This window comes from Phyllostomus hastatus, unplaced genomic scaffold, assembly GCF_019186645.2.
Source record: "Phyllostomus hastatus isolate PE091 unplaced genomic scaffold, TTU_PhHast_1.1 phas_scaffold_501, whole genome shotgun sequence".
Classification (NCBI taxonomy): domain Eukaryota; kingdom Metazoa; phylum Chordata; class Mammalia; order Chiroptera; family Phyllostomidae; genus Phyllostomus; species Phyllostomus hastatus.
In genome coordinates, this window is record NW_025334033.1 from 63,444,998 (window position 1) to 63,502,761 (window position 57,764).

The 57,764-nt window shown below is 43.7% G+C and overlaps 1 protein-coding gene across 4 annotated transcripts; it reads right to left on the reverse strand.

Annotated features, from left to right (window-relative positions):
- Nucleotides 1–1,690: 1,690 nt before the first annotated feature.
- On the reverse strand, nucleotides 1,691–40,495 carry TC2N (tandem C2 domains, nuclear). 4 transcript variants are annotated; one of them, XM_045822790.1, is made up of 12 exons: nucleotides 40,408–40,495; nucleotides 29,159–29,238; nucleotides 27,658–27,891; nucleotides 18,723–18,890; nucleotides 17,366–17,457; nucleotides 15,935–16,010; nucleotides 15,291–15,391; nucleotides 14,772–14,888; nucleotides 13,188–13,379; nucleotides 10,010–10,124; nucleotides 6,974–7,173; nucleotides 1,691–2,078 (listed from the first exon to the last, which is right to left on the reverse strand). In XM_045822790.1, the coding sequence occupies exons 2-12, from the start codon at nucleotides 29,223–29,225 to the stop codon at nucleotides 1,968–1,970; spliced, it is 1,473 nt and encodes a 490-aa protein (XP_045678746.1). In that variant the 5' UTR covers nucleotides 29,226–29,238; nucleotides 40,408–40,495; the 3' UTR covers nucleotides 1,691–1,967. The 4 variants fall into 4 exon arrangements, with proteins under 4 accessions (XP_045678746.1, XP_045678748.1, XP_045678747.1 ...); XM_045822792.1 differs by having other exon boundaries at nucleotides 40,371–40,485; XM_045822791.1 differs by having other exon boundaries at nucleotides 40,294–40,445.
- Between the last annotated feature and the right edge of the window lie 17,269 nt (nucleotides 40,496–57,764).

The window sequence follows — 57,764 nt, forward strand, 5'->3', positions numbered from 1 at the left end:
TTTTGAACTGTGCATCTGATAGGTTGACTACCTTTTTGTCACTTAGTTGTATTTTTTCTGGAGCTTTGATCTGTTCCTCCGTTTGGGCCATTTTTTTTCTTGATGTGCCTGTTACATAGGAGGGGAAGAGCCTTAGGTATTTACCAGGGCAGGGCCACCCAGTGTCTGCGTTGTGATGCTTATGTGGGGGCAGGGTCTGAGAGGGAACAATGGTGCTTGCTCCATTCCCTGCCAGATTTCAGTCCCTTCTGCCGCTTCCCACAGGCGAATTGGGCCCTTCTGGTGCTGATTCCCGGGTGGGTGAGCTTGTGCATGTTCTAGGACCCTGTGGGTCCTTCCAACAAACTCTCCTGTGAGGCTGGGAGTCTCTCGTGGCACCTCAACCCCCACAGGTGTTTTCAATCGGTGCTTTGAGGCTTTATTTCCCAGCACTGGGGCCCTGGCTTGCGCAGTCTGTCCTGTTCCCCAGTTTCACCTGGTTTATCTGCATGTGAATGTGGGACCACCCAGTCAGCTGCTGCCTTGTGCACAGGGCCCCCCACAATCCACTGCCTTGCTGGGTCCACCCACTGCCCTGCCGTGACCCTTCTCCACCCAGCTGCCCAACTCTGTTCCTCCTACCTGTCTGGATGAATGTGTCTTCTTTAACTCCTTGGTTGTTGAGACTTCCATACAGTTCAATTTTCTGTCAGTTCTGGTTGTTTTTTGTTTCTAAATTGTTGTTGACCTTATTTTGGTTATGTGAGGAGGCACAGTGTGTCTACCTATGCCTCCATCTTGGCCGGAAGTCGCTAATAAATGTATTTTAAACAGCTACCATTTGTCTCATTCAAAAGACTACCACACAAGGTGATTTATCTTAAAAGTCCACTTGAGAATTGACCAATGTGCCACTCTTCACAAATTAAAAAAAAAAAAGCATTTTAGCCCTGGCTGGGTAGTTATGGTTAGAGTATCATCCTGATATGTCAAGGTTGTGGGTTCAATCCCCAGTCATAGCACATACAAGAATTAACAAATAAAGGCATAAATCAGTAGAACAACAAATCTAAATTTCTTTCCTCCTTTCTCTTTCTCTTTCCTTTTCCCTTCCTCTCTCTCCCTTCCCGCCCCCTTTCTCTTACTCCCTAAAAATCAATAGCACAAAATGCACAGAGAATACCCATCAACACCACCGGTGTAGCATAAACTCTAGGCAGTAGGAGCAAAGTGCTTGAAAAGTTTGTGCATCTTATAGTTTCAAGAGGAAATATCTAGGATAAGGGGGATTAAGTATTTTTTGGGAAAAATCTTAATAAGATACACAGAACAGAGGAACTGGAATGAAGAGGGCATACTTAAGCTAATCCAAAGTGTACCCCTGGCCTAAAACATCACCAGCTATTTCTTGGCATGTGTGAGACAAGGTAAGAGAGAAAAAATGGGAGACCATGAACACAGAGCACTTGGTCTACTCATTAGCAAAAAGAAAGTAAAATTTCTGCATCCTGAGACAAAATGTGCAGCAAGAAGTAAACAGCGAAGCTGAGATACAATCAGTAATGAGCAGCACTGCGACAGTGGTCAGTCTGCTAAGTGTGTAATAGTACTAACAGAGACTTGACACACTAGATTAAGAATATCTCAGTAAAACTTTTTAAAAAATCGATAAATACAATATAGTAGTAACTATCCATGGTTGATACTTTCATTGTTTTTTTAAATTTATTTAGTTGCCCTAATAATACAAACATTTTATTTTATGGTCTATTTTGGAAGAATTTTTAAACACTTCCTTTACTTTGGATATTTGATACAATTCATACTATTTTTTATCAAGTTCAATTTTCTAACAGGTCCATTATATACTATAATTATGACCCTCATAAATAACTTGAGAAATATAATGGTTTGTCTCTTCTCATTGGTAGCAAATTGAAGTCTTCTAAAAGAAGGTCAATTTCTTCCCCAAATAATATGTGCAGTCTTCAAGATGGATTTAATCTGTGCCACTGGGTAACAACCTTTTCAGGATTTGTAACTGTCTCTCTCCACTGGTTTGCTGCTTCGATGTTATTACTGTCTTCGCTTACACAGATCTGTAAAGGAACAGCACAACCATTTCACTTGACACGGTAATGGTGAGTTCAGTTCATTAATCTTATTGATAAAAGACAACTGGAAGTTTGGTTTACATATATTCAGTTAAACATCTTTCCATTTTTCCTGAAGTTTGTTTGATTTCTCTATATGAAACTTAAAAGTTAAGTTTGAAAAAGTTAAGCCTTTGAACATGGCGGCACAGACAGACACGGCTCGCCTCCTCGCACAACCACATCAAAGTTACAACTAAAATATAGAACCGCCGTCACTCAGCACCATCAGAAATCCAGTTGAATGGAAGTCTGACAACTATGGAATTAAAGAAACCACACCCATCCAGACTAGTAGTAGGGGCACAGACACAGAACAGGCTGGTCTCTCGCCCATGTGTGGTGGATAAAATTGTGGGAGGGATATCTCGGCAGCGAGGAGTCCTAGACCCATCACCAAGCCCCCCGCCCCCCCAACAGGGTTCCAGTGCCAGGAAGATAAGTCCCCACAGCTTCTAGCTGCATAAACCTGTGGGGATTGAGTCAATGGAAGAAACTTCTGGAGCCTCAAGCAGTTCTTAAAGAACCCACACATGGAATCACCTACTCAGACTCATTCCCTCTGAGCTCCAGCACTAGGGAGGCAACCTGAAAGAAAGGCACCAGTGGTACACAGGGAGGAACTGAAGGGTCTGGCGTCAAGGCGAGCAGAGGCCATTGTCCCTTTTCTAAACACTCCCCCACAGAGCCAGGAGGCTGGTGCCCTATCTGTGACTTTATCAACCTGGCTAACACTGTTTGAACCACCTTGGAGATCCCCAGAGACTAGCCCCCCAATTTATAAGGCCCACCCAAGCTGCTTTTTCATATGAATGGCTGGTCTTAGCTCACACTTACAACTTTCTCTACCCTCTCAAACAAGCAACAGCTGGCCTCAGTGAGCCCCAGGCCTGGCAGTAGCAGAAGCAGGCTGAGATTCACAGCTTGGCTTTGCCTGGGAATTTCTAAGCCCAGAACAAGGAGTAGTCATCTCAGAAGGCTTTATAGCTCATGCAGGGTGGCCCTGGGCAAAACACAGGTGGGGGATGACTTTGGCCTGCACCACCCAGGAAACCTCAGGGCCAGTGCACTCAGTGGACAGTTACAGACCAAGTTGGAGCACCACCACCCTGACCCTGCACAGCTGATTCTCCATGGAGGGCAGAGGGTGGTGGCGAGTGGTCACAATCAGTTCTTACAGCTGACTGGCCTGGGTAAATCCCTCCCATTGACCTGCCAACATCAACCAAGAGGAGTGTATACTCAGCCCACACAAAAGACACACTTGAGTACCAGCTTGGGTGATAGGGGAGGTTGTGCCACTGGACCCTACAGGACACCTACTACATTAGGCCATGCTACCAAGACAGGGACTCAAAGCGGCTCTATGTAATACATAGAAACAAACACAGGGAGGCTGCTAAAATGATGAAAGAAAGAAACATGGCCCAAATGAAAGAACAGATCAAAACTCCAGAAAAAGAACCAGACAAAATGGAGAGAAGCAATCTATCACTTGCAGAGTTCAAAACACTGGTTGTAAGTTTGCTCAAGGGACTTAGTGAGGACCTCAACAGCATAAAAAAGATCCAGTTAGAAACAAAGGATACACTAGTTGAAATAAAGAACAATTTACAGGGAAACAACAGTAGAGTGGATGAAACCGAGAATCCAATCAATAATTTGAACATAAGGAAGCAAAAACAACCAATCAGAACAACAAGCAGGAAAAAGAACCCCCAAAATGCGGAGAGTATCAGCAGCCTCTCAGACAACTTCAAGTATTCCAACATTTGCATCACAGGGGTCCCAGAAGAAGAGAAAGTGCAAGAAAGTGGGAATCTATTTGAAAAAATTACTGAAAGAAAACTCCCCTAATTTGGTAAAGGAAATAGACATGCAAGTCCAGGAAGCACAGAGAGTCCCAAACAAGATGGATGTGAAGAGGCCCACTCCAAGACACATCATAAGTAAAGTGCTTAATATTAAAGATAAAGAGAAAATCTTAAAAGCAGCAAGAGAAAAGCAGTTAGTTAACTACAGGGGAGTTCCCATAAGACTATCAGATGATTTCTCAAAATAAACTTTTCAGGCTAGAAGGGATTGGCAAGAAATATTCAAAGTCATGAAAAACAGGAACCTACAGGCAAGATTACCCTACCCAGCAAAGATATTATTTAGAATCGAAGAGCAGATAAGGAGCTTCCCAGACAAGAAAAAACTAAAGGAGTTCATCATCACCAAACCATTATTATCTGAAATGTTAAAGAGGCTTATTTAAGAAAAAGAAGATCAAAACTATGAACAATAAAATGGTAAAAAATACAAATCTATCAGCAATTGAATACAAAAAGCAAAGTAAGCAAACAAAAAGAACAGAGACAGAATCATGGATACGGAGAACATTTTGAAGGTTTTGAGATGGGATGGCGATATGCGGGAGGGGGTGAAGAGGGGAGGGGATTAAGAAGTACAAATAGGCAGTTACAGAATAGCCATGGGGATATAAAGTGCAGTGTAGGAAGTGGAGCAGCCAAAGAACTTATACACATGACCCATGGCCATGAACAATGGTGGGGGCATTGCCTGAGGAAGTGGGGGGTGCTGGCTGGAGGGGACAAAGATAGAAAAATTGGGACAACTGTAATAGCATAATCAATAAAATATAATTTTTAAAAATACATTAAAAAAGAAAACATTTAACCTATTTAGTTTGAGGACTACTTCATATGATTCAATTCAATTTAAAAATTCAATGTGAGCCCTGGCTGGCGTAGCTCAGTGGATTGAGTGCGGGCTGCGAACCAAAGTGTCACAGGTTTGATTCCCAGCCAGGGTACATGCTTGGGTTGCAGGCCATAACCCCCAGCAACCGCACATTGATGTTTCTGTTTCTCTGTCTCTCTCTCTCTCTCCCCCCCTTCTCTCTCTAAAAGTGAATTAAAAAAATCTTTAAAAATATTCAATATGAGATATTACATAATCATTTCAAAACAATTAGTATCCTTTCTTATTCAATAAATCTAGCAGCCTAACTGAAAATTGATCCCTATCACTCAAAAACTTTTGTGAAGACTGGCTCAGACTAATCTTGATTGAAATTGGATTGTTGAGAAATGTGCAATTTTATGCACCTTGTACACTATATAAAATGGTCATTTTAATTGAAATCTAGTGAGTAGTCATTTTCCACCCATAGTAAATAATTTCATGGTATGCATCCCCTATGTAACTGCAGATAAGAGATGTGAATGAACTTGGGGAAACTGCAAAGCATTAGGCAAAGGTAAGACAGCACGATGGTTACATGTCAAGCGGGTAATATGGACAAGGAATCAAAAACCCCGAATTCCCACCTCAGCTCTAACACTGACAGATGCTATTGCCTTGAAATTAACTTCTCTGAGACTCAGTTTCTAATTATTTTAGAGACATTAAAGCAGGTCGCTCCCTGGTTTTTAAACTTTTCCCCTTAATTTCCTGGTCTGAGGAACTTTTCCTTCCCATAAACTCTTACAAACCCCGACATGAAACCAGGTGACGTGAGAGAGCCTGGCTGGCGTAGGACCGGGCGGTCTCGACTCCACACTCGGCTGCTCCACCACGGTGGCTCCCGGAGCCACCCGAGGAGCCACAGGGGACAGACGGCCAGCAAGCACCTTTCCAGAAGTACTGCTCTTAATTGTATCTTAACCAAGGAAGTAGAATCACCAAAAAAGTTATGCTGAAAGTCATCTGTCGAGTAAATCTATTCCATTCAAAAATGATAGTTGAGGCTTGATACAGGAAAACTTTCACAGAATTCACTTCATGGGCCCTATAGCTTAGAAGAGTACGCTATATAAATTGTTAAGTTTAACCTTTTTGAGTAAGAAAAAATGAAGAACAAACCTGTACTTTTTTTTACAAGTGTTGTAGGTAAAATATATGAAGTCAAAGAGTTATTAATCTTTGAAAATTCACATACAGTTTGAGGATTTTGTGGCAAAAAAATACAAACCTATCAACAATGGAATCCAAAAAGCAAACTAAGCAAACAAGAGCAGAGACAGAATCATGGATACAGAGGCCACTTTGATGGTTGCGAGATGGGATGAGGGTGTGGGGGAGTGGGTGAGGAGGTGAGGGGATTAAGAACTAGGTAGTTACAGAATAGCCATGGGGGGGGGGTGCTCTAACCTGCCCTACAGAGTGTGGTGCTAATCACATGTTGTCAATAATACAGATTTTGGAATTTAAATGTGCGTCAAACCACTGTAATTACGGTAAAACACAGCAGACAGCTCCCGCTGGTCCACGCAGAGGAAACAAGTCCCCGAGAGTCTGCAAGGGGGCAAGCGCTGTGTTGCCTCACACAAAGCAGTGAGAACTTTAAAACAGATTCATCCAGACACCTGTACTGACGATCTAAATAACATCAAAACTACTATAAAAATGATGCCTTCTATGAGTCAAATCTCACATAGTTCAGTTAACAGCAGACAGAGTTAAACATTAAACTGAACATAAAAAGAATAAAGTTGGATATCAGAAGCCTTAAGAAATGTAATTCAAATACTCAGTGGTCCCTCCTTCACAAGGAGAACAGTGCTGAAAAACTGACTGTTCTCTTTGTTTTAAAAGTTAAAAAGCACCAAAAAAGATGTATTTTCCCCACAATAAAAATGTAAAGTGTATTTGAAAAAAGAAACTTATTTTGATGATTCAATTTTTGCAGCAACACTGAATTTTTTGTTACGATGCCGAAGACTTGTACAACACCCAACTCCAGTTTTACCCTGTATCCCTTTTGCTCGCCAGCTGTTCAAATGCACAGAAAAGTGCGAGGAAAGAATCCAAGGTAAAAACTACCCCCTACTAACCTGCCCCACAAAATGCCGTCTTCTCACAGAGCTCCGGCTATAAAGCTTGATGAGAAAAATGATTTCTTTTTCATTCTGCACGAGTGGAAAAATCATGGTCTCTCCCCACTTGACTCTTCCATTGGAGGCCTTCAGTAAGCGTGTCTTCTTCTTATAAATCAGCTCGCCCGAGCTGAACATCGCCACCTTCACAAAAAAACCTAAAAAATAAGAAATTCTGATACATAAAATGTCATCTAAAACACCATATAAAGATATGTATGTTTGATGTAAAAATATAAAGAAGCCCCTTTTTCAAGATCTGATGAGCTACTGAAAACACCTTTAGTAAACTCTAATTTTTATCACACTCCATAATGAGCTACTGCAACCCCAGACGAATTTAATCTCCCTCCAGTGGGAGTGGCATTACAGACCGGAACTGCAGGCCTTAGAGACTGCAACTGCAGGCACAAGTAACGATCAGCTGCCGGGGAGGGTGCACCGCAAAAGGTTACACAAAAGAGAGGGGCCACCTTTTCTGGACGGCTGGAGGAGTAGACTTCACAGTGTCACAGAGGTAAAACTCTGTGTTCGAGGCTCCGGAAGTTCAACATACGCTCCCTAGCGAAAATCCATTACTTAAATAAATTTGAGATGTAGAGCTTCCAGCAATGGTAGGCCAGCTTGTACAAACTAACCTTCCCATGGATAACAGTTACAAACCCTGGGGGAAATAATAAGGAACAATGACTTCAGACACTAAAGACTGACCGAAAGCAGAAACTGGAAAGGAGTCAGCGCTCGGAAGACGGGAAGTGCACTGGGCGAAATTCGGGTTTCTACGGCTTTTCACCCAAGCAAACTCCCAAGCCTAACACTGGTCAGTCAGTGTTAGGACAGAGCTGAGGATGCCGGGGAGCAAGAGAGGAGGGAGCCGCAGAGACTGGCAGAGACCTGGCAAAGACGGAGGGGCTGAGACTGGCCATTCGATTGACAAAACAGAGGTCCCTGGTAATCCCGATTAGCGGTTTTGATTAAAGGAAGACGCCTGTTAATACAATAAATTACACCTGTAGGTTTCTACTGCTGTCTCTGTTTCCTAGAATTAACACTTCGTAGTCCTGGTAATTTCCTATTTTAATACCAAGTTAGACATTCTTTTGCTTATTTTTTATGGTTTTTCCATCTGTCTCCATAAGTGATGGCAGTCTATAGCTATTTTTGCACATACTGTCCTTTCTGCTTTGACATAAAGAATATGCTAACCCCATAAAATAACTTTTTCCATCTTTTTTTCATGCTTTGGAACAGCTTATATAAAATAGGAATTTTATATTCCTTAGGTTTGGGTAGAATCTGCCAGTAAAATCATCTCGGCCTCGTGCTTTTATTAAAAGTTAACTATCTTTATACAGATTTTGTTTTACTGAGATTTTCTTGCTTTTATTATTTTTCATCAATCTTTCTTTTTTCATTGTTATTCAAATACAGTTGTCTCAATTTCCACCCCGCCCCCCCCACTCTCCCCCTACCCCCCGCCATCCCCATCTCCCACCCGTGATCCTGCCCACCTTCGGTTTCCTCCATGTGTCCTTTATAGATGTTCCTGGAGACCCCTCCCCCTTTACCCCCATTATCTCCTCCCACCTCCCCTCTGGTTACTGTCAGTTTCTTCTTAATTTCAGTGTCTCTGGTCATATTTTGCTTGCTTGTTTTGTTGATTAGGTTCCAGTTTTAGGTGAGATCATATGGTATTTGTCTTTCACCGCCTGGCTTATTTCACTTAGTTTTATTCAGATTTTCTTCTCTAGTGAACTTGAACAATTGTCCTTAAAAAATCACTTATTTTTTTGCTTGCTTGCTTGTTTGGTTGATTAGGTTCCGAAATACAACCAGAGACACTGAAATAAAGAACAAGCTGACAGTAACGACAGGTGTGGGGTGGGGAGCGATAATGGGGAAAACAGGGGAAGGGCCATCAGGGAACACGTATAAAGGGCACAGAGACAAAGCCAAAAGGGGTGGGCTTCAGGGTAGGAGACAGGGATGCGTGGAGCGGGCAGCCACGGTGGGGTGAAGATGGAGATGACTGTACTTGAACAACAAAATAAAATAAAATAGAGCAGATCTCAAGGATATATATTAAAAAGCCATTTATTTTAAATAACTTTCAAATGCACTGGTAGTTATAAATAGGATTGTCTTATTTATTATGAAATCTCTTCTGAATTTGGAATTATAGCCTCATCCCTGTTCATATTCTCTACTTTTTGCTTGATGTAGCTTACTATAGGTTCGTCTATTTTCATGATCTTTTCAAAGAAAAACTTTTGGTTTTATTGATCATCTTTTGTTGTTGCCTCAATATTTATCAACCTCAACTCTGGCTTTAATTCCTTACGTCTTTCCTCTGTGATCGCTGTTTTTCTAGCCTTGTGAATTGAACACTGAGTTGTATTAATTTTCAGGCTCATTAGTTACCATGGACATCCAGATACTTTCCCTTCTAGTAGGAGGGAGGAGTGCTCTTGCCCCACCCTTCGCCCTCCAGGCCGAACGGACCTGGACCTCCAGCTCTGGGGTGGCCATGTGAACCCGGCCTGCACAGCACAAGTATCACAACCCCTGGCTGTGCCCACAGGGCAGGGAGGAAAAAGTGTTCCAGGGGTTGTGTTCGGTATTTTTGTTTTTTTGAAATTAAGTGTCTCGTTAGCGGAGTATCAGACGAAAGATGCAGGATAGACCATGAAGGCTGGTAAGACGTATGTGACGGTCCTCAGGACACTCAGTCTGCAGCTACTAATGAGCCGAACAAGGCACAGCCTCAGATGCAGAGAGGTCACCACCGGGAAGAACCAAGAGACTGGCGGGTTCAGGCAGACACAGTGGCTAAAATCTGAAGTCCAATAAAGTGATTTTAAGTTAAAATATAACTGCTTGAGTTGAATAATAAAAATCACTAAAATTTTCATCTCCATTGCAGGAAGTGGAGGAAAAAACTATCTCTTACTAGTATTTTCTTTAGATTCCACTTTGAACCACTGAAATACTTACTCAAAGTCAGAGGCGTTGGGGAACTCGGAAGGTACTGTGCCTCCAGAATCTGTAACTGAATCCTGCTGTTTACCGCTTGAAAACAAGTCCCCAGTTCAAGTTCCGCATGGCAAACCTGCACGTCAAAAAAGTGTCCTTTGGTAATGAAGAATCAAGTTTTGAGATATTTCAAAAATTCAAAAACGAAGAGCTAAGATTAGAGATTGTGAGGTCGCTGCTTTTCATCGGCACACAAAGTTATACATTATTAGGTTTAGAAGATAAAAGGCGTGGATTTTGTACAAACGAGGTGATGACTTTCATGAACTCTGAAACTACAAGTGACAGCTACACACTGATCCTTCAAAATCAGGGAGACCAAAAGACAAGGCAAACTGGAAACAAATGAAACTGGTAAGTGGTTTAGTAGAGCAAACGTCAGTGCAATAAGCACCAAAGAGCAAGCACACTGTCAAAACACTTAAATGTACTCCTTTGAATTATTTATTTGAGAACATAGGAAATACGATTTGAAAACATAGTAAGTGAGGATCATTCTTATTTTTTCTAACTGTGGGGATCAGAGTAGGTGCCACCAAACTCAGGAGACGACAGGTCACTACGGTGCACAGGCCTGTGGGCTGGGAGCCGAGTTACCACGCTGAATGGGAGCGAGCCCACATAGGGAGCCGGCGAGAAGGGAGCTAGTGCGCGTTCCGAGCAGTAAACACGAGGAAAAGGTCAAAGAAAGCCCGAGTGAGGCAAGCGATGGAATGAAGGAGGCGTAGAGAGGGGGCAGAGCAAAAACGTGCTTCTCCTCAGTCCTGCCGACTAGGAGCGGAATGAAGCCGGTGACTTGTCTGAAAGAGGACACGCGCCTGCCCGCCGGCTAGGGCCCTTGGAGTGAACAAGAAAGGAGAGAGACATAAAGCTGTCCAGACACGAACACATGACCTTTCCCGTGCTGAAAAGTGTAAGGAAGAGGACGGAGCAGGAACAGAACATTAAGAGGTCTCACAGGGCTCAGCAGAGACAGACACAGAAGCCTTTGCTAGTGCTGGTTCCGACAAAGCTACGGCAGAGCCAGATGACGCGTTACGAGAGGCTCAAATGTGATGATCGCCCGGCAGCCCCAGTAACTGGCTCCCAGCTCCCTAAGAAAGAACCTTTCTAGGTATGGGCCACTGACTGAATCTTGGGCATTTACCCAAAACGGGATACTGAGTTTTAAAATTGGTTGTGCCATAAGAAATCAAGAGAGAGTGCAAAGTGAATCACTTAAAAGCACAAACTCAACTGTTGAGGTTAAACTGTCCTATGCTAAGTCTAAAATAATGATAAACTTCCCTATTTTGGCGAAGGGTAATGCTATGCTAAATTCTAATACATAACTGAATGTACTGCTTTTGCGTTCAATCAGATTAAGAATGAATTCATAATACATCTTTTCACATGAACTAATTCAACAGCCATATATAAAATAAAACCCTTGCTGATATAAAACCTCTGATATACAATTTGATAGAAACTGAACCATAATCACTCATTCAGATTCTCCAAGCAGATAAGATTATAATGTCTCAATTTCCCAGAAAATACCTCTGCTGAGTCTGATATATTCTACCAGTCTCTCAGATTTCAGTTTTAATACCTGAATTATCCATTTGAATATTTGTGCCTTCTATAAAATATTGTTGAGGATTACTATCTACTAAGCTCGTTTCAAAGATGCAAGCGACAAACCCCTATCAGCTACAAAACAAATTTGCTCTATTTGAAGAGAAAACACCCTGATCTAGCATGTTTTCATTCATCATTTATTCTTCCCTCTCTGTCTACATACAAATACTCAATGCAAGAACATGAGAGGCCCTCATTAAGACCCCAGCAAAACATGAAGAAAGATGTAAGCTTGAGTCTTATTTTGCTTAAAACCAGTAATGTAAATAATTCTAAGTGGAAATAGATGCTACAAAAAACCCACTGGGGGATGGAGACAGAAAATAATAGACAAGGAATAAAGAAATCAAGCAATTTCAACTATTCTTGATCAGGTATAGTAATCCTTGGTTTTTAATTTTTGTAATACTTAATTTCCCCCAAATTCAGTGATTCTCAGGCCAGGCTGCACATCAGAACCACCTGCAGGGCTTTTGAAACTTACAGGTCCCTCTGGTCCTACACCCCCCAACCATTCTGATTTAACTGGTTTAGGGGTGGGCATTTTTTCAAAGCTCCCTTGGTGATACTAATGTGTACCCAGGGTTAAAAATCCCTTCAAGTCATCTTAAATATTTTTGAAAAGTAGCTAAAATATAAACCCTATATAAATTTAAAATCACATAAACTTCAACCTTATAAAAGCTTATGGCTGATGTCTATAAATGTTATCCTGACATAGACACTATATAATTAAGTTATTAGGGACTTCTAAACAATTTAAATGTTCAGGTGGCTAGCTGAGAGAAGCAAATATCAGGTCTCAAAAATAAACCAACACTGTAGCTAATCAAGGTCTTTACAAAAAATACCAGCTGTGCCCTGGCCGGTGTATCTCAGCTCGGGGAGCATTGTCCCATAAACGGAAAGGTCGTGGGTTCCATTCCTGGTCAGGACGATACCTAGAGTGAGGTTCAGTCCCCAGTCGGGCACATGTGAGGGGCAACCAGTCAGTGTTTTTCTCTCACACCGATGCTTCTTCCCCTCTCTCTCCCCGTCTCCCCTTCTCTCTAAAATCACTAAGCTGTCCATAGGGGAGGATAAAAAAAATAAACATTCCAGCTGTCAGAACTTCCTTTATACCCAATTTATGGGCAGATATATAGTTGACTCATGATTAAAAACAACTTTCTTAATCTATTTGAAGGCAATCTCTGATGGAGTTTATGGTTCATGATTCTTTCCTGCTTTTCCTAAGTTATCTGCTACTAAAAAATACTTTATAAAAAATTAATAATTTAGCCCTGGCTGGCATAGTTCAGTGGATTGAGCGCGGGCTGCGAACCAAAGCATCGCAGGTTCAATTCCCAGCCAGGGCACATACCTGGGTTGCAGGCCACAGCCCCCAGCAACCGCACATTGATGTTTCTCTCTCTCTCTCCCCCCCCTCCCTTCCCAAAAATAAATAAATAAAATAAAATAAATTAATAATTTAAAATTATTCATAGCCCAGGGTTATTTCCATACTACTGTCACTTACAGAGATTTTCGAAGGTGGTGTTATTTCCAGAGAGTAATCCGTTTCCTGCGTGCCGAGGGTTCTGAGTGACAGCGCGCACTCTCCGACAGTCTTCTTCCTGGGAGTCTGGGTCTGAATCTTGAACACAAGCCTTACAGTTTGGAGACTTTGGAGTTTAATAGCAAATACAAAAGTTTCCAGAAATTCAATAGGCTAAAAAAAAGAAAAGAAACATATATAAATAAAAGGACTGAAAAAAGAGTGATATGCCAAAACAAAATAAATAAAAATGACATTTTATAATCTGGGAAAGGTAGACCTGAGTTTTCACAACAATAAAAAATTTGTTATGTCAACGAAAATGAGAATTGCCGTAACTTGTTTTTCCAGAATTTATCCTGGATACTGCTTTCTTATTTCCACACATCATCCTGCTAATTACTGAATCAGGAATTCAGGTCAATACCAACACCCTACACATTCGAAGGGCTGAATATAGTTTTAGGACTGCACAAATGTAACTACTCCTTAACTGTTAAGAAGTTGCAGTTATATTGAGCCCTTTGCAGGCAACCTCGAGGCTGATGTGGCCCCCGGTGAAAATGAGTTTGCCGCCCCTGCCGGACGGGGTTGCACCTGAGCATGCTGTGCCGCGGTGACAGCCTCCTGCGTAAATAAAGCTACCGCACTATTCACAACCTGCACGGAGACCTACATTTTTCCTACCAAAAACTGTAAACTTTTGTCTGCCCTGAATACGTATTTTATATACGTACATAATATGTGTTGTATATATATAATTATTTGCATGGAACAGATTCTAAGTAGAATAACTATATTTAAAAAGTATAAATATTAATAGTTTAAGGTTTTGGTGTGTATTATCATTAAAATCATTTTCAGAAAGTTTTATTTTCTACAGTACTTATAACATTTTTTCTGTTTTTTAAAATTTTCTCTTTTTTTTTTTTACTGGTGTTCAAGTACAATTGCTTCCATTTTCTCCCCACCACTCGCTGCCTTTTCTGGTTTTAATAAAAGAAGAAAGAAAGATAGGAAGATAAACAATAAAGAGAAAACAATATGTAACTCCACATTTGAATTACCTTAGTTTTAAATGTATGTTTTTATAGAAAATAACTTTGATTTGCATGGAAAAACACTAACCTTTCACCCCATATCAGGAGACAGAAATAAAGATAGATTTAAGTTAATGTGAAATCTGGAGCCTATAACACCAAATCAGGATCATAAATTAATTGCAATCATGCAATTATTTCTCAAAGCCATATGGGATGGGGGGAAAGAGGATAAAAATATAGACACTTGTTTTCTTTTTGTAAGAGAAAAGTAAAGAGTTTTCTTATATATCATTTACCTTCTATATATTTTAGTGATTAAAATTTTCTTTTTAAATGCACTTTAATATTGGGCAGAGAAATAGCAAATACTTCTAAGGCTCAAAATTGTTACTAAAAAGCAAGAGGTACATAATCTATAGTTTCCCCCAAATAGAACAGTTTCTTATTCCAATTCTTTGCATGGGTTAAAGTGACAAATACGAGAAAAACAAAAAGAGAAATTCAAACACCAAGAGCCACTTACATTGGAGGCTTCCTTGGCTGAAGATCTGAAGCGCACCGGCCTGGGCAACGTCAGCGTTCCCTTCACAGAAATCGTAGGAGCATCGCCACAGCTAGAGGGCCAGCTTAAATCTTTGCACTAAGGAAAATTTAAATACAGTTTCAGTTTTACAAAGGACACCGCCATACAAATACTTTATGTGTTTCTTGAGTTAACGGCTTCAGATACAAACTGTAAAAGTAAACTTTAGCCTACTGAGACCTCCTGTTTCATCTGCATTCAAATACTGGACATTTACTGTTCTAGACATCACATTAATTTCCTTCTTGAGGTTAAAAAAAATCAAACACTTTCATTGCACCTACTAATTTATTGTCTTGAACTTCTTTACTAAGTACGGTTTTCTGCAAAATACTACAGAACCCTAAATTCCAGAGAAAGAGAGGGCCCATTCCCCAGAAGACAGCAGCAGTATATGCTTACATCGTGTCTAAATACCGAACCTGGCGAGAAAAACCGGTGTTTGCTATGCCGACGCACCTGTAGCACCGTGATCCAGATCTGCTCGGCTGAGGAATTGTAGGACACTCTCACACTCAGCCTCCCCAGGTCCCCCTCATCTCCTGAGAGCGTGATCGTATCTGATCGGAGGGGACAAAGGTGTGTGAAATGCTATGCGCGCCTGCTAACCCAATTGAGCTTTGATAGAATCTGACTTCGAGGGCACAACTGAAAAATGCTACGATTATTCTGTAAAGTTGACACTTTAATAAAACACATTCCCCCCCACTCCCACCGCGCTGTTTTACTGATGTGCTAGGGGGAAGATATAACAAGTTAACCCAATTATAACAAAACTCAAAAAATTAAGCTTAAACTAAGAAAAACTTCCCCAACAACATGGATATGGCCTTCACACCGAATGCTCCAGGAAGTTCCTTCGCTAATATACTTTAAAACAAACCAAGAAAAGATATTTAACACCTTCACTCTTTTAAAAGACGCATTCATGCCTGAACACTAAAAAATGGATCATCTGATGCGCATGTTCGCATGCAGATAACACGGCCAGCGCAGACGTGATCATCTAGGGCTTCTTTCACTTTATCATACGTACTTCCAAATTACTCCTGGGTAGAAATAATTCCCTCAAGAATATAGCTGTAGGACACTTTATTCCTTACCCAGGCTTCTGTTACTCCCCTGAGAATTCTTCCTCGACGAGGAGCTGCTGGGCACACTGGACAGCGAGTCGTGCCTCTACAAATAGAATTCTTCTTCAGTCAGAAACTGTGTCTCGAACTTCGAGGATTCTGAAATACTTCCTACCCTTCTACCAAACTGCATGCTAACCATTTTGACATTTACTGATAAAAACTTCCTACTTTTCACCCTGGGCGGGTGGCTCAGTTGGTTAGAGTGTCATCCCGATACGCCAAAGTTGTGGGTTCGATCCCCACGCAGGGCACATACAAGAAACAACCAATGAATGCATCAATAAGTGGAACAACAAAGCAATAAATAATAAGTTTTTTTTTAGTTTCCCATTTTTAGATAAAAAAGAGGGAGAAAGACTTTGGTGTATGTTATCAGAAAAATCTTAAAGATCATACTAGATAATATGTGGAAAAGCCTTTGCTGTTTGGTTCGGTTTTACAATAAGGGTGAAGACGTTATGGCTTATGTTGCATATTTAAAAGTACTAATAAAAATCGGAACGTATATGGAAGTGCCCCTGTTACCTAACAACCTGCAAAGAGGCAGTTACTAAAGCACAGTCCCTCTGGACCAGGAGCATCCACACCGCCTGGGAAACTAACTATTAGAAATGCAAACTCAGGCGAGGTGCGAGCTACAGAGTCAAAAAAGCTCAGGGAGTGAGGTCTGGCGTCCTGTACTTTAACCAGCCCTCCACACAACTCCAGTGCATGTTAAAGAACTGGTGCTATAAATCAGGTCTGCAAAAAGTTAACTGGGATTATTAAGGGTTATTTAGGATACACTTCCATATTAATAAAGTATATGTCTATATATCCACACGAAAAAAGTCCACAAGCATACACACGCAATATTCGCACAGTGCTTCTACTCTCCGTTGTAGGAATACAGGAGAGTTTTCTTCTTACTTTTGCTTAGGTCTACTTTCTAACTTTCTAGTAACAATCACAGTTCACTTGTATCGAAAAAAGAAAAATTCTCAACTTTATTTGAAAAATAGGACAGTGTTAATATGAATGAATAATTAAAGTTCTACATCTTAATGGAAATACCAATTTTTATTAACTACATAGTTATATGTTCATTAAAGACAGTTAAATCAATAAGCAACTTTAGCTACCTGGCACTTTAGCTTCCAAGTGTCTGAGTGCACACCAGCTGAGAGCTGTAAGGCCCGTAAAAGACCAAAATAAAAGCTACTGCCTTTTTGCAATCAGTTGAAAGTTCCCTAAAGTTATGCCCACGGGAAATGCCACGTGTTTATCTGAGGAGATATTAAAGTAGATACCTCTACAAAAGATGTAAAACGTGTTGTTCCTGATTTAATTCCTAGGTTCCTGAGGTTTTAGCTTGAAAATAAATGATCAGATATAATGAAAGTATTACAAATAATTTACCTGGGCGAACTTCTGCGATGAGCTTGTAAGATCAAACATAGACTTGCTTAGTCCAGACGGACCAGGAAGCTTGCTGGCCCTCAAATCACAAACTGCAAAGGGACACAAGTCAATTACCTATTTTTGCAGTAAAGAGAAAGAAACACTGGACTCTACTTAATTACAAGGGACTAAGTCTTTTTAGGAATACATTACAAATAGTATATGGAAATCTACTTAAGAGATAAAATCTAACCAAGTTCATTATTTTTCAACTATTTTAACTTTGAAACAAAAACCAACAAAAATCTAATGACACGTTTTTACACCCACACCAAATACTGAGTGGGCAAAATGCATTCTTTTTGCTCATATTCCTCAATTCTTCATCCCAGAAGAAGAATCTAGGAAGTCCTCTGTGCTAAATGCAACTCAACTATATAATGAGCACTTATTTTTAAAAAGTCACTACCGACTCCTATGTGATTCTGTATCCTGTGTGATCGCTCCTAAACTGTAAGATCCTTGAAGGATGGAATTCTGCACTCTTATTGTGTATTCTAGTACAGTACTGAAATAAATAAGTATTTAAATAAATACGTCTGCTTTATTTTTAGCACCTCATCCTGAATTCAGGGTTGAGACAGCAATGTACATATATGTATACATATGTAAATACATACATACATACATAAAAGAACTGAAGAACAATGAGGTTTTTGTGAATCGGATATGTACAATACTATAACTGATGCAGTTTCAAATATGAAACTAAGTTCTAAAAATCATTTAGGCATTTTCTATTTTCTTTGTATTTCTAATCATATCATCAGTTTCTAAATTTATCAATTTCACAGAACAGGGCAGAAAAGGAAAAAGCTGCTAGTCTCTGTTGTAGAATCAGTGAATGGATAAATGATATATAAAATATATCCAAAATAATCTGTAAACAAAACTTCTTTCAAATAAGGACAAACAAAATGGATTTAGAACTCACTAGCACTTATCAATCTTGCCAATCTTTTCATTTTTATATTAGATGTAACACCACAGGGAAGTCCTGATTTTTACCACATCACTTCTGAAGCCTGTTTTTCTCTTACTCGTAAATTGTTTTTCATAATAAGACTCAAGCCTTCCAGGGTCTCAGATTTAACTTGACTTGTCCATTTGCTACAAGAGAAACGCAAGGAGCCGCTGCCGCTGCCCCAGCTGAGAAGAGGTGGGAACGAAGGAGGAAGAATCTGATAGGAGCCTGACGGGCTTTGGTCTGTTTGACTGACCCTCTTTTGTACGTGTTCAATAACAAGCTGAACTCTGAGAAAGAAAGGAAAAAAGAAACACAAAGAGGAGAAAAACCAAAAAAAAAGTTTCAAACCTGATCCATATAGTCTTGTGGCTTCTAAACAGGGAGGAACGCGCCGCCTCATATCTGGTGAAATGCGCTGACTCATGTAGAACGGGTTGTACACGTCATAGCTGGGTCCAGGGTGGGCCGAGCCGGAAAGTTCCACCTTTCGATCTCCGAAAGATGCTCTGGCAGATCCTGAAAGCAAATGTTTCTGAAGTTTTATGACATCCTTTTCCTGAAGTTATTAGCCAATAGTTGGTGCATTCAAGGCGAAGGAAAAAAAAAATTGTCTTGAGTGACATCCAGTACTAACCCACGTGCGGTTGGCATCTAAATAAGCGCATGTGTACTGGGCTCTAACCGTGCGGAGGGTTCTGCCAGGGGTCGGCCGTGAAGCCTGCTCTCAAGACAGTCTGGGAAGTAGCCGATGTTTTTCTTTGCCCCCAAGCACACACTCCCAAATGTTGCGGATGGTTCTATATTTTGTGATCAGAGTTGCCTTTCATTTTTCTGCTTATACAAAAGACATCTTATACGTAAAAAGAGTATCTTTTTTTTGGAAGTGTACTCTTTTCATGAAGACCAGAACATTCATAAAAACTGACCACGTGCCGAGAAACACAGAGCACGTCTCGATAAGTTTTAAAGCACTGATACCACACAGAGTATGCTCTCTAACACCAATACAATGAGGCTAGAAATAAACTGCAAAATAAATAAAAATATCCACATTAAACATTAAGGACCAAAAATAATCAAAAAGTAATCTCTAATAAAAATAAGACTGAAAGATTCACTCTACTTTATAGTAACAGAATATTGGCACAGTTACAAGATCAGTGGGACAGAAGAGAGGTCCCAGAAAGAGACACCATTTACGGGTAGTTGATTTATAATCCATGTGGCACTGCACAAGAGTAGGGAAAAAATGGTCTTTTCACTAAAAGGTGACAAGAGAACTGAATATTGATACAGAAAAAAAAACCCTTCATCCCAACTAAATATAGTCACAAGAAATTAATTCCATGTGGATTTTAGCTCTAAATTAAATGTTAAAGGCAAACCAATAAAACTTGTATGTTATGTAAATTTATAAGAAAATCTTCATGGTCTTAGGGCAGAGAAGCACTCTTAAAGGGAACATAGCACTTATCAAAAAAAATGCTAATAGACTGAACTACACTACAATTGAAATTGTACAACTGTCAAAAGAATAGTTGGGAGGGTAAAGCGGTGACCCACAGAGGGGGAGGAGGAGTGTGCACCAAAGACAACCGACCGACCAAGGGCTCACACCCAGAAGTTAGGAGGAGCCCCCCCAAATCAGTGAGAGAAACACAAGCCTGCCTATGCACAAATTAGCTTAAGACTTCAGCAGACACTTCGAAGAGTCCGTCTAACCAAAAGGCCAATAAACATGACCCAGGGCTCGTCTCACTGGTCGTGACAAAAATGTAGATGAAAACTCAAATAAGATACTACTGCGTGCTCACCACAACGATTAAAATTAAAAAGCCCGACAGTAGCAAGTGTTGCCAAGAACGTAGAGCAATACGACCTATCAGACTCTTGACGATGAAAGTGTACATTGATATGGTCACTGTGAAAAACAGTTTGCTAATTTCTACTAAAGCTAAAGCTCTTTATACCGTGTGACCCAAACATGCCATTCCAGGACAGAGCACAACGGAAAAACTTACCTATGTACACCGAGAAACAAGAATGCGGACGAGCATCGTTACCCGTAACAGCCGAAAACTGGGAAAAGCGCGTGTCCGACAGCAACACAGAGGGACGGCAGGACACACTGACTATGTAAGAACAGGCCACCGTGCGCTGCACGGAAACACTGCCGAGTGTCACCCACTGGGAACACAACAGATAAAGACACTCTGCGCACACGTGAGAACACACTGAAGCTGCCCACACACAGAAGAACATATACTGAACACGTCATTTCATTTATATAAGGGTTTGAAGACAAAAAAACCCCCAAAAACAAAAAAGTAAACCATAACATGTAGGAATATATACTTGGGCGGGAAAGGGAAGGAAAGCAAGACGGTGACGACTGTCACAACTGGGACACCGACGCCCTGAAGTGACTGAAAGGGGGCAGGGGGGAGCTCTGGGGGTGCTGCTGATGCCCCTTCACTCGACGGTGACTGCACACGGGGTGTGCTTTGTGCTAAATCATGGAGCTGCATATTTCTTTGTTCCTTTTTCTTCATGTTTTATATTTCTTTTTCTTTTCTTTAAATATGTTTTCTTGATTATGCTACTACAGTTATCCCAATTTTCCCCCTTTGGCCCCCTCCACCTGGTAATCCCCCCTTAGTTCATGTCCATGGGTCGTACATGTAAGTTCTTTGGCTTCTCCATTTCCTATACTGCTCTTAACCTCCCCTGTCTATTCTGTACCTACCACTTATGTTTCTTATTCCCTGTACCTTTCCTCCCCTTCTCCCCCTTTCCCCTCCCAGCTGATAACCCTCCAAGTGATCTCCATTTCTGTGATTCTGTTCCTGTTCTAGCTGTTTACTTAGTTTGTTTTTTAGATTTGGTTGTTGATAGTTGTGAATTTGTTGCCATTTTAATGTTCATAGTTTTGATCTTCTTTTTTTCATATAGTTTCCTTTAACATTTCATATAGTAAGGGCTTGGTGATGATGAACTCCTTTAAACTGACCTTATCTGGGAAGCACTTTATCTGTCCTCCCAGTCTAAATGAGAGCTTTGCTGGATAGAGTAATCTAGGTTGTAGGTCCTTTCCTTTCACAACTTTGAATACTTCTTTCCAGCCCCTTCTTGCCTATAAAGTTTCTTTTCAGAAATTAGCTGATAGTCTGATGGGAACTCTTTTGTAGCTAACTATCTGCTTTCCTCTTGCTGCTTTTAAGATTCTGTCTTTATCTTTAACCTTTGATATTTTAATTATGATGTGTCTTAGTGTGGTCCTCTTTAGGTCCGCCTTGTTTGGGACTCTCTGTGCTTCCTAGATTTGTATGTCTATTTCCTTCACCAAATTAGGTAAGTTTTTTCATTATCTTTTCAAATAAGTCTTCAATTTCTCATTCTTCCTCTTCTTCTGGCACCCCTATGATTCAGATAATGTCTAGAGATGTCCCAGAGGCTCCTTATTCAAGCCTTGTTTTTTTTTAATTCTTTTCTCTTCTTGCTGAAAATGCTTTTTCAGATTGAATGCTTTTATCTTCCTTATGTTCCAAATCATTGATTTGATTCTTAGCTTCATTAAGAATGAAGTTCTATTGCTTCTCTTTATTTCTTTTAGATTTTTCTTTATTTCACTTAATGCAATCTTCATTTGTGCCTGGGTCTTTTTTATGCTGTTGCAGTACCCAATGAATTCTTTGAGCATCCTGATAACCAGTGTTTTGAGCTCTGCATCTGATAGGTTGCTTATCTCCATTTCGTTTAGTCAGTTTCTGGAGTTTTGTTCTGTCCTTTCATTTGGGCCATGTTTCTTTGTCTCCTCAATTTGGCAGCCTCCCTGTTTGTTTCTGTGCATCAGGTAGAGTTGCTTTGACTCCCTGTCTTAGTAGCATGGCCTACTATAGAAAAGGCACCTGTAAATTGTATAGGGAGGAGCCTCAGCTAATTGTCAGGGCAGGGCAACATGTTCCACTGTTTTGTGGCTCTGTGTCGGGGGAGGGCTTGAAGAGAGGATAATGCTGCAGTCTGGCCTCTGAAGATTTGCCCGGGAGGAAGCTGTCTCCCAGCACTCGCCCTGTTCCCAGTCACCTGATTTTCTCCCCGTCTGCCACTTGTGCCCCTCCAGCTGTTGCCCTAGTGCTGAATCCCAGAGCGGGTGAGTCTGTGTAAGTCCTGAGAACTTTGTGGGCCCTTTAGGAGGAACCTCCGGAGAATCCCGCAGTTTCTTCTGCCGCCCCAACCCCCACTGCTTTTTACAGCCTGAAGTTATGGGGACTTATGGCCGTGGTGTTGGAAGCCTGGGCTGGGTGGTCTGGTTTGGGGCTGGTATCCCCCGCTCCCGAAGGATCCCTCCCTATTTTTATCCGCCACACACGAACATGGGACTGCCCGTTGCGCCGCCTCTCCGCATCTCCACGCCTCTCCCTGTCTCCACGCCCCCTGCTGGTCTGGATGAATGCGGCTGCTTTAAATCCTTGGTTGTCAGGCTTCCACACAGCCCGATTTTCAGACAGATCTGGGTGATATTTGTTTTGTAGTCTAGTTGTAATTTTTTGCTGTAGTTGTGTGAGGAGGCAACCTTCCATCTTGACTGGGAGACTGTGTCTTTTATTTAGATCAATTTTTTTGAAAGCTAATAATCACATTGGAGATAATACATACACCTAAAGTTGTTTTTAAACATTTAAATTATTACCATGTTTTAATTCTTTTTGTCCCATGTAAATGAGACCAACAGTATAAACTAGTATTTTCTGAACTATGCTAAACAAGAAAGCAGTTTCACATTGAGTTTAGAAAAGAAAAAGTATGGGATTATGAAGTGAGAGATTTTATACTCGTCCTGATCCAAAAACCTATGTGCACAATCCCAGCACAGCCCACGGCCACAGGGGTGCCAAGGCGGCTCCGATGCCAGAGAGCCGCACAGAGAGCCCGCGCCCCTGAAAGCGGGCACCTGAATCGCGCAGCACACGAGCACTGCTGTGAGAGTCTGTTCGTGGTAACGAGAACAGCGCTGTCGAGAGTAAGCAGCACTAACAATGACTCACGGCCTTTATGGCTATATCTAAAAAAAGAACGGTCTGATTTCACGTTTCCTGTATAAGGAAGCCGCTACAGAATCCGATTTTCCCCTCAAACAGCATACAGTGATATCATTTTTTAAGTTCGGGAGGAATGTCTCTCAATTTAGAGAACCGCGGTGCTACAAACTTAAATGTAAAGTAACAAAATTGTCTACACCTCTCAAAAGCCCTGTTTAAAATTTCAGTATTAACATGCACTATCCATGACAGGTGGATAGGTGACAGGTAGAGAAAGGTAATAAAGCAAGCCCGGTAAAATGCTAATGACAGATCTGTTATCGAAGCAGACTCATCATCAAGCAAGCAATGCAACAAAACAAATTTCCAATATGGGAAACATAACTTCAGTCACTATTGCTACAGGTCTGCTCTTTCTCCCTTTCTAGATTTCCCTATCGGCTCATCACTCACAGGGGCATGTACACATACGGCTTACACAGGTTTCACCTCTGTAAGTAGGTACGAAGACCACCTTCTTGACTACGGTATATAAAGTAATTCTCCCTCCAATATGCTAAAAATCAGATGGCTTCACTACATCCTTATTGAGGCTATAATTTAAGTATAAACAAATGTCTTACTTATTCAACTTAAAAGTAATGTTTCCTAGTGATACCATGAAAAAAAAAAAAAGAGAAAAAGAAAAACTGCCACGTATTGCCAGGTAGGTATTTCTTACTTATTTTTGGGTTATTAAAACAAACAAACAAACAGAAAATACCCCAAATGTCTAAAAATAGATAATTTATTAGAGACATTATGGTTCACCCATATAATTTAATACCACGGAACCATTAAAAAGCAATGAATGTGAAAACATGCTCATAATATATGATGTGAATAAAACAAATGGCAAGACTGTTTATATGGTTTAATCCCAATGTTGTTAAACAAGTATGAGAGGAAGAGAAAAATCAATTAATCATGGGATCCTGTGAGCCAGAGCTTTTAAAAACTACTTTTTAGAGACACTACTGATACATGAACAATAAGGCACAGGGTTTATCTTTCCTTGTTTGTTTAAAAAATTATATCCCTCCTACCAGGCCCTCTCCTGTAGATACAACACTAAACTCTAGAACAAACCAGAACAAACAAACAGACAAAAACCCTGCAGGCACTGGAGAGTGAATGACTGCAGAACCTGGACAGGATCTGACTCTTGGAAAAAAAGGAATAGGACACAGTTAGTTACCTGTTTTTAATAACTTTTAGCCTTAAAGGGTAGGCCACAGTTGGCACTGAGCAAAGCGGATAAAACGCCAATAGAAAATCCAGTCTTTTGGCCTGAAGAACCAGGCCAAAAGAACCAGAAGGCAAAGCTCAGAGCAATCACAGCGGCTAGAAAGTGAGGTGGGAATCTTGGAAAGGAGAAAACCCCAAATTATGTGAATCAAGTCTGCTTAGTACCTAGCTGGTGCCTGAACCACACGTGTGCGGGAGGGACTCCAACTAAGGGCAATAAAACTAAGCTGAGCTAAGAGCTGCCACTACCAAGTTGCAGAGTCCAACCAAGTTAATTGTCTGCTGAAAAAAAGAAAAGAAAGAAAAAAGAAAGAAACCTTCTGAGTAATAAAACAGATTCCAGAGTCTCTACAACATAACATCCAACATCCAGAATACGATCTAAAGTTACCCCCAAAGAAACAGGAGAATGTGACTCATTAAAAAAAAAAAGGCAATACACAAAATCCAAACCTTGATGACCTAGATGTTAGAATTTGTAGATGAAGATGTTAAAGCTCATCCCTGACCGGTGCAGCTCAGTTGGCTGGGCATCGTCCTGCAAACTAAAAGGTAGCCAGTTTGACTCCTGGTCAGTGCACATGCCTGGGATGCAGGTTCAGTCCCCAGTGGATGCCCACAGGAGAAGCAACCCACCATGTTTCTCTGCTTCTCGTTCTCCCTCCCTTCCCCTCTCTCTAAAAATACATACATAAAATCTTTTTTAAAAAAGCTCAAAGACATAAAAGAAAATAGGCTCACAGTAATAAAAAATAACAACAGCAAAGACAGAACTACAGAAAAGAGCCAAATGTAAATTCTACAGCACAAAATGACAATGTCTAAAATATAAAGTTCACTGGATGGGCTTAACGGCTCGATGGAAATAACAAAGTACCGAGACAATGAACTTGAAAACAGATCAGTATTATCCAATTGTAAGAACAGAGAGAAAAAAAAAAGGTTGGGTAAAAAAGTCTCAGAGATACCTAATGCAATATCAAAGGGTCCTACACATACGTAATTAGACCCCAGAAGAAAAGAGGAAGGATGGGGAAGAAAAAAATATTTGAAGAAATAGTCTAGATCTTGATAGGAATCTTGATTACACTGGTATATGCATTTGCCAAAAGTCAAGAATTGCACACTTAAAACTGGGCAGCTCATTGTGTGTGAAGTGTTTGTTGAGAGAAGAAGACTAAACAGACACTGAACTCGAGTAAATGAAGTGCTTGCGTAAACATTTAGAGGGAAGTCTACTGATGTCCACAGTTTACTCTCACATGCATTCTCCCCCACAAAACGGATTAAGAACACACAGCGGAATGGATAGATGGATAGATACGTGATAACAAGTATAGGAAAATGTAAACATAAGAATCTATGTGGTGGGTATGAGGTCTGTCCTGAAAGTATCCAGCCACACACCCTGAAAAATGGAGAAACATTCCCTGAAGAAGATACAAGGTACAAGAAACACTGTACACAGGACAAGGACACCTCAGTCCCCTTCAAAGGAGGCACCTTGGGACCTCAAACAGTTCTCCCAATCGCCATCAGCTGCCCTGCTGTATTTTCCTGAATCTCACTGATGGTCTGAAATCTCTTTCCTTTCAAAGGTGATTTTAAAAGTTTTGGAAAAAGCCAGAAGGCGCAGGGCACCAAATCTAGGCTGTAGAGGGGCTGAGTCACCTGGGTGATTTGATGTTTCCCAAAACACTCTGCACAAGACGTGATGCATCAGTGAAAGCGTTGTCCTGATGAAGCTGCCAGTCACCGGTTGCCCATAGCTGCGGCCTTCTGAATCACCTGAATAGTTTCCACGGAGGAATGTTCAAGCTTAATGCAAAATTGGATGCAGAGTCATTGCTCTCTTTGCTCAGTCATTTGAATGTGACAGCCACAGAGCACACATGCTCCCTCAGTGGAGTCTACCGCCCCCACTGACCAGTGCAGTGAAGTCATTGTTCACACATGCGCATGCCAGTCCACTCTTCTTGGCTGCGGCTGCCAGGTTACATCGATGCCACACAAACCATTCTCGTTATATTAACAATGGCTGGACTTTTTCTGAACAGACCACGTATATGGGTATTCGTCATTAAGTTCTTTTAATTTTCCCGTATATTTGAAATTTTTCATAACATTTTGAGGGAAAATGATCATTGTGGCTGACTGCTTCCATCCACTAAAACAAAATTATTTTTTTTTTAAATACAAGAGTTACACGTTGTTTCCTCTTCATCAGCCCAGTGGCCTCTATAACATCAGCCAAAATTCAGCCAATGAATCCACCTCATTCGAGCAGCTATTTAGACTGGCAAGTGTACTCACAGACCAGGAAGTGTAGCGGTATAGAAAGATGAGAAGGAAGAAAGACTACTTCATTGCTTCCTTATTTCTTTTTACACTAACTTTAGAAGACAGTAGACAAATGATCCCTATATTGACTAATCAAATGCAGAATAACCCCTCTATTTTTTTTTCTAGGTGTGTGAAGGAAACTGATGTGCTATGGTTATATTATTCCTTTAAAAGGGGCCAAATCTAAGCCCTGGCTGGGGTAGCTCAGTGGATTGAGCGCAGGCTGCGAACCAAAGCATCGCAGGTTCAATTCCCAGTCAGGGCACATGCCTGGGTTGTGGGCCATGGTCCCCAGCAAATGCACATTGGTGTTTCTCTCTCTCTCTCTCTCATCCTCCCTTCTCTCTCTAAAAAATAAATAAATAAAATGTTTAAAAAATGGTATTTTAAAAAAATTTAAAAATTAAAAAAAGGGGCCAAATCTACATACGAATGTCTTGTATTATGATCAGACACTATACCTTAAGTTCCTCTATAAAAAGAGCAAAATATAACAAGGGAAATATAAAATCTGCATATAGAAGGTACATCTTTGTGTTGAAGATACGAAAGAGCAAAGTAACAGCGTTTAAAAGCCGCATGTTGATTTTAAGCCCTGCCGTCTTGCTGTTTACCTTCAAGTTCTTCGAGATGTGAAGGGGTTGCTTGTATCCTGGGCTGAATGTACGATAACTTAAACGTGGGCACCACGAAGGGCACCTGTCTGCCATCAGGGGGCAATCTGGACAGTAAGTAATCCTCAGTGCAGCCGACCTGCGGCTTCACGGAGACGGCGGTCAGCGGGGGCGCACGGACGGGAGTGCGGTAGCAGTCTGGCGCTGCGGCTTTGAAGTCCCTCTCCACGGAGACTGTGCGTGAAAGAAGGGGGAGGAAAGACAGAGGTCACAGACCTGCATGTAGATTTACATATAATAATCCAAGCCTAACATGCTCTGGTACTTACTTAATCATTTCGGAACAAACTGCTGAGACATAAACTACTCCGGGGTCCTATCAGGCACAGCTGGACTCTACATCAATTCTGTCCAGCTGATATTTGAGCAATGCATATGCTACTGCCAAAGAATATTAATTTACTATAGTGATAAGCATAGTTTATAGAGTCTCATTTCCACAAAAGAGTTCACAGATGGAAAACAAGTTTATTTTCAAGTTAATTACACAATACTTTCAAGTAAAATCTAGCCAGTCAAAACTACTCTCGACAAAGCAATTCTTGTTGTCAATACTAATGGTGCACATCAGTCTTAAATACATAAAGCAACTCTAACGGAAGCCAAGTTTAGGTCTCCGAGCCGACAAACATCTTCACCTAATCACAAAATAAAACACACACCGACCCAAATAGGACGGCAGCTGTCCCTGTGCTGGCACCCCTGACCTGTGCGGTCCACTCTCTAAACGACACGTGATTCCTAAAACACGTGAGTTAGGCTGAGGAGGCAAGGGACACCCAGAGTTAATCTGTGAACTATCAGTATTGTCTGGAGAATGAATAAAAGTGCAACTACCATTGTGTATTGATTTATAAAATGTTTTAATGCAAAAAAGAAGCCTTCATACTCAAATATACTTGGAAGCTATGCTCTAGACTAAGGAATACGAGAAAGAGCCAATGAAAAGTAAAGTTCTGGTCTCAGACCCAAAGTAGGAAGAGAAATGTCCAGGACTCCTTGATCAATGTGGGTCCTGACAAGTTTATGGGTCTCTTCTCTCCTGGTGTCCTCCTCCTCCATTGGTCATTTGCCCACAAAAGGCATTTTTAATGCACTGTTCATAAAATGGACACTAAAACATGTGCCAGAGTATGGTGTCCCCGAAACACACACTGTACTCTCCCCCTGTCTTCGCCTGTATCTCATCCGCCTGTAACACTCGTGTCTGATGCCCAGCTTCTCTTCCTCCCTTCTGCCCACTCAGCCGCTAAAACCCTCTTCATACTCCCACGCCCACTGCCGTCTTCTTCGTGGGATCGTCCCACGGTGCCCCCTGCTTGCCTAGGGAGCCTTATGTTTCTGCCTCTCCCATGAAGTCAGGATATACGTCTCATTTACCCTGATATGGCCAAATGCCACAAATAAATGCTTGGTGAAGTCGAAGTAAAGTGAAACTCACCGTTGTGCTTTTCTGCTTCACCATAAAAACATCCTCTACAGCAAGTCTTTACAAATTCTGTTGCCATCACATTCGCTTTCCTGTATCAAGCAAAAGACACAAATTTCCGCTTTTAATATTAATCTGTTGGTAGAAGAGAAAACAATTTAAAATGATCATGCTTAATGCTATTAGGTATCACTACATGTAATAAATCATATTATCCACCTTTCTCAGATGTTCAAAAGTTTAGAGGACGATAGATTTTTGTTCCTATATGTAATTTTTGTATAACCTGGACTCCTTATAAGTTGATAAAATAACATGCTTAAAAATTACTAAATGAACAATTTCAATTTTAATCTGGAAAAAAGAAAATCTCCACTCTCAATATTCTCTTTAGCCTTACATATCTCAATTGATGACTAAGCAAAATTTGAAACATAAAATGGCACTCACAGAAAAAGTGTGAGAAAAACTTCACTTGCTCCAAATCAATTCCTTTGGTAACTCAAAGACTCTATCATGGGGGCCAATAAACAAATACCTTCATACTTTGTGAGATAGTTTAACGCTTAGAATTACACTACTAGAAAAATATAGCTTAAGCACTGTAACACACACAACACCAGCTAAGTCATAAACAAGATATATTAGAAAAAATGGAGTCTGTTTCAAATTTACCTGAACTCTAAGACTGTACAAGAACTTGATGTCCAGGAGATGCATTTGTTGCGGGGACAGTGCACCAGTGGCAAGGAATGACATTTCACAGACAAGCTAAACTGGCCATTCAAGAGCAACGCTCCTGCGCCCTGGCTGGCATAGCTCAGTGGATTGAGCTCGGGCTGCGAACCAAAGTGTCACAGGTTCCATTGCCAGGGCACATGCCTGGGTTGCAGGCCATAACCCCACATTGATGTTTCTCTCTCTCTATCTCCCTCCCTTCCCTCTCTAAAAATTAAAAAAAAAAAAAATCTTAAAAAAAAAAAAAGAGCAACGCTCCTGGCTTTCAGGTTCGAGGTGGTGGAGTAGGAAAACCCTGAGCTCACCTCCTCTCCCTGACAACAAAACTACAGCTGCACACAGAACAGCTGTCTCTGCGAACAAACTGAAAACTAGCAGAAGAGACTTTCTACAACGACAGAGCGAGAGGGGTGCGAGGGGCAGACTCAGTCTAGTCAGGACCCACTCTACCCTCCCATCCCCGTGTGGTGACCCACGAGTGGGGGTGGGTATCGCGACTGTGGAGATCCCCCCACCCGGGAGCGAGAGGTCCAGCCCCAGTCCGGGGACCTGCACCGGGAAGAGCAGCCGCCATGACAGACGGCGGAGGGAAACCAAGACCGTGCTCTTTCCAAGTCCCAGCACAGAGGCAGCAGTTTGAAAAGCACCTGGGTCATACCTGAAGGTGACACATGGGCTAATTTTAGGGAATGTGCTGGAGGGACAGGGACCCTTCTCCAGAATCAGAAGTGCTGGTGGGTGCCACCTTCCCCGCCTTCTTTACTCTCTTTGCACCTAGCTGGTCGGATGCCGACAGGTGCCGTCTCTGGCACTCTCCACTGACCTCGCCAGCACTGTTCACCCCGCCCTGGCATCTCCCTGAGGACCCACCAGGCTGGCACTCCTCCAGAGGAGCCTTTCCACGCCTGGTGGCAACCCCAGTTGGCGCTAGCACACAGCAGTGGGTCTGCAACGGCCTGCGAAGTTAAATACATGCATTGTAAACGCCAGAGCAACCGCTAAAATAGGAAAACGGAGGTCTAGCTAATGAGCCACAAAGGTGATCCAATGGAATTATAGAAAAAAGGTCTTCATATAGAGGAAGGCAGGAAAAAAAAGGGGGGGGGACAAAAACAGCTGGGATGAACAGTGAGCGAAGAGCACGCGTACACACCAGGTGGAACGAAAAACGGGGGGGGGGGGGATGAATAAAAACAGCAAAATGATACACTGAAACCTAACCACACCAATAATCACATTAAGTGTAAATGCTCTAAATGTACCAATGAAAAGGCAGAGATTGTCAAAGTGGCTAAACATGCATGACCCAACTACATGCCGGCTACAAGAAATGTACTTTACATATAGATACAAATAGGTTGAACGTGAAAGGAGGGACAACCCTCATGACTACAGACACAAAAATTCTCAACAAAACACTAGCAAACTGAATCCAGAAACACGGAAGCATCATAACCAGGTGAGATTTATTCTAGGGTGGCCAGGTTGGTTAACATCTGAATGCCAACTCATGTAATACATTACATAATCAAGTATGCAACAAAAATCACATGATCGTCTCGGTAGAGGCAAAGAAGATCTGAAAATTCCAACAATCATTCATGATAAAAAAGAGAGCTGATCAAACAAGGAACAGAAGAGAATCTTCTCAACAAAATAGAGAGTATCTGTGAAAGAGCTACAATCAACCTGGTATCATCGCGGTAGGTGCCGAAGGACTGAATGTTGTCCCTCTGACCCACGCAAAAGACAAGGGTGCCCACTCGCACCACTTCTGTTCGACAGTGTGCTGGAGATTACAGCCAGCACAAGTAGACTAGAAAGCTACAAACGGCACCCATACTGGAAATGAAAAAGTAAAACTTTCTTTATTTACAGACAACTTGATCTTGTAAATAAAAAGAGCAAAGGAATCCACTAAAACTATTAGGATAAACAAGCTGTATGCAATTGCAAGACATATGACTGCCACAAAAATTAGCTGTATCTCTATACGCTAAAAAAAGAACAATCTAAAACTGAAATTAAGAAATCCATTCTACCCATAATAAGATCTAAATGAGCCCTAACATACTTAGGAATACTTTAACAAGAGAAGTGCAAGACCAGGACACTGAAATCTACAAAACATTTACTGAAAGATACTAAAGAAGACTTCAAGGGCCCTGGCTAGCGTAGCTCAGTGGATTGAGCGTGGGCTGCGAACCAAAGTGTCGCAGGTTCGATTCCCAGTCAGAGCACATGCCTGGGTTGCAGGCCATGACCCCCAGCAACCGCACATTGATGTTTCTCTCTCTCTCTCTCTCTCCCCCCCTCTTTTCCCTCTCTCAAAATAAATAGATTTATTTTAAAAAGACTTCAAGGAATGAAGACATCCTATTTTCATGGACTGAAAGACATATTATTAAGATAGCAATACTCCCCGAATTTTCTACAGATTTAACACAATCCTCTTTAGTTTCTTTACAGAAAGAGTGATCTTAACATTCATATGGAAATGCAAAAAACAGACACCCAAAACAATCTTGAAAAAAGAACAAAATCGAAAGATACACTTCTTGACTTGAAAATTTACCGCAAAGCGACAGTAACTAAGACTGTGACACTGTGACACTGGCCTAAGGACAGACGTGTGGATGAGTGGCGCACAAGTGAGAGCCCAGAGGCAAAGCCTTATGTTTATGGTCAATCAAGGGGACAAGAAATTTTAAAGAGAAAAGAACAGTCTTTTCAACAAATGGTGCTGGGACAAATGGATATCCACATGCAAAAAAAAAAAAAGGATAACTACCACATACTATACACAAAAATTAACTCAAAATTGATCACCTATATGTAAGAGTTAAAATTACAAAACTCCCAGAAGAAAACATGGAAGTAATTCATTGCTTGGGAACATGGGTTAGGCACTGATTTCTTAGCCATGACACCAAAAGCTCAGCACTAAAAGAAAATTTAGATATAATCAAATCAAATACCAAAATTCTGATACATGAATCAGAGTTTAAAACCTTGTGCTTCAAAAGACAGCATTAACAGAATGAAAAGACAGTTCAAAGACTGGGAGAAAATACTTGCAAATCATAAACCCAATAATGAGCTTATATCTAGAATAGATGAAGGACTACTACAATTCGGCAATAAAAGAAAAATATCATAATTTAAGAATAGGCAACGGATTTGAACAGATACTTCTCCAAAGAAACATACAAGAAGACAAAACAGCACGCGAAACTATGTTCAACACCATTAGTCATCAGAAAAATGCAAATTAAAACTACGCTGAGATAATACTACACACTTACTGAAAAGGGTAAAATTGCAGAGACTGGCCACTCGAGAGTTTGCAAGCCTGCAGAATGAGTAGGACTCTCACATTCACCTGGTTGCAATGTGAAATGGTTTGGCAGTTTCTTTTTTTTTTTTTTTTTTTAAAGATTTTATTTATTTATTTTGGGGAGAGGGAAGGAAGGGGGGGAGCGAGAGAGAGAGAGAGAGATTGGGAGAGAGAGAGAGAGAAACATCAATGTGCGGTTGCTGGGGGTTATGGCCTGCAACCCAGGAATGTACCCTAGCTGGGAATCGAACCTGGGACACTTTGGTTCCCAGCCCGTGCTCAATCCACTGAGCTACGCCAGCCAGGGCTTGGCAGTTTCTTAAATTAAGCTCACACCTACTATATCTGATCAAGATATTCCATTCCTAGATCAAGAAAAAAGAAATGATATTACCCACACAAAGGCTTGCACACCACCGTTCATAGCAGCTCTACTTGAAATAGCCCCAAACTATCGAATGCCCATCAACAGGGGAATAAACAAATTGTACTGTATCTACACGATGAAATACTGTTCAGCAATCAAGGAATACCCCATCCGTGGGCCGATGCCTTTCCACCAGCACTGGCAGATTTTCCAGTGCTGAAAAAATTCTCCTTCATTATCTCTTTCAATATAGCCTTGCCTACTCTCTCTCTTTCAGAAACTCCAATTGATTAGACTTCCTCACGGCAACTTCTCATTCTGATGGCTCTAACTTCCACGTCTCCTCACCTCTTTTACATTTCCCATTTCCGGCTCTTTGAGCCGTGTTCTGAATGATTTATTCTGGTCTATATCCCAGAGTCTGCGGTTCAACGCAACAAATTAGTTTTGAGTTTTTACTGCATTTTTCATGAATAGAAATGACATTGTTCTTTTTTTAAGCAGCTCTGCATCTCTGTCACTTGTGGGCTTCCTGCTCCCTGCGTCTATTTTTAGACTTGTCTTTTATAAACTTAAAATAGCCCATCATAGTTACTTTAATAATCTATGACAGCAAATCAATATATAAAGCTTTTGTAAGTATACTTCTTCTAATTATTTATTGTTTCTGCTGATTCTTGCTCAAGTTGTCTTATGTCCTGTGTACCTGGATTATCTCTGGCAATAAATTAACGTTCATTGAAATTCAAAACTTTAAGTCCAAGATGGAAAGTATACTCCTACAGAGAATATTTGCATTTGCTTACCCGATGATTTTAAATGCATGCTTTCACAAATAACCGGATTTTAAAGTGGGCAAAGGATGTGAGCAGCTATTTCTTAAAAAAAAAAAAAAAGATCAATGGGTGGCCAATGAACCCATGAAAAGGTTCTCAACACGAATCATTAGGAAAATGTAAATCAGAACCACAGTGAGAGGCCACTTCACACACACGGGGATGGCTGTGGTCAGACACACGGACAAGAAAGGGTTGGCGAGGATGCGGTGGAGAAACTGGAGCCCTCACACATGGTTGGCGGAAATGAAAAATGATGCAGCGGCTCTGCAGAAACAATTTGGTAGTTCCCCAGGAACTTAATCACAGAGCTAACACACGACCCAGGAATTCCACTCCTAGGTAAATGTATCCCTGAGGCTGAAAAGTCTATTTCCACACATATGTCCACAGCACATCACACATGGTAGCCAAAAAGTGGACACAACCCAAATGTCCATTCCTAATGAACAGAAAAAGAAAATGTGGTATATTTATGTGACAGAGTATTATTCAGGTATAAAAAGAAATAAAGTACTGATTCATGCTACAACATGAATAAGCCTCAAAAACATTATGCTAAGTGAGCAAAGCAAAGACAAAAAGAGTACATGTTACATGATCTCATTCACATGAAATGCCCGCAATAAGCAAATTGACAGAATGTGGACGAGTGATCGCCTGGGGTTGGGGGAGGGGAAGAGACAAGCAGTGTCTGCTGATGGTACATGGTTTTGGGGGGGTGATGGAAATGCTTTGGAATTAGATAGTGATGACGGTTGCACAACGTACTGAATATACAAAAAACACTGAACTGTACACTTTAAAAGGGTGAGTTTTGTGTTATGTGAATTACATTTCCATATAAATGGATTTTAAAAATTCACATTTCAAAACTTTTTAAGACCACCACGGTGATGTCGGGTTCTCCCGTGGCCTGGTGGCTGCAACTTCCTAAGGACCGGCTTTTCCCCTGTTTCGCCTGAGGTCAAGGCAACTTTCCCTGCAGGTCCTGGAAGGAGGTGGAGTGAGTTTTCATCTCTGACATCACAGGCCTTCGGGATCCCAGTGCTGTGGCAGAAAGTCTCTGCTTAGCTAACCTTGACCAAGCCCTGTGCGCGCTGCTAACTGTGCCTCCCGTCCTGCAGAACCCGGAGTTCTTTCCTCTAACCCAAGCAAGCCCTCCCAAGGGAGCAAACACCCTCAGAGCAAGTAAGACCTCAGGGCTCCTTGAGTCTCTCCGGTTTTCCGCTTTCTCTTAGATTGGAACATATCAATCCCTACCTACCATTTAATTTGTTTTAACACAGCATTCTTGGCTACTTTCAGTGCAAAAGGTTTTCCAATATCTTAACTATAATGCCCCAAATGAAAACCCTATATTTGCATTTCAAGTTAAAATGAACTCTGGTGAGCGAGGGCAGGGTTTGCAAAAACTGAAGACAGCCTGACACAGCCTGCGTTGAAACAGTCTCAGTGTCGCTTGTGACCTCAGGTGACTCCTGCAGAGATGCTGAAGCTTAAATAACACACACTACCCCAGAAAGTTTACTTTAGAAAAAATTTAACACCCATCTGAGGGGGGAGTCTAGTTTTAAAAGCAGCATAGGTGGGGGGAGGGGGGCTTGTTCTCTTAAGCATCAAGGCTCTTTACACAACGGGAGTAAATGAGGTTGCAGCAAGGATACACAAGGCGACCTGAGGAATGGAAGAGCAGAAACACGCACACGTGTGTGGCAACTTGACGTGATACGTATCGTCGAAGGGAAAATAAACAACAGCGGAAGAAAGATTACCCACGTGGGAGAAAAAAACTAGATCTTACCACTTCACACAAAAATCACTTTCACACATATCAAGAACATAAATACGAACGGCAACATTTTGAAGCTTTTGGAAATATCAGACTAGAGGTTTATGGCCGAAGGGAAGGGAAAACTTGGTTAAACCAGATGCCGAAAGCCCTGGGCATAAGGAAAGGATGACACATTCATTCACATTAAACCACAGAGTATGTCCATCAAAGACCACGATAAAGAAAGTAAGAAGGCAAGCTACCATATTTTGCCGTGTTAATGCACATGTTTTGCCCCACTTTTTGAGGGAAAAAATCAGGGTGCACATCATACATGGGTAGTACCTGAAATACTCTGTATCTGTTCTTGTGTTTTGTACTCATTTGCTACATGAAATTTCTTGTACCATAATATGTTCAAAAACTAAATGCTAAAATTCCTTTATAATACAAAAAACCAAGTACCTAAATATAAATCAATTAAAAAATTGAATTAAAAAATGAAATTTTTTTTCCTGAAAGTTTGGGCCAAAAACGTGGGTGTGCATTATATACGGCAAAATATGGTATTACTAGGAAAAAGACACTTGCCGCATGTATAACTGACAAGGGACCAGTTCGCAGAATACGTATATTCTTTAAGACAGACTTCTAGAAATCAATTTTTAAAAGGTTTTTAAAAACAATAAAAACTAGGCAAAAGCCACCTATAGACATCCCAAGAGAAGAGGAACTATAAAAGGTTCAACATCATCAGTCATTAAGGGAATGTAAATTAACTCCCCATGGGGTGCCATTTCCTCACCCACCAGATTGTTGAGAAGAAAAAAATCAGTTAAACACAAATGTTACTGTGCCAATGTCTCCCTGTCGCTGAGACAGGGAACAGAGCAAACACCTACCACGCAGCTTGTGAGAGTGTAAACTGGTACAGCCACTCTGGAAAACGAGTCATGTCGTCCAGCAAAACCAAACACTCACAGCTCCCTCCCAAAGGGGAGGGGATGGCAGGGGGGGGGGGCGGGGGGCGGGGAACAGCGTGAGTCCCCTTATACATGGCCATTCTTCAATAAAGACTGCAAGTGTATTTTCTCTTCTTTCTGATTTTTGTGATAACATTTCTTCTCTAGCTTACTTTAGTATAAGAATACAGTACATAATTCATGTAACATACAAAACATGGGTTAACTGACGGTTTATGTTATCAGTAAGTAGGCAGCTCCTGTCAGTAGGCTATTAGCAGTGAAGTTCTGGGGCAGGCAAACTTATACTCGGGTTTCTGACTGCACTGGGGGTCAGTGCCCCAACTTCCACACTGCCCAAGGGCCCACTGCATATTACTATTTAAATGGTGTGCTTTCTTCTCTCTATTTTTATTTACTCTTTTTATAGCTTTATTGAGGTACAATTGATTTACGGTAAGTGGCACATATTTAACGTACAATTACATGAGTCAGACATAGGTATACACTGAGGAAGGCATCTTCACAGTCAAGAAAATGAACACAGCCATCGTCCCCCAAAGCTTCCTCATCACACCCCTTTCTAACCCAGCCTTCCTTACTGTCCCTTGCCCCCACTCGTGAGTAACCACTGACCTGTGTTCTGAACTTTAGGCCAATTGGTATTCTCTAGATATTGGTCAGGTACAGTTTGGACATGATTTATGCACCTATTTCACTCTAGCAGATCCTGCCAGAGAGTTCTGTAAAATGATCGCCCCAATTTACGCTGCTACCAGCAGAGTACGGGAGTCCCCCACTGCTCCACGAGCTCGCTCACGGGCCTTTCCCGTTTTAGCTCGTTTCATAGTCCTAAGGAAAATACATCCAAAACTGCTTGTCTGAACAACAACCAAAAAAAATGTAAACTTTCAATGGTGACTGAAGGGGAATTCATGACAAAGAAATTTTAATCTCAGGGCACCTTCCCTGGAATGCACAACAGTGATCGAAGCAAAGGCCCTAACATGTGCAAGCCGCAAGGATTCTGACTGAGTCAACACGTACGATTTCTGCGGAAGAGTTCTAGAAGAACTGCTGAGACACACATGAAAGAATCGCAGGACTGAAAGTGAGCTGGGAGCCAGTGCCCTGGACCCGATGAAATGCAGTCGGACAGCTACAACGCTACTTTAACACTGGTAACAACCCCCGAACCCAACAGACCAAAATGCCACTAAAATACTGTCGTCCTTTGGCTGGGGGGGAGAGGTTGGAACACCCTTAAAGTACTGTAGCTCCATCAGTACGCTCTGACACTTTTTCTGGCTGCTGCTAAACCGCGAGGGAAGAACCAGGCTGTGAGATGCATTTTGACGGAAAGGTATTTTCCCTATCTTCCTTCCCATCTGACTTTAAAGTCCCCTCTACCACCCTGTCAGTTCTTTGAAAAAAAAAATAAATAAGGGCTCAACCCTCGCTATCTTTATTTCTTCATCCTCTATTTACTCCTCAAAGTCACTCAAATTTGGCTTCCAGCCGTATCATTTTACTTAAATTATGTTTGCTGAAATCAATGACCCCTCCTTCCTAGCAAAGCCAATAGGCACTTTATCAGCTCCCACGTCCCTGATTCTTCAGACTCGTCCGACTCGGAGATTTCTCTCCTCCAACCCGTTGCCTCTCTTGGCTTCCACGACACCCGGCCTGCTCCTTCGCCTCCTTTCTTCCCTGACCCGGCCCACCTGTCCCCTTCCGTGGTCTTCCTCTCTTCTTACTCCGCTTGAATGATTTCTGCCACTCTCACAGAATCAACTTCCATGATCCAGATGCCCCCGACACCTACAGCCCTGATCCCGACTTCAGAAAACCCTGGCACCAATCAACTGTATCAATAACCTGCCCGCTGGACAGCCCTGCCACATGTCTCGTGAGAACCTCCAACTCACTTTGTCTCTACCAGATTAGTCTATCAATGTGCTAGTTTTATTCATATGTTAAGTTTATGAATTGAATTATGATAATTCAAGAAGAGCCAATAAAATACAAGAGATCCTTAAAATCCTTTTCTTAAAAGGTAAAAAAAAAAAGCGCAAATTTTTATGAAGTCTTTTCCTCCAGTTACGAAGGTGAACTCAGTCATTAGCAAAAATGACCGAATATAAAAGATGATACAAAAGCAACCCTGGAATCCCAGCTCTAGAAAGCAAGCAATGTCAACATTTCCTTCTGAAAAACCAATTTTTAACCTTGATAAAGGTACATATCAAAATACTAAATTGGTAAATGGGAGGGGGGTGTTATTAACTCTCAATATTTCCAGGCTTTTTTTTTTTTTAAACAGAACTCTATTAACTGCCTACCTGGAGTTAGAATCAGTATACTATTTTAAAAAACAGAAGCAGTCCTTTCACATGGTGTATTTTAAACATTCTACAGGAATCAGTGTTTGTGGCTTGGCATCTCTCTCGCCTATACCTGGACGTCGGTGTGCAATGGTGTATTCCTTTGCTTAAAGGAATACACCACTGCACACACGCACGCACACACACACACGCACACACACACCACTGGGAGTAACAGACGCGAAATCTAAAATCTAGCTGGGTAGATCATTTGTGTTTTGCAAAAACCATATGAAAGTGACGTTTTAACACCTCTTCGTCTGCCGCTTCAAAAAGTTCAGAAACACTGGGCTCATCAGTTCTCATCTGACTCTCCGGAGAAGGAACTGCGTTTCCCATTCCCCTTTCCCGGGCCAGGAGCCCACCTTGGGGGGGGGGGCTCCCCTCCTTCCGGTCCAGGGATCCCCCTGAGTGGACCGGTGAACCCCACAACCCGTCCTGCTCCACAGGACGAGTCACTGCCTGCCTTCCAGGCCGCGGTGATCGCGGCTGTCCAACAACCGTAAGTCTCCCTCGGGCCTCCGGAGAGCAGACTGGGACACAGTCACCGGGCCCGCAATGACAGGTTTTTTAAAAAAGTTTAAGGAGACGAAAAAACCTGCACAACAGTCGCAGGACCCTCAGCCCCGCGAGGCCGCTCTCACACCCGACCCCCCCACCCCCGCCCCGCGCAGGACCCCGGAGGCCAGGTCGGGGGTCACAGGAGGCCCGCCACGCATGTGCCCGGAGAAGCGCCCCTGACGGCGCACCTGGGCCCTCCGGCTCCCTCCCACGCCCGGGCGCCGAGGTCTCCACGCGCGGCTCTCGGGGCGCCCTCGATCCACACCTCGCGGAGGCTGCGCCGGGCGGCCCCGGCAGGTTACCTGCTCCAGGCAGTGGACGTTCTGCTGTCGCCGCCCCCGTGAACCGAGTCTCAGGTCACTTCGCCAGGCAGCGTCCCGAGGCCCCGCCCCCGCTTCCCCAAGTTCCCCGCCCGCAGGTCGGGCTGTGCACGCGGAGGGGCGGGGTGCAACGGGGCAGGGCGGGGCCGCGGGGCCGCGTACCTGAGCGCACTGCGCCTGCGTCTCTTTTCTCCCAGTCTGCCTCGTCCTGCCCCAGCTTCCCAGCTTCTCTTTGGGAAGGTGTAAGATGAAGCCAGGCAGAGTTCAGAGTGTTTTGGGGGATCAGAAGGGAGATAAAAGATAGAAGAGGAATAGAGGGAAACCCATTGGCCGGATGAACCTCTTTGGGTAGGGACGGAAGGAGCATAGATATTTGCCAGAGATATTTCTGCACCCTTTTTTGGGGGGACGGTGGGGGAGCACAGAACCTTCTTAGTTGTATGTAGTGTTACTGGACTTTAGTGGTTTTATATCCCAATTATAACGTCTTCGATAATCAGCCCGCATCTCTTCACTTTTGTGGTTTTGCATCTGCCTGCACCTTGCCAGCAGTAGATATGTTGAAAGGGATCCTAAGGGTGTCCACTGCAAGGGATCCTAAGGGCCCCATTCTGTGCTGGAATCTGGCACCCTGGCACGGAGTTGGCTGGCCCTGGTCATTTTCACCTCCCACCGTGGGAATCGTAACTCTATAGTAGAAAAGTCGTTGAATGAATTCCCAGAGTATCTGTTAGTTAACAGTTCAGCTTTTGAGAGGCCAATGGATTATAAATTGAAATAAAGGTAATACATTTCTTCCTGTAGAGCAGTCTTTCTCCAAGTGGGGTCTGTTAATCTCCAGGTCCTAGAGATACTGGAAAGGAATGGGAGTGGGGGTGGGGAAGGGGCTAGAACGAAGATCAAATTAATCTGGGGGAAAGAAACACAATACAGGGGCCGGCAAAAGTAGGTTTAGAGTCATGAGCATGCAAAACCTAGTTTACTCGTGTATTATTTATTGTATTATTTTCCATATGGACACCCATAAACCTACTTTTGCCCACCCCTGTATAGTTGCTCTCCTTGAAATTGATGACACATTTACAGGCCTGAAAACTGTTTTACTTTGTATCATCCCACACTTCTGAAATGTACTTGACCTGAAGGGTGGCAGACTATGCCGCCTCAAAACATGCCCCTTTGGCATAAGACCTTCCTCTTTCTTCTTGAAAGCAAATGAAACTCCAGTGTGAAAGGTGTCCCCCAGAATACCAGAAGGAAAGAAACATTCTGATCACCAGAGATGGGCGTCAAGGATGAGGAAAATAGAGAGAAACTTTGTTAAATTGACCCTTATCTTCCTAGTCACTACACAATTAACTACCGTAGCTCAAGCCCCTTTGTCTTGTTGCATTGTCACTATTCACTACTCTTCGTCCAACTTAGTGTATAAATGTGCAGCTCTAACTGCTTCTTTGGGTCTTCAATTTCCCATTGGGGCTCCCCTGTGCATGTAAAATCTGCATGCTTCCCTCCTATTAACCTATGTCAATTTAACCCTCATGTCTGGTCAGAAACCCTAAGAGGGTTAAGTTTTACCTCCCCTAGAGACCATTCACCTCTCTTCTTGAGAAATGCCTGTTATCATCCCGGGGGTATTAGTGTTTCAACCAATGCACTCTGATAAACACTGCTTTAAAGTCCAAGCACATTGACCATGAATAGTTTTTCACTCTATTACAAATGCTTGCAAAGTTCTAAATGGTTTACACAAAACTTTCACATGAGTCATCTCAGTTCATCTTCACAATTACGGTGTAAGTGCAATTGTCCTCGTTTCACAGTTGAAGGTACTGAGGATCGAACAAAGAATGGCTGCCCAAAATAGAGTCAAGGTTGACTCTGGACTTCAGACTCGAAGGCCTTTTAGAGGTATATGATGTGCTGTATTTAAGGGTCAAATGGGAGAGAGAAAGAGAGGGGGGGAGAGAGAGAGAGAGAGAAAGAAAGAAAGAAAGAAAGAAAGAAAGAAAGAAAGAAAGAAAGAAAGAAAGAAAGAAAGAAAGAAAGAAAGAAAGAAAGAAAGAAAGAAAGAAAGAAAGAAAGAAAGAAAGAAAGAAAGAAAGAAAAGAAAGAAAGAAAGAAAGAAAGAAAGAAAGAAAGAAAGAAAGAAAAGAAAGAAAGGCGGGCCAAGGACCTTTCCCTAGCTTTTACTCCCTGCAACGTCTGATGTCACAGTTCAGAGCACAAAACTGTCACCCAGGTGTGCTCAGTGAATGAGAGATGAACGAATGCGCAAGTGCTCCACAGTGCCTGTTGAACGGGACTGAGCCCTCGGTGCCCGAACTGAACAGCCTCAACAACCTCTTCACGGATGCACAAGTTCCCGGAGCAAGAGCTCCCCAAGTTGTACTTAGTTTTCTTCCGTCTTCCATCTAAAAAGGATTCCTTACAATAATCCACTCTGTTGACAGAAACAGTTCTTTGAAAACAATGAAACCACTTCCTTTATTTTCCTTGAAATGGGCCTCCTTCCTGCCCCACTTTCAGAGGCGAGGCTGCGTTGATACAAATGGTGGGTATTGTACGCACGCCTTTCCTTGTGCCCCTGTGGTTAACCTCTTCCCGCAAAAGGACGGTTGTGCAACATTCTGAGCGAGGTTTCGTTTTCTGTCTGCTTGCTTTTTAATATGAGCGTTAGTGTTTTTGATGTTAACGTCTTGTGTCACTGGAGGCAGAGCTGAAGCACAGAACAGATTTGGGTTGATGTGCACCAGAGGGCTGCGAAGATCTCGCTGTGCGAGGGGATTCTCTCAGTGGACAGAGACAAATCACTTAATCCCTGCCCTGATCCCTATTCATTCTGCCTCCGCTCAGGGCAGCTTACCAGTGCTTTGTGACTCAGCCCGGCCCTGCCTCTCTCCAGGCTCGCCTCCCGCGGCACCCCGCCACACGTCGTCGACCTTCCGAATCAACTGTGGTTCCCTCAGCTGCCAAATTTGCGCTACTGCTCCCCTTAACTCTATTTTGCGGGTCCCAACAGGCACATCCATGTTCATGCAGCTGAAGTACCGCCTCTTCTGGAAGATGGAGCTCCAAGCACACGGCCCAGAGTGAGTGGGGTGCCCTTCCTCGATGTTCCCGGCGCAATCCATCCACATCTCTGTCGTGGCACCGATACCATAGCTGTGGTCGTTCACTTCTTTTTTTTTTTTTAACATGTTTACTACTAAATTTTAATTTCAAGATCTAATTTTTTTAAAGATTTTATTTATTTATTTTTAGAGAGGGAAGGGAGGGAGAAAGAGAGAGAGAAACATCAATGTGCGGTTGCTGGGGGTCATGGCCTGCAACCCAGGCATGTGCCCTGACTGGGAATCGAACCTGCGATGCTTTGGTTTGCAGCCCGCGCTCAATCCACTGAGCTACGCCAGCCAGGGTGGTCGTTCACTTCTTTTCCCTTTTCCCACGGAACTCAGTCCAGCTGAGTTCCCAGTAGACAAGAATTGGGACTTCCATCTGTTTCCTGAACATATGACATAGCACCTGACACATAGAACAGTGAAATATTTGTTGGATGAAGGAAAAACAAATCTTTAAAGAATATGAATTCCTAGAGTGTTTGTAAAATAATCTCACAAATACAAACGGTCCTATCAGTACAGTGCAGGGGCAGAGAGGACAGGCAGATTCCTGTTTCCCCCCCAAGTTATTCCCTTTCCACGATCGGCCTTAGAAAAACATCAGGAAAAGTTTATGCATAGGTATTTATTTATTCATTTACTTGTTCAAGAAACATTTCTGAGTGTCTATGGTATGCCAGGCACAGTCCTCAGCACTTGCTTGGGAGAGAAAGCGACGTTTCAGCAGAGTCATGAATGCTCACCAAACCTTGATTCCTCGCTCTGGGCACAAAACTAAAGTCCTTTGTCCATTTCTCTTACAGCTAGGTAAGGCCACGTGACCAGTTCTCACCAATGGAATTTGAGCAGAAGTAGTATTTCACTTCTGACCTAAGCAACGAAGAACTGATGAGCCTTCTCCACAGTCTCTCCCTCTTCCCCTTCCTGGACCACCCGGGACCAGTGCTAAACCACTGCCAACACGGATAATGAGACCAGATGGCAGAAGTTCCGGTCACCGTTCGACACACGAAACAGAGCTCCCACCACCATTCACTACGTGTATCAGATTGTGATGCGAATGAAAACTGAACTTTATTGTGTGCACTAATCATATTTGGGGATTTCTTTCCCATCAGCTAGCTTTACTTATCCTGATTAGCACTCTCAAAAATTATGACATATAGAGTACATAAAACACTAGATAAATGCTGTCTCCTGCTTTGCATGGGAAACATGGAACGTGAGAACTTCTCAAAGAAGGTATTAAGGTCATAAAGACTTGAAGCTTGTCCCAAATGGATAAAGAAAAACCTTTGTGGGCACACAGCTCCTTGTTCTTGCTCTCAGATGGCCACCCGATCGGAGTGCTGACATCTTGACTTGAACACAGGCACAGAGTCACCCCATCATCTTCATCACCTTTATCAGCCACTGTCAGCCTCCTTGCTGCACTTTGAAGAATTTCCCTGGGTGACCTTCAGGAGCTCTAGTGTCATTCAGGGTCAAGTGTATATCAGGGAGTGACAGAGGACAGGCGTGAGAAGAGGGGTCCTGTAGGCTCTTGACCATCTTACTAAGGAGCTTCTATATTGACCTACGGGACACATGAGTTGAATAGAGTAGGGACTGTTTGTGGTGGGATGACTTTTTTCTTTATTTTTTCCCTTCTCCTGCCATATTCTTTTCTGGGTGACGGGTACCCACTAAGGCTAAGGTAACAATGGAGAAAATGGCTGGTCATAGGTGCTTCCCCAAGAGATCTAATCATGACAAGGGCCTCTTTCCTCCATGCCCTCACCCATGGCCCCTCCCTCCTCCAAACCCCATTCACCAATGAAACTGCACAGCACCAAAAGACCGATAGTTTCGTGGAGGCCCATTGGCTCTCCACTGTCAATTGACCATAGAATGGAAATTGACTTTCAGCTTTTCAAGCTTAGCACCTGGCTTCTTTTCCTCTTTTGCCTGCTAAGTTCAACTCTGTTGAAGAAGACTCAGTCAGGCTCCCTAGACACTGAAGGAGACAATAAGGTCTATTAATATTAACAGGGCCTGTTAATATCGCATGAGAAATAGAATTATTGCAGGCACCAGACATTTATATCTTATGGCCAAAGCACTACACTTGCAGAAGTAGCCATACGGGAAGCTAAATGATTATCAGAAGGTTGCTAGGGAGGGATGTGTTACCAAAGTTAGGAGATTTAAGAGGAATATTGAGTGATGAAGAGCATTGAGGTGTGATGGCCGCATCCATACCCAGAATTGATGGGTCTGTCACAGTCGCAGACCCGCTGTGCGGTCCCATTCACCAAGGGTCCAGTCACAGCCACGGGCCTTCTCTGTGGTGGACTGTGGTCTTGACCTAGTGCTCCATCCTCACTGTATTACCTTTAGTATGTACACCTTCCGTGTGACTCTGAAGTTCCTTTCACTCAAGGAGTGGCATGTATTTCTCTACTCCATGATTATGACTTCGGCCATGTGCCTTGCTGTGGCCAATAGAATGAGATGGGAGTAACGGTGTTGAAGTTCTGAGCTTGTGCCCGAACGGGACTCTCATGTTTCTGCTTACCCTCTCATGCTTCTGCCGACACCACCAGGAGATGTTGCCTGGGCCAGCCAGCTGGTCCGAGAAGGATGAGGGACATGGACCAGAGTCCCCAGATAAGCCCAGGCTAGATCAGCACACCCCCAGCCAACCAGCAGAAAGGTGAGAAATAACAGATGATTATTGTTATATGCCATGGCATTTTGGGACTGTTCGTTACACAGCAGTAGTTGCCTGACATACCCTCCATCCCTTTCTGGGATGGTGGGAGAGGCCCTCTTACCCCATCACGGCACCAGAGTTCAGACCAGCATGCCCAGGGTTCTCCCACCAAATCACTGGGAAGCACCATTGGGGCCCGTGGTAAGTTAGGAAACAATCCCTGTTCCCTCAGTAAAATTCTGTTTGACATTTTTTATCCTTTTGGTTAGATGTAAAATCTAACTGTCTGTCAGAGGAGAGAAAGATTTAAAAACTCTTCAGAAGGCTATCTCTGAATATTAATGGTTGTTGGCAAATACAACTCTAAATCACTATCCAAAAAAAAAAATAAACCCCTGAATCTTATCATTTGTGATTTTTGCTTTTATCAGAGTTTTAGGAAAAACTCATACACCCAACAAAATCCCCAGGCAGCTCAGGATGCCAAGACTTGCTTCCCCTCTCCTTCAGTCCGCCCCCAGCCCATACAGAGGATTCACCAATAAGTGTGGTTGGCAGATGAACCAAAGATCCAAAGACACGTTTTTATGACCATTGTATCTTAACCTTTCCGTTTGAAGTATACATTTGTCTTCACATGAATAAGAAGTATGGTGAGGGGTGTCTTCAAAACATTTTATGACCCTAATTTTTCAGACATTCCCACTTTCCCCACCGCTCCCCGCCTTTCGCCAGCTCCCCTCACCCGTCCAGTTTACCAGGGGCCAATGATGCTGGAATCATTTTTTTAAGGAGATGCGGGAGGTCTGCAGCTCATTTCCTACTCGATGTGGGGCTTCATTTACGAGAAGGACAGAAATCGCTGGCAACAGTGCGAGCACACTTCCAGCACAGCTCGACGGCACCCCGTGACAGCCCCGGCTGTCAGAGAGCTGTCCCCGCAGAGTAACAGCACTCGCGGGACCGGGCAGGGTCTGTGGGGGCCGAGGAAGCCTCCCTTTCCATTTCTGAAAAACATCCCCTCAGGAAACAATCTGGCTTTTCCTGCAAAACACGAACTCGCTTGGCAGTCCGACCGACCGACTCCTCAGCCCCTGTCCATCTCGGGCTGCGTGCCTGATCAAAAACAACGGCTCGTCCAAGAACATCCCTAGTGCGAGTGTGGCTTCAATGGGAAAGGGAAGACAAACAACACCCTTGCCAAACAAACACCCATGCACCACCCCCCGCCCCCTCAACCCCAAACACACAAAGGCATTTTTTAAATGTTGAGAAATACAAAATGCCTCAATCAAAACCACTTTCTATTACTGGGAACAGGGTTGAAATTACTTCCTTCTTCTCCTCCAAACATGTCTGGAATGATAATAGCACCCGTTCTTTTTTGGCCTATCTCGTGCCAAACGCTGTGTCCACGGTCCATATATATACTTATTTTAATGCTGTCAACACCCCTGCAGAGTAGATAGCATCGTCTAAAGTTTACAGATAAGGAACTTTTTCAGGATCACAAAGAAGCGGTCGAGGAGCCAGAATGTGGACCCCAGGCTGTGTGTGACTCCGAAGGTCAACCTCCTCTCATTAAATCACAGCCACTGTTTTTACACAAACCCAACTCCTTACTACGGGCTGATCGACACCACCAGCTCTTCCGTGAATTCTTGGCTTGTTCTGAACAGAGCTCTGATGGCGACAAGTAGCAGAACCCCGCTGAACTTCATTCAGGTAGAAGGCACGGCGTGGTCTTCTCGGCCCAGCCCTAGCACAGACGAGGAGACGATGGGGACAGACCGGAATGCAGGAATCCCAACAAGCAGGCGTTAGACCGGGCGGCAGCACCTGGGGCAGCCCCGGCAGCTCTCCGCCTCTGGTCTCAGAGCGCCTGCTTTTCTCCGCACACCCGCCCACCCAACCGGCTTCCCTGGGTCTCCAGTCCCTTGACTGGGGGCAGGGCATCTGCCCCCAGTTGCACAACTTCCTCGACTACTAGACTGTTGAGCGCAGGGCCTGCCACCTAAGAGTAACACAGGTTTGTCACTCTCTAGATTCCCAGGAGAGGAGTCTGATGGGCTCAGTTTATATTTTTTAGCTGGACCGTGCGCAGGGCACAGGTTGCTAGCTGGTCTGCGGGTGGGCACCCGTACGTCAGATGTCCACTCTGGTCCGGTTGCAAGTAGCTGGAGAGTCAGAGGGGTCTGGGTAGGGAAAAGATCAGTAATCTGCTGCTGCCCCTTCTGGGTGGAGACGCACCTTGAAATCCAGCAAAGACCCAGCTCTCATTCACTCCCCTTTTGTTATAAGGCTGATTTATATACCTGGTTCAGCCCTTAATTTTAAGTAGTTCCCCACTACTTTCCAATGGCATTTTATTTATTTTCATGTTTCTAGAGAACCACGTTTTTAATCCTCAGCTGAGGGTATGTGTAATGATTTAAGAGAGAGAGAGGGAGAGACATCAATGTCAGAGAGAAACATCCATTGGTTGCCTGCTGCCCATGCCCTGACCAGGGATCAAATCTGCAACCTTTTGGTGAATGGGATGATGGTGCACCCAACTGAGCCATCCCACCAGGTGAGAAGCACGTCTCAAGGTCATTATATCCGCAATGCCTGGCAGAGTGCTGAGAACACAGTGGCACTTAGAAATGATTGGTTTTACTAGAACGAGTTCGTCATGGGGCAGGACAACGCAGATGGTCCAGAACATGGTCTTCATTCCTTCTCTCGCCCCCAGAAAGACCGTCAGAACTGTAGAGGGAACATCACATGTGATCACAAGTCTTTAACCTCACCGGCTTAACTGGAGCGGATGTGGAGAAGGAAAAGAATCTGCCCCTGAGCTCATGAACTCTGAAGCACCTTCCCACTCTTCCTAAGCGGGGCATCCAGCCAAAAGCTCTTAACCGGAAGTGATGCTTGCAAGTACCGTATTCTTGCTCTGATCCCATCACTACACCACCTATTGGGAAAAGTCCACTAGAATTAAGATAAATGGCTCTAATCCATTATAGTGTGAAGCTGGATGCTGTTCTCATGTGCAAAAGGAAAAACGGAAATAGTTTCAAAATCTCGGTATTAAATGACTGGGAAATTACTGATTAGCATGTTACCATTGGCATCGTTGTTGGGAAGTGGAGACATTCTGCTGCCCACGGCTGAGGTGACACTAACTGTATCAATAAGGATGTTTTCAGCCACAAATAAAAAACCCAGCTCCAACGGTCATAAAAATAAGGAAATGCATTAGCCAGTGTGGTGGTTTAAATCATGTTCATAATTCTTGGCATTTCCTCTCTCCAAAGACTGGGATGTCCTCTCTCCTCTATCTAGGCTAACCAGAGTGGCTGGCTGACCAAGAGAGGGCTGTGGAAATGACAGACTGTGGAAATAATGGAATACGATGTCCGAGGCTAGGTCATGAAAAGCAATACCATTTCTGCTTGGTTCTCTTGGGAGGCCTGCCCCTGGGACCCAGCCACCACGCTCTGAGGAAGCCTGAGCAGCGTGGGCAGCAGGAGCCACGTGAGAGGGAACCAAGGGTCAGGACGCCCCGACCCGACTGCGCCCGTGCCCACTCTCCAGTTATGGGGTGAGCCACCAGGGAAGTGGATCCTCGCGCCCCCAGCCGACACCTCGTGGGACAGAGACAAGCGGTCCCCACGGGGCTCTGCCCATATTGCAGATTTATGGGCTGAATAGTGATAATGTGTTGTTTTAAGCCACTATGTTTTGGGAAGGCTCGTTCCACGGCGAGGGTAACTGACATGGCTGACCTGAAAGGAAGTCCGAAGCTAGACCAGACGTCAGAGTCACTGACCCAGCAATTCAGCCACATATCATTGAATGCCTTCCTTCCCTTTGCTCTGTTCCAGATTGTGTAAGCTTCATGCTGAATCTAGCTGCCTTGTGTTTATAGAGTGCACGCTGGGGCATTCAGAGCCTCTTCTTTTGATGCGGGTGAGGGGGCAGAATAAATTCCCCTGGACCGTTCTCGAGAGAAGCTGGCAAACCTCTCCTCATGTCTCTTTGGCCTGAATTGGGTCACATGCTCATTCTCGAACAAATAACTAGCAAAAAGGGTAAAATAATGTTTTGACTAATCAGGCCTAACCGTTGAGATCAATGTATTGTACCAAACCATATTGCTGCTACTTATGGGGTAGCACGGAGATTGGAAAGGACTTCTCTGGCGTGAGAGCATTTGAAAAGAAGGTCAGGCAGGTAGGAAAAGCCTCAGGCAGTGCCCAGCCCCGGCACATTCATGATAACAAGGAGAAGATTCCCAGGACGTGGGCTGGCCTGGGGGAGCTGTGCAGGACTCAGCTCTGAACGTGTTGTGAAGCAGGTAAAGTCAGCTTCTGGGACCCGCTGACTTGGGGTCTTTCTCCTACCCCTTTACCCCATTTTTAGCAGCTGTCCCATCTTCATCGGCCCCCTGCACATTTATACCTGCTCTCTGGCCAAGGCAAGCCTGGTGGTACAAAAGGTGCTGTTCCATTCTGGTAACTTCCTCCAGTTTCCCTCGGAAGAATAACCCCTGACATAGGCAAGGGCTGGGCTCATTATTTTTCCCGTGTGTGCCAATGAAATAAGTAAGGCTTTGCGGCTTGGGCAGATTACTTCTTCCACCTACCTGCGCATACCAAACATGAAAGGACTAGACCAGGAGGTTACTAAGCTTTCCAGCTCCAGGGATTTCTGCACTCCGCCTCCTGCCCTCTCCAAGATGACTGCAGCCATGCCTGAAAGTCAATGTCATTTGTGGCAGCCACGCTCTATGCTCAGTCCTCTCCAGAGTCACCCTCTCCCCATCCGTCACTACTTTGTTTTCACCGCTCTGGGCCATCTCCACATCCTGCCTTCCTCTTTCACTTCCTGGACTGGCCAAAAGTAATGAAGATTCCTTAGCCTTCTCTTCATGGAGTTCTCCTGCCCCTTCCTTGTGGCATGGCGCCGACTCCTTGAAACACCCAGAATGCTGTGATGGAGTTCTGCAAATACTTCGCTTCCAAAATTGAATGGGGTATTTCTTGAAAAAATATTTTTTGAGCCCTGGCTGGCGTAGCTCAGTGGATTGAGCGTGGGCTGCAAACCAAAAGTATCGCAGGTTCGATTCCCAGTCAGGACACATGCCTGGGTTGCAGGCCACGGCCCCCAGCAACCACACATTGATGTTTCTCTCTCTCTCTTTCTCCCTCCCTTCCCTCTCTAAAAATAAATAAATAAAATCTTTAGAAAAATGATACTTCTCTTTAAAAAATATTTTTTTGTAGATTAAATTTAGGATGCTCAGAGTAGACATCTCTTCATGTCATGAGACGATCGTAAGAAGCACTCCCTCAAGTAGAAATTTCCCAAATTTGTACTTGTAGTTGTGCCTACTATAGTTTCCCAAGATTTTATTCCCCTAGTCGGAGTGGATTGGTTCATGAACAGGCACGTGACTCCAAAGGGCCACCCAGCGTCTCTCTCTGGAATTCTCTGTCGAACAATAACTAGGCAAGAACAGTCAGTCCTCTTTCCGGCAGCAGAAGACACTTCGCTGGCAGGTCCCCTAGGCAGCTGTCCATGTGATGAAGGAGAACGAACCTGACACTCCGAGAGGAGTACAGACAGGAGGCGGTGTGAGAGGTTCCAAGGCATTCGAGTTCTTGGCCGTGGCCAGTCCTGCGGGAAGCTACACTCCGGTTTCCCGTTGCACCAGGACACATCTGATAAATAACATCTTTTGGCTAAGATGCTACATGTTAAGCTTTCATCACTTAAACACATGAGACTTGATATGAGTACTGAAAAAAACAAACAAACAAAAAAACCAGGTCCCTACGAGATTCTTTGGAACTGAGTCTGGCACTTTTAATTGATTGTGATTTACATATGTTTATAGTTGCTTTAAGTGCTTGCCTCTCAGTATTTATTTACGGCGTGGGATCCTAGAGGAAAACATGGGATTTAGAGGCTGAAAGCCTGTGTTTAAATTCTAGCTTTAATATATTTTTCAAGCCAGGGCAAAGGACGCCCTGAACCTCACTTCTTCTTTTAAGAAAGTGGGGACAAGGATAATCTTTGCTCTTAATACGATGGCCCCAATGAGGGAATGGAAAGGGGCAGGACCATAGTCATCTTCGCATTTTCACATCCGCCACACAGCCTGGGACGGTGGTGTAGGTAACATTCAAATGTCTGATGAATAACATTGAAAACAGAAAGCATGTGGTGCACTTTCAAGCACGATTTAATGTGAGCTATAATCTGATCACGACCACTTCACGACAGGGGAGTGTGTGTGCAAGGATCCACACGGGCAGGTGAAGATGGGCGTGTGCCGGGCGACAATATCGGCACCATGAACACAACTTCCTGCTGGCAAGCAGGGGAGGAAAGGGGGCTTGTGCCCAGCACCCCTCCATTCCCTCTTCGGTGATGCTCCTTCCGTCTGATCCAGAGTCCATGAGTCTCTGGCCCCAGATTCTGGAAGCGGCCAGTGTCTTGGGGCTGCTGGATGCTGTTCATAGAAGCATCAATGGGAGACGACAGTGAAGGGAGAGAGTATTAAATGATCTAGGGCCCTTTCACTTTTAACTAGCACATCCATTTACCTCCTTTTGAACCATCGATATGACTAAGGCTCCCACAAAACTCTCAGGATGCAAATTGCTCATGTATTCCTTTTTCTCTTCCCAAATCCCCATATAAAATTATGCAAAGAGGTCACGAGGGCTCAGAAAGCACAGCCACCCAGGGGGCGAGCCGACCTACTGCTGTATTATGATGCAGCCGAATGCAGCCACGAAAGTTCACAGTGATAATCCGAATCAAGTAGAACTGTATGTGTGACACATACAGTATGGCCTCCACGACAGGAAAGTGGCCAACACTTTATTTCTAATAGCCATCAAAATGACTAAAATTATTTTAAAGGTTTAGTGTTTCAAAAAGGATATTCCTAATTAGCTGAAACACATTTCCTGAGAGGTTTCATTGTCTCAGCTCTGCGAGAGAGCCTTAGTTTGGGGCTTCACTGCTCATTCAATGGTTCAGTAAGTTAATCGTAGGTGTTAGATCCCCATAACTCGAAGATCCTAACCCTTAACATTTCACAGTGAGTGCAAATGACCAATCTCCCAATAATATTGTATATACTATCAGGATGAAAGTACTTTGCCTCACTAACCTTGACTTTCTCGATTTATAGGGGAAACCTGTATTGGGCCAAGTTTCCTACAAGAAAGACTTGAAAAAATGAATCCTCACGGGCTTTGGATTTCTTTTGACCCCACCAATAAATCCTTACCTTGTTGTCAATTGCTTGAAACAGATTATCTCCCACTTTCCTCCCTTAATACCCATAATGCAACATTTGTGCTGCGACCTATGCTGGCCCTGCGAACCATGCAGGAGAACCCCGCCTGGCACGTTGGGGGATGGTGAGAGGGTCCATGACTGGAGCAAAAGAAAGAGCAGGGGAGGGCTAGAAGCTGGGGACAGAAGAGCGTGGGGTGGGGGTGGGGGCAGGGGGGCATTGGGAGAAGCCATTGGAGGGTACGGAGCAGAGGAATGACATGAACCAAGTTAACATCTGCACTTGAGCCGCTGCATTGAGAATACACTGCCGGGAGCTGGGGGGCACACACGGCAGCAGAGGGACTGGCTGGCCCGTGCACCACAGCGGGGGCAGAGAGGAGGGTGAAGCTGACGGGGTAGAGGATCCCTCACAGGCAGAGGAAGCCATCCCCATGGATGCCTGCTACTACTAGTGTTGCAGCACTCTGAACCCCAAGACTCCTCGCTAAGTGGTTGGTCTATCGAATGGCAGTCCCGGGTGAGTGATTGAATGTTGAATGGTCAACAGACAAATTGAATGTCAGGACTGGAAAAGAAATGTCTGAACATTTTGCATAGATCGACCAAAAGGAACTGGAATTGAGTCAAAACTAAAGAGTTCAGACTCCCCTTCATGAGCTCTCTGCTTGGATTGGTTCTTCTTTCCTTTCCTTTTCTTTTTTTTTTTTAATTACACAACACGAAAAAACCTGTGATCAAAAAACTTGCTGAAATGCCACAATTACTCAGAATCTAGCCTGACCTCGCGGCACTCTTAGATATTAAAAATCATTTCTATGGTCTTCCATTTTTTGGTTTAACAAGCACAAGAGGCCATGACCTCCACTATCTGAGGCAAACGTGTTAAACATCTGGGACCTGGCATGCGTTTCTCCTGGGGGATGCATTGTTTGCGCAAATTTTTATTGAGTCAGAATATTCATGTAACCTAGTAAGAACATTTCTCTGAGACCAGAGTCAAAATCCAGAGTTTTCCAACCAGTTAATAAACTTAATGTAGGACCAGTCTAGAAATCGGTTTTTAAAACAGAATGGTATCTAAACGGAATCCCGTGCAGTGCCCAGGGCCCCCACTCGGGCACAATGGCCGGTCTGAACCCAGTGGGGTCTGCCAGGCTGCAGGCTGAAGCAGAGGCCCTGGTGTCTGCAGGGAGGGCCCTGGCCTGCCGTTCAGGGCAAGCTCTGTCACTTAAATACAGGTGATCTGGAACAATTTCTTTTACCTCTGGGTGTGACTTGCCTTTTTCCTATAAAAGATGGAAAGTACAATACTGCTCCATATGTCTTAGAAATATACAAGCATAAAAAAATAGAACAGTCCTGGCCGGGTAGTTCAGTCAGTTAGAGCATCGTCCTGATACACCAAGGTTGTGAGTTCGGTCCCTGGTCAGGGCACCTACAAGAATCAACCACTGAATGCATAAATGGGTGAAACAACAGTCAGTCAATCTCTCTCTCTCTCCCCTCCCCCTCTTTGAAATAAAAAAGTTAAAAAAATTAATTTAAAAAAAGAATTTAACATTTATAAAAATAGAACAATAGGGGTAACAGAAGGTTTAAAAGCTCTATACATACAGACACATAAAAGAAAGGGAAACACAGGGAGGGAGGAGGAAGATTGGAATATCAGAGATTGTTATTAGAAGACCAGAGAGAGACCAAACAAGCTGAACAAAACCTTTGAAAAAGACAAGCTAAGGGTAGTCTTCTGGAACGTTCCTCAAGGGCGGGACAACCTCTTGTACCCCCTTGGGATCTCCCCGAAGTGCCCAGGGCAGCACCCCCTGACTGGCAGAGGGACAGGCTCCTCTGGGTCTCCACAGTCCATGCCCTGAGCGTTCCAGGGGCGGGGCGGGCACCGGCCAGCAGCGTCTACCCCGCTGCCTCTGGGCGGCCGAAGCACAGGCAGTAGAAAGGGAATGTGTCTGCTCAACATGGGGACAGGAACAGTGTTTTAAATCTACATCTCCCTTCTCAGGGGGCTGCTGTTTCCTGCAAAGGGTCTTTGCGCAGCCGAGCATGGGAGGGCACCCGGAGGGCTTCTGGCCTGAGTGGCGGGCTGGCAGCCGAGTGTGAGGGCAGGGTTTCCGCCTGACAGAGCCAGATGGATGTGGGGTTCAGGCGCTTCCTAAGAAGGAGGGATCGGGAGGCAAGGGGGGCTCGGAAGGACAGCCAGCGAGAGAGTGGGGACGGAGAGCCGAAATGGCAAGTTCCACTCTCAGATCCTTGGTGAGGTGACCACGTGCCCCAGTGAAAATGCGTTTGCATGAGTTTCCTAGGATCGCTGTAACAAAGGACCGCAAACTTGGCCTGAAACAATAGAAATATATTCTCCCACAGTTCTGGAGCCTAGAAGCCCCAAATCAAGGTGTCAACAGGACCGTGCTCCCTCTGAAAGCCCCAGGGAACAATGCTACCTCATCCCTCCTCTCGCTTCCGGTGGCTCCGGGAAATCCTTGGTGTTCCTTGGCTCGTGGCTACGTCATGCCAACCCTGCCTCCGTCTTTACATGGCCTTTGGGGTCACGTATGTATGTTCGTGTGTCCCCTCCTCTTCCTCTAAGGATATCAGTCACTGGAGTTAGAACCCACCCAATTTCAGTGTGACCTCATCCTACCTCGGTCAATCACACGTGCAAAGAGATCACATTGTGGAGTTCCTGGCAGACGTGCATTTTGCGGGGGCACTGTTCAACCCGCCACTGCGCTGTTTCATCTCGTTTTCATGGCAAGTAAGAGGCAATTCCATGGCAAATCAACCGGCAAGGGACCGGGGAAGGGACGGTGGTGCTGAAACGGCTTAGGAACCAAGCAAACTCAAGAGAAATATGCATGGTAGGCTCCGTGCTGTGTCACCAAAAATTGCCCCCACTGCCACCCAGAGCTGCCCCTACTGTGGCTGCTTGCTCGTGACCCTAATTAACCTCCAAGGCCGGAGTACCCTGTGGAGACCTGTTCTGCCTCTCTCCGCCTCCCAGTTCTGCAGACCGAAGTGGTGGGAGTCCATTTCCCACCCAAGGTCCCTGAAGTCTTCCGTTTGCCAAGGATGCACCTTCTGTCTCAGCTCTTGGTTGAGTTGCCACATACCTCTGGCCTCTTTAAGATTTCATCTGTCCCTCATAGCGCCAGAGTCGACCTGACCGAATTCCCACGCACGGACATGAGAGTGGTCTACGCTAGCGAAGGCCCCTCCACACAAAAGGGCAAGGGGGGCCCCGAGTGAAGCACACAGCTCTCACACTGCTTGAGACACAAGCAGCTAACAGGTTCTAGGAGCGGAAAGATTCTGTGGCTTAGGGGAAGTGAGCTAGACCAGGAGTCAAGAGACCTGTAGGCTGTTATACCGCCAGGTTGCCTGGTCAATCAATCCCCTATCCCCAGCCTCAGATTCCTCATGTAGACAGGTGATCGGACCTCATGATATAATATCTACATCGTTTGAGCTGCCAGGATCTGTATGGAGGCCATCACCCTCAGTGCAAAAGCATGCCCGTGTTCTTTAAGCTCGAGGGCAGAAAAGGGGGCTGTGCACCACTCAGGTGCTAAATAGGAATTTTGCTCTGGCTGAGACAACTGCGAGAATTCGAGCGGGTCTAATGAGGCAGAGGGGACCCTGGGATCGGAGTTGAGTAGACCTGGATTTGGGTCCTAATTCTGCCGTGCCCTAGCCTGTGACCTGGAGTGCGCTGCTTAGGTTCTCCAAGCCTCATTTGCCTACTCTGTTAAAGGGAGATACAGACACCCCCTTGTTGTTTTGAGAAATAGGATGTGTGGGGATGCTTTTCTTCCCTGTTATCCTAGCAAGCAGCCAGTATCCCCGGGCCTTTCTTTGCCTCCAGTATTCTGAATAACAAAGCCGCTCTCCCGAGCCAAGACTCTGTCTACAAACAGTTCCTGGAACTTGGAGGAAGAAAGTGGTCCGCTTCCCTCAGTGATGTCCTTCTCTCTCTATTTCAGTTCATGGACTTGAAATTAGGTCCATGTCATCTCCACTTGCTGTGCACTGGGCTGTGGTTTCCAGCAGCATTTTGACTCGTCCAGCACACCATGGATGCACCCAGAAGGTCGTCTAAATAGGCCAGAGCAAAGGCTTTTTAGAGCAGGATTCTTACCAGGCCAGAGCCAGGAACAGAGTAGAAACTTGAGAAATACCTGTTCTGGAGCTGAATAAATAGCAGA

Bases quoted from the DNA above. Each gene is read 5' to 3' on its own strand.
- TC2N (XM_045822790.1), bottom strand. From the start codon at position 29,225: ATGGCAACAGAATTTGTAAAGACTTGCTGTAGAGGATGTTTTTATGGT. The intron at 16,011-17,365 runs GTAAATTATTTG...TTCTATTTGTAG, and splicing joins CATCGCAGAAGTTCGCCCAG to AGGCACGACTCGCTGTCCAG. The intron at 14,889-15,290 runs GTGCGTCGGCAT...AATTTTCCTTAG, and splicing joins TCTGGATCACGGTGCTACAG to TGCAAAGATTTAAGCTGGCC.